General features: G+C 37.1%; 4 protein-coding genes and 1 pseudogene across 5 annotated transcripts; 2 read left to right on the top strand and 3 right to left on the bottom strand.

The window, feature by feature from the left end:
• Positions 1-25,473: 25,473 nt before the first annotated feature.
• On the top strand, positions 25,474-27,914 carry LOC143545563 (homeobox-leucine zipper protein ATHB-16-like). Its single transcript, XM_077037432.1, has 3 exons — positions 25,474-25,722; positions 26,295-26,626; positions 27,327-27,914. The coding sequence occupies exons 1-3, from the start codon at positions 25,677-25,679 to the stop codon at positions 27,672-27,674; spliced, it is 726 nt and encodes a 241-aa protein (XP_076893547.1). The 5' UTR covers positions 25,474-25,676; the 3' UTR covers positions 27,675-27,914.
• A 9,473-nt stretch (positions 27,915-37,387) lies between these two features.
• Positions 37,388-41,084, bottom strand: LOC143545562 (uncharacterized). The gene is made up of 2 exons (XM_077037431.1): positions 40,911-41,084; positions 37,388-39,949 (listed from the first exon to the last, which is right to left on the bottom strand). The coding sequence occupies exon 2, from the start codon at positions 39,930-39,932 to the stop codon at positions 37,806-37,808; it is 2,127 nt and encodes a 708-aa protein (XP_076893546.1). The 5' UTR covers positions 39,933-39,949; positions 40,911-41,084; the 3' UTR covers positions 37,388-37,805.
• A 2,512-nt stretch (positions 41,085-43,596) lies between these two features.
• Positions 43,597-50,933, top strand: LOC143545564 (asparagine synthetase [glutamine-hydrolyzing] 2-like). The gene is made up of 13 exons (XM_077037433.1): positions 43,597-43,676; positions 44,816-44,954; positions 45,368-45,463; positions 45,553-45,694; positions 46,987-47,082; positions 47,204-47,298; positions 47,581-47,742; positions 47,962-48,042; positions 48,119-48,340; positions 49,321-49,455; positions 50,098-50,265; positions 50,348-50,455; positions 50,669-50,933. The coding sequence occupies exons 1-13, from the start codon at positions 43,597-43,599 to the stop codon at positions 50,819-50,821; spliced, it is 1,677 nt and encodes a 558-aa protein (XP_076893548.1). The 3' UTR covers positions 50,822-50,933.
• Positions 50,934-52,067: 1,134 nt separating this feature from the next.
• On the bottom strand, positions 52,068-56,405 carry LOC143545525 (uncharacterized; annotated as a pseudogene). The gene is made up of 4 exons (XR_013137442.1): positions 56,276-56,405; positions 55,022-55,810; positions 53,687-54,109; positions 52,068-52,846 (listed from the first exon to the last, which is right to left on the bottom strand). The product of XR_013137442.1 is annotated as an uncharacterized LOC143545525 (transcript).
• A 2,762-nt stretch (positions 56,406-59,167) lies between these two features.
• Positions 59,168-64,719, bottom strand: LOC143545572 (uncharacterized). The gene is made up of 9 exons (XM_077037439.1): positions 64,048-64,719; positions 63,035-63,241; positions 62,710-62,952; positions 62,153-62,219; positions 61,878-62,057; positions 61,693-61,784; positions 60,574-60,762; positions 60,359-60,495; positions 59,168-59,680 (listed from the first exon to the last, which is right to left on the bottom strand). Exons 1-9 carry the CDS (start codon positions 64,540-64,542, stop codon positions 59,503-59,505), a joined length of 1,788 nt encoding a protein of 595 aa, XP_076893554.1. The 5' UTR covers positions 64,543-64,719; the 3' UTR covers positions 59,168-59,502.
• Positions 64,720-69,253: the final 4,534 nt, after the last annotated feature.

The raw sequence follows: 69,253 nt of genomic DNA, 5'->3' as shown, positions 1-69,253 counted from the left end.
AAAAATTGAAGGATTGATAGTTACCTTGAATATAATCATCGAAGAATCAATTACAACGATTTTGATGTCTCCAATCGGTTCGAATCCGAACGGCGGAATTAGGGCTTGTATTGTTGGTAAACACTGTAGCGGTTCGATGGTGGATCTGAACGACAGATGTAGGATTCGTATATTCATCGGGAAGATACACCGAAAATCAATGGTGGAATTGATTATAGATCTCACCGGCGGAATTAGGGTTCGTATAATCATCGGGATATTAGAGAGAGAATCAGTGGTGGAAAACAATATTTTTTGTGAAAAATAAACCGGGTTTTGTTAATTTGGGTGTTTGGAGACCAGGACACGTGTCACAATATTAGACCTTCTTAGAATGGTAACTTGATGACTGGATGCACATGTGGACAGCCTAGATGAAGGCCATGTATCCACATTGTATTACTTTAATAATATTTAAAGATTCCTTTTATAAACACACAGAAGAAAAAAAATAGCATATACATGTATTTCTTTTATCATTTGAATCCATTACCAGACTTACCAGCAATCTCACAGACTAAACGTCACACTTATGACACATTCTAAACGTTGCCTGTAAATAACACATTCTAAACGTCACACTTATGATAAAAGTGTACTTACAGCATATATAACTAGAACTGTAGAACAGAAGTGATCGTTTGGTCACAGTTGTGACTTTATTCTTTTAGTTTAACTCAAATTAAATAGTTGAAGAAACACTAATTGACCCCGGGCAGATTACGGATAATCTGGGGGTTAAATAGATGTTTCCCACGAGGGGTTATGTCCGGCAAAGATGGTTCTTCTGGTGACCTGCAAAACAGACACCGTGAGCTCGTCACTTAGAAGGGGGGGGGGGGTACCTCCTTATGACCACCCTCCGGCGTGAGAATCAGACTAGATTGCTCTTGAATATAAGTGTATATTAAGAGATTGCTAGAAAAGATAAGATGTGATCAGGTAATGTAATGTAATGTAATGTGATGTGTCCATACCATTTCAAGGTGTTGGAGTATTTATAGCCGAATGTAGGTTTCCAAGCAGGTACAGCCGGCTGAATAGTATTCCTGTTCTGCCAACTGTGGGCTATGCACGTGCCATACTGGTGGTTGGTGGGTAGGCAGCGGCTGATAGTGACCAGGCCGGCTGTGTACTATTCCTGTTCCACCAACTGCAGGCTATGCACGTCCTCCGACAGGTTGGTGAGTAGGCAGCGGCTGATAGTGACATACAGTACAAGAGCGTGCTGCTCGTCATACTGTTGTCAGTGAGCTGTCGTATATTTGGTCAGATCTTTTGTCCATACCTCGTCAGGTACAGTACAAAAGATCCTCCAGTATCGTACAGACTGGCTCATTTGTGCGGGAGTGTTCCCGGCTTTGTGCGGGAGTGTTCCGCCTTCCAACGCTTCTCATGAGGATGGGGAAAGGGCTGGCTTCCTGCTTGGTCTAGGGTTCGTTGAGAAGGGCATCCCGTCTTCCAACTTCCCTTTATATGATGTGGATACTGAAGCTGCTTATGACCAAGCAGTGAACCAGTATGCTGCCTTCCCGCATCCAGTGGTGGAGAAGGTGAACGAAGTTGCTGCTGCTGATGATGGGTTAACCATTCTCAAGACCTTCCTTGAACCGCCACAGCCAAGTGATGGTGCGGGTACAAGCGGGTTTGGAGGAAGTGGTCCGGAAGCTTGAACCTTTAGATCCCTTCCCACTGTTAGGGTAGGTTTATGTTTTTGTATAGATTTACACTCTTGTAGGCGGGTAGATACCCGGCCATTCTTGTAATACTTGAATTTTTATGGAATGTAAATCTTTTGTGCGGGTAGGACCGTCACTCTTGCTTTATAAACGTTATACGACTTGCTCATGCATATTATAGTTTAATTTGGCTCTTGTTTTGCCGCATAAACAATATATGATTCGCTTGTGCATACTTTAGTTTAACTAAGCAATTTCTTAAGTACTTTGAATAAGTTAACCTATCAACGTGGCAGATAATAGGTTAAAGTTTTGCTTCCTCTTTCGTGATTGTGCGGGTAAGACCGTCACTTGCACTTAGTAGGATGGCTAAACTTTACCTATATCTGACCTGCGTGGAGGTTTTCCTCATTTTTTCCTTGAAGATATTTTCTCAGTGTTCTGAATAAGTTAACCGATCGACGCGCGGTTGTCAATAGGTTAAAGTTCAGTTTCCTCTATCATGATTTGTGCGGTTAGGCCCGGCACTTTCATTTAGTGGGATGACCGAACTTCACCTATGACTGACCTGCGTGAAGGTTTGCCGTTTTTTGTGTTTATGCGGGTTTTGCCGCCTTCCACACGCAACGATTTCTTCACACTTATTTATGCGGTGAAAACCGGCATATCAGTGTTTTGAATAAATTAACCATTCGACGCGCGGGTGTCAATAGGTTAGTTCGGTGTCCTCTATCATGATTTGTGCGGTTAGGACCGGCACTTTCATTTAGTAGGATGATCAAACTTTACCTATGACTGACCTGCGCGAAGGTTTGCCGTTTTTTGTGTTTATGCGGGTTTTGCCGCCTTCCACACGCAACAATTTCTTCACACTTATTTATGCGGTGAAAACCGGCATATCAGTGTTTTGAATAAATTAACCGTTCGACGCGCGGTTTTCAATAGGTTAGTTCGGTGTCCTCTATCATGATTTGTGCGGTTAGGACCGGCATTTTCATTTAGTAGGATGATCAAACTTTACCTATGACTGACCTGCGTGAAAGTTTGCCGTTTTTTGTGTTTATGCGGGTTTTGCCGCCTTCAACACGCAACGACTTGTTTTCCCACTTATGTATGGGGTGAAGACCGGCATATCAGTGTGGAAAGTTCATTAAGTATAAATGTAAGACCATCAGCGTCAATGTGATAAGGAGAATCATTTCCATTAGAAGTGGCTATGGGCCTTTTCTTTTACAAGTTTGGAATTGATCTACATGCAGACTGTGTAATTGAGCTCCCTTCCATGTTCTTGGGAGTGTCATCGAGCCTTTCGAGCCGATATGCACTTGGTTCGGAATCTCGTTGTTTACGCCGTATGTAGTCTCCGACATTGAAGCTGCAGTTTTATTCGTGTTTTCCCCAACTGGGGTTCTACACGCATTAGCCTGCTCAGCGTTCATTACGCCACGAGGTGCGTGAGCGTCCCATCTCTGACAAATGCTTCGACGATGTCCTTCGAGTCTACGCATTCCTCGGTGTTGTGGCCTCTTGTCCTGTGGAAGTCACAGAATTTGCTCTGATCAGCGTTGTGACGCTCTCGGATTATTGGAGCCTTTGGCCATGGGAGTCTCTCGGTGTCGAATATCTCGGTGACGCTTTTGGTGAGTGGCGTCCATCTGGAGTTCCGGTTTGACGACGGCATGTTATCCTTTCCGCCTAACCGAGGGTGCGAGCCGGATGAGGTGTCAAAGTTTACCCTTGACTGCCAAATGCCTAGCTTCCTCTTTTTGTTTAATCGGGCGGTAAGGACATTGTTTTCTCTTGTTTTCTGGGTGTAGAGGTTTGTGCTCTGGGGAAGATCTCTACCCTGTTGCTTTTCCGTTTCCGCGAAGCGTTTAGCTGCCGTCATGATGGCATCCCATGTGGATGGCATGCCATCTTTACCCGTTAAGGTGCGGATGAGCTCTGGGACTTTTGTGCCCTGGATGAAAGCAGCGCGAACAAGAACTTCGCTAATATTACCCAGACTTAGCTTCTTTGAGTTGAAGCGAGTGATGAAGTCTAGCAAAGATTCATCTTCCTCTCGGATGCAGTTGAGGATTGTCCATTGCTCTTCAGTGTACTTTCTTTGTTGACTGAAGTGTTGGCTGAACTTCTGTTGGAAGTCTGCCCAATCGTAGATGTGGTGGACCGGTAGACGGTCGAACCACGCTCTGGCTGCTCCAACCAACGTCATCTGGAACATATAACACCACGTGGGTTCCGTCCAGTTGCTGACGGTTGCCCCCGCTATGAATCTGTTCAAATGATCGTCTGGGTCGGATATACCATCATAGGTGCCGATGTTAGACATCTGTTTGGCACTTCTTGTGGCGATTGCTTCCGCAATGTCCCTCGCAAACTTGGAGGTTCCCGCATTTGCAGCGGTTGGTCTGAAGGTTTTAGAGAAGTCACGTGGGTTTCCACCCACGTTTTTTGGTTTGAAGGTTTCTCCAAAATTCCTTCTTGGTTGGAAGTCCGTTTCCTTACGCTTCCCTTTCGCCTTATGGCGAGGGTTTACGTCGGTGTCGGATTCCTCCGAATCATCGTCCAAATACTCGCACTCATTGCTCATGTTGAGCTGTTGTCGAGTGCTTCCGAATTCGTCAGCCTGTTGGAGTGAACGTAAGCGTTCATCCAACTCAGCTTGTAATTCCCTTTGACGTTTTTCCGCCCACGCTTTAACTTGTTCGAGTGTTTGGCGGGGGAGCCTCGTCTGTTGTCTCTCAAACTGGGTATTGGTGAATCCCAGTGAAGGATTGTTTACTGCACTTGCCCCCACTCGGGTAACCGGGGTAGTGTTCGTAAAATTTACTGCACTTGCCCCGGCTTACCGGGGTAGTGTTCGTAAAATGTGTGTATTCGCCGGTGTTCCCCCCCAGTAGCTGGGGTTGTGGTTACCGGGGTTTCTTGGTTACTCCCTGGCCTGGGGACCGGAGTAACGTTAACCATCTTTTCGGAGGTTTGAAAAAACTGAATGAATTAGTTCTATCTATTATGCACGGATGGCGCCAATGAAGAAACACTAATTGACCCCGGGCAGATTACGGATAATCTGGGGGTTAAATAGATGTTTCCCTCGAGGGGTTATGTCCGGCAAAGATGGTTCTTCTGGTGACCTGCAAAACAGACACCGTGAGCTCGTCACTTAGAAGGGGGGGGGTACCTCCTTGTGAACACCCTCCGGCGTGAGAATCAGACTAGATTGCTCTTGAATATAAGTGTATATTAAGAGATTGTTAGAAAAGATAAGATGTGATCAGGTAATGTAATGTAATGTGATGTGTCCATACCATTTCAAGGTGTTGGAGTATTTATAGCCGAAGGTAGGTTTCCAAGCAGGTACAGCCGCCTGAATAGTATTCCTGTTCTGCCAACTGTGGGCTATGCACGTGCCATGCTGGTGGTTGGTGGGTAGGCAGCGGCTGATAGTGACCAGACCGGCTGTGTACTATTCCTGTTCCACCAACTGCAGGCTATGCACGTCCTCCGACAGGTTGGTGAGTAGGCAGCGGCTGATAGTGACATACAATACAAGAGCGTGCTGCTCGTCATACTGTTGTCAGTGAGCTGTCGTATCTTTGGTCAGATCTTTTGTTCATACCTCGTCAGGTACAGTACAAAAGATCCTCCAGTATCGTACGGACTGGCTCATTTGTGCGGGAGTGTTCCCGGCTTTGTGCGGGAGTGTTCCCGGCTTGCTCACTCCTTCTTCAGGTGACATTACTGAATTATTTAAGAGTTAAGTGCCTTGTGCGTGTAGCCTTGCTGCGCGGGTAGCCTTCCCTGATGGCTAGTATCCTTTGCTTCGGGAACAGGCGGAGTACGTCGACCATTGGGAGGCTTTTCCTGCGGGAACTGCTTGCGTACTGCGCGTAAGGACGTCACGTCTCTGAGCATGGTGGGTCCTGCGGATCCAGTTGGTTTCCGCGCAGACGTCTCTTCAAGGTGAGTCTTGCGAGTTTAGCCTTTGCGCAGACGTCCCTGTTGAAGGTGAGTCTTGCGGGTTCAACTGCGCAGACGTCCCTCTTTGAGGTGAGTCTTGCGGGTCCAACTGGGCTCTGCTGGGACCTACCTCTTCAATAGTTCAGGTTAATTCTTCATGAATCATGATAAGTTATAATTATAATAATAATCAAAATATAGAAAAAACCAAATCTGTTAATAAGAAATATTCTTTTAAGGAATAAAGTGTTAATAAAGAAAACATAACGAAGGTGCACATGCAACATGTTTAATGACACGTACAGGTACTGGTTTTGAAAATGTTAGTGTGTCCTATCTTCTGGATAAGTCTGCCACCAACCATCGCACTTGTTCACATCTGATGCAAAAGTTGTGTTTTGCTAGGATGAATAAGAGTAACAAAAAAAGCACATGAAAAAGGTGAAAATCACATTAGACAGACTGAAACCGCAAACAAAGAGATCACAAATGGCACTTATCAGTTCGGGTGATTTTTTCTTAAAAGTCGGTTTTATCTGGATCCGGTTTTGACTTTCGTTGATTAAATCCGAATGGGTTAGTCTAGCAAAAAAATCAGTTGGTGCAACTACGCTTATCATTATTCAAGCTGGTTATGCATAAAATAAGTATAATAAAACACTTAAAGGATTACTGTTCCAACATAATCGTATTTTAAACCTAAGATCAAATCTGAATAGGTTAGTTTCGATTGGTATCGATTTGATTCGCTATGGTGTCGGTGTGGTGCTGCCACTCTGTATAACAACCGAAGAAAAAACCAAAGAAATATAGTTGTGATATCGACAAAAGAATATCGATGTGGGTTTCATATCAATCGAAGACCACGTAAAAGAATAGAGCAGTTATATGCCCAAAAGGGTGCAGACAAATGTTTTACTTAAGTCAAAAACAATAAAAACAAATACCATTATCGATGACGGTATAAGTTCAGTTTGTCATAAAATTTATACCAGAACATTGAGAGAAAAATATTAAACACAAAGATTCTGAGTTCGAATTCCATAAAGTAAATTAGAAAAATTTGCCTTTAACAAAAAAGAATTTGGAGGGTTGCCTCATTTTCTCGGGATGGAAGTAATTCGGGTTTTGCAATATCACAAATGATGCTTGCATAACCGTATTATCAACTTGGTCTCACTCATTTAGTTTTGACATATTCAATCTACGACTTGCATTTTCTTGTATCTAACAGAGACCGGATTTTTACGAGTTGGGTTTTTGTTTTGTAAGATCATGCTTCACTTATTGCATCCATTTTTTTGCTTTATTTGCAATTCAAATACTTTGAATTTTCTATATTAATTATAGTTTGAGCTTAAGAGCAACCTCGTGATCTTTTTAGAAAAAGACTAGATGTAAAGGACGATTAAAAAATCTAAATTCTTCTTAAACTTTTCATATCACTAATACATGTAACCATTGTTTATATTAGTTACTACAATGTTCATTTCTGAAAAGTAAGTTTTTCTAATTTTTTGTTTGACTGGGTTGTCTTGTCCAAAACACTACTTACGGCTTATCAAATCGATAATATAAAGAAAATAAATGATATAATATTTAACGAGTAGGAAACCAACCACTACACATATCAACTTTTCTAACGATTTTAATATGATATTAAAGTTTATTACAGTAATAAATAAACATTTTACGTTTCATCGTAACACCATGTTCAACTCAACGCTTATTATGCATATGTATGTGAGGTCAGCGCCGAAACTTGAGCTAAATCATCAAAAATTCGAAATGACCGAAATCACAGACTCAAAAATTTCATGTTGGCGATAAGGTTTGGGTCTAGTCCTAGTGTTTCAATTGTTAAGAAAGTTTTCATTTCTTTCCAATACTACCTTTGTTAACCGTGATGTCGTCTCCGAGTTGTCAAGTGACCAAGGCAAATATAAAATGGGTATTGTATAGTTTGTTTCCAAAGAGAGAGGATAATTCAATAATTTTGTTTATATTTCAACATTTTGGATAACTTTTAAACCCTTATATAAACTCAATCCCTCATATAAACAGAAGTTTTTTAATATATAAATATATATAACTTTTCTTTTAAAAAAATGTACCAAATGAAGGTCAAACCAGAAATTTTAGGTGGAGGGTTCGAATTAATTTCTATTTTTACTTTTTTTTTGAACGACCAACTAAGTAACGCCGGGTACTCCAAACACGGTTTTCATTGGCTAATGGTAGCCCGAGCCAGTCACGAGTCCGGACGAACGGACCCCATATCGGTCCACCTATTGGGATTGCCTAGATTAAAACCCGATCCCCACGCCTGCCAAATAGCAAGACAACGAGGAGCTGGTAAAACAAGGTGAGATCAGGACTCGAACTCTGGCAAGCTAGGGTCTTTCCTCATATCTCCCATATAAATTGGTGATAGTGAGGTTTGAACCCCTACCTCTCACTAGTAAAATAAGTACTCTATCATTGAGTCACATCCAATTTATCATCATTTTTTACATTCACAATCCAATACAAGCTTACTATTTTTCTAACAACCAATGTATTAAGAACACAAAAACAATTAAAAATTTAGAAGTAAACTAAATAAAAGTATGAACAACTATGTTAAAGATATACTGAAATTGAAATCTTAAACTTTTATAACAAAGCCAATCCTATTAAAAACGAAGCTTTTGGACCTAAGAGCTGAAGAAGTTCCGTGTACGACAGGTTGAACCATACTCAAAAAATTCACAGCCTCTGGAGCCAGAAAACCAAATGTATCAAAAGCAAATGGGAGAAAGACATGTTGATTATCTAAACAAGCTTTCTCGTGTTTAACAACTTTGCCCGTTTCATTGCACCAGTGTTTTCCTCTCTCTTCCGCATTAAATTCATCGCATTCATTGCGATGAGTATATAAAGGGAGGAGAGGTTGCATCTCAACTCACAGTTTCACCTCTCTTCTTCTTCTAAGCGATTTCCGGCGAATACTCTAACTTTTCTGTCGAGCATTCTCCTGAAATCTTTCTTCTTTACATCCAAAACATTTCTTCTCATGATCCTGAGGTTACTGTCGAGGAGTCCGATGTATACCTCGAGAATCCGTCGTCCACGTCGGACAAGGATGACAAGAGTACTGCTGGCGAGTGCCAGTGTGCTCTTCCGGTCGACCTCTATCAGTACGTCGTCAGGAAGTTCATGCTCGAGCCTTTCGAGCCTGAGTTTCCTGCACCTCATCAGACGGTGTACGATGCCCCCAAGGGCAAGATAGGGGTGTACGCTGCATTCTTCGTCTATGGGAATCTCAGGTTCCCATTGACGAAGTTCGTATACCGTGTTCTGGAGAGACACGGTGTGCATCTTACTGAGGTACACCCAATGGCGATCGCCAAGATCCGCCATTTCGAGTGGGTGTGTCTCATTCTGGGTGTGGAGCCCCATGTTGACCGCCTGATGACCTTTTATTCCTGGAGGTGCATCCATGGGTGGTATACCTTGGTAAATCGGATCAAGGGTTTGAAGATCTGCGCTACCGAGCGCAGTCTTCGATCTTGGAAGCGGGAGTTCTTCTATATCTCCGCTCGCGTCGTCCCCATAGCGATGACGTTCAAGAACGGGAGAGCTCTCCCGAACCTTCACGCCTCCAACTACCAGGAGGCGGAATGGTTCTCCAAGGTTTCCCGTATCCAGTCTCCGGTTTACCGCTTTGCGGAGTCCGGGATGGTGATGCTCGGGATGAGCCGGGTGTGGAAGGAGGCGTCACAGATTCCCATCGTCCTCGAATACGGTTTGAACTCTGTCCCTTACGGTATGCTTCATATTATCCGTTAATTTAGGGTTTTTATTCTAACCGTTTTTTCTTTTTGTTTTCAGAGGGAAACGACTTGCAGTCTCTCCTGCAGCCGCGGGAGAGTGATGGTCCCGCTCGGATGGGTACTCGTGCTCTAGATGAGAACGAGTTGCCCATCCTTGAGCAAACGGCGGATCGGTTCGTGGAGGTCTACCCGCCAGGCCACGAGATCCTGAGCGCCAGGCGGCCAGGTAAAGAACTTTTTGACCCTCGCCCTCTCAATGCTCAAACCTCTGCGGGAATTCCTCTAATTTTGTCATCTTCTGATGAGGAATCCGCAGATGGTCCTTTCTTGGCGAGGAAGAAGAAGGCTGCCGGCGGGAAGGGCAAGGCGAAGGTTGCCTCCACTGCCGATCAGGGGAATCGGTCAGAGTCGGAGACCGAGAGTGAAGAGGTGGCGGGGAACCCTGGTGATGATGAGACCACTGTTCCGGAGGTTGAGACAGTTGTCACCTCCGGGCAGCCTAGTACAACGACGGTGACCGGCGTGAAGAGGCCGGCTCCATCGGGTTCGTCCCCGCCTATTCGCACCTTCAAGCTCAAGAGGACTCGTAAGTGTAAACTTTAACTTTAACTTCATATCTTTCCGCCATTATATTTAAATATGTTGTCTTCATGCAGGCGTGGATGCAACCGCATTCCAGGGTAGAGCGGGGATGAGCACTTCTGGACCCATGACGGTAGGTTTGGTCAACCTACCAGAGGCGATGACCCAGGAGGCCGCGCCGGCTTCACGTGTTGGTTCAGTTGCTCACTCGGTTGAGGAAACTGTTCCAACTGTGACGTCGTCTCCGCCGGCTGTCAGTGCCATATTCACTGATTCTTTCACCGAGCCGGCGGTGAGTTTTTCTGTGGTCTCTTCCGCAGCAACGACCGCGGTTGTGAGTTCACCTCCGATGAGTTCACCTCCGTTGGTCTCTACCACGGCGGCCTCCGCCATGCCTCCTCCGGCCCCGGCGACTACGGCCGGTCCTTCAGGTATGTCCGGGGTTGCGGCGTCTAGCCAATCTCTGCCTCCTTCCCATCTTCCTGACCTCTTGGATGGATATCCGTTAGGTTCGGGTGATGGGTTTGGCGGCTACAGGCCTGTCGTCGACCCTACAGGTGCGTAGGGTTATTTTGGCCTATTATGTTTTTTTTATCATCTTTTCCTAACTGCTTTTTGTTTTTGCAGTGTCGGATTCGAATGAGGTGTTTGTTCCGCGATGGAACATCCGCCGGGGAACCACCCTTCGGACGGCTGTGGACTGCGTCGAGTGGGCGCGCCACGCCGCCCCCAGTGCTTCACTGGGAGAAGCTATGTCAAGCTACCAGGAGTGTAGGCTGACAAACGAGCTTCGAATTCTCCTTGCCCGGATGCAGTCGCGCGTCGAGCTGCTTTGTCGTGAAAACGACAAGTTAAAAGAAGCTCGTATCCAAGAAGTAGCTCAAGCGCGGGCTGTCCGGGAGGAGAACAGGAGGCTCTCCGCCGTTGCTGCGGAGAAGGAGAAGGCCTTCAAGGCCCTTGAGGTTGAAGTTCAGGCCCGTCTCGAAGCCCGTTCCAAGACTGCCCAAGCTGTTAACGAACAGCTTCGGTTAGCTAAGGAAACCCCTCGGAACGCAACTGAGAGGGCCACCAGGGCTGAAGCTGTTGCTGAGCCTCTACGCACCAAGAATGAGGAGCTCAAAGCCAAATTAGAGAGGCTCCAGCAGGCTCATGACGCCTTGGCCATGGAAGACGCCAAGAAGCTTCAAGAAATCTTGGACCAGAGGGGTATGCTTGACCATACTAAGCGTAAGCTAAAGGGCGTTGAAGAGGCTCCTAAGGAAGTGTTGCTTGCCAACCTTAACAAAAGTGAAGCCGAACGCGCCCGTAACCAAGCTCAAGCTGCCCTCCAGGAGGCTCTGGTTACCATGGAATGGCTTCTACGAGAAGCGTTGTTGCAAGTAAGCTTAGCTTCATAATGTCTTCACGCTTTTCTTTATACTTAGAAAAGGTTTTGATACTTGTATTTTTGTTTTGTAGGTTGTGCATCGGGTCTTCACGGACACATCATATGACGATGCCATGAGCGCAGCCCTCAACGCTTCTCATGAGGATGGGGAAAGGGCTGGCTTCCTGCTTGGTCTAGGGTTCGTTGAGAAGGGCATCCCGCCTTCCAACTTCCCTTTATATGATGTGGATACTGAAGCTGCTTATGACCAAGCAGTGAACCAGTATGCTGCTTTCCCGCATCCAGTGGTGAAGAAGGTGAACGAAGTTGCTGCTGCTGATGATGGGTTAACCATTCTCAAGACCTTCCTTGAACCGCCACAGCCAAGTGATGGTGCGGGTACAAGCGGGTTTGGAGGAAGTGGTCCTGAAGCTTGAACCTTTAGATCCCTTCCCACTGTTAGGGTAGGTTTATGTTTTTGTATAGATTTACACTCTTGTAGGCGGGTAGATACCCGGCCATTCTTGTAATACTTGAATTTTTATGGAATGTAAATCTTTTGTGCGGGTAGGACCGTCACTCTTTGTCACACCCTCAAAATCCACTAACGGAGTTTTACCGTCAGAGGGTGTGAACTGGCAGGATCGGAATCATTAGTTATAACCAAACCAAAGAAAACGTTTAAATGAAAAATAAGTGCGGAAGCGTAAAACCTTAATTCAAAAGTTGCGTCACGCAGGACGACTTAAAACCAAATGTAAATGTTAAAATTAAGTTTGCAGAGTAAGATGTTTAACAATTAATGCATGCTCCTAAACCGCGCGCCCGCCTCGGCTACCTGAGAATAACATACTAAAAGGGGTCAACACGAGGTTGGTGAGTTCACAAGTTATATAAGATAAATCGTTTAGCGTTTGAGTTCAGCGTTTTCGTTAAGTGTTTTGCGTAACCACGTTACGGCGTTTAAAAGTTTTGCGTAACCACGTTACGGCGTTTAAATGTTTTGCGTAACCACGTTACGGCGTTTAAGTGTGTAACCACGTTACAGCGTTTAAGTGTTACCAGATAATGTTATGTCAAATTATATATCGATAGGTAGCTAATCTATACAACAAGTATTACTAAGTGGTTCGAGACCGAAGCTGACTGTTTATCAAGTGCCCGTCACCAGGTCAACCCAGACCATGGTAAGTGTTAGCCAAAATTACACCCACTCAACCTCCAGTTGAGCTTAGCGTCGGGTGGGGTTTGTCAAACCCAGTAGTACTACTCAACAGTGACTCGCTATTCCAAATATTAACCGGTTCGATGCGTGGGACTTCAAGGGTTACGTGCCGCTTAGCCTCTACAAGTGATATATATAATTTATAACAAAATCTTAAATATGTGTTTATCTCAAAAATGCGTTTATCGGAGTATGTTATCTCCCCCAAGTGAAAAACGTTTGAAAACAGTTCAAAGAGCGGGGTAAGTGAACTCACTGTTTGCGAAGAATATTCCAAATTAGATCACCGAGTGATGCGCGTCGTAGAAAACTCTCTAGCGTTCTAAAATAACAAAGAGATTTTCTAAGTATCGGAACGTTTAACGAGTCTCTAGACTCGGCACATAATACCTATGCACGTATCATGTTTCGTGTTTCGTTTGTGAACCGTGTGTGATTTAAACAAGTACAATTGTGATACGATACACGAGTGAGCAATTACTTTCGTGTCATGTATTAATAACATACTTACAAGCAATTATTCCCGTAAGGGCATTTTGGTCAACAAACAAAGACTAACTAACCATTATTCCCCATAAGGGCAATTTGGTCAATTCATGGCAATCAAACTAGCAACTATTCCCCGCAAGGGTATTTTGGTCAAAATACAACAATTATATAAAAACTATCATATTTCATGCATTCCTACACAACTCAGCAGCTAGTTTCATTGTGACAGAATTTCTACTTGAAAGATTGTACTATTTCACCGATCATATCATCTCAATTAATTCACCAAAAATCACCACTGAAACATACATGTCTTAGGTTTCCAGAACATATTTTATATTATTTTTATTCCATATAGATTTCTCATAATGATCAAAACACTACAGTAAACTCATATCAGTCAGATTCATGCACAACAGAATGTTATTTGCAATTCCCGGTAAACGAAAGATCCAATAAATGCAAGACCACTTGGGTTTGGTTCCTAACTCAGTGAGTCAACTTCCAGAAGTGGAACCAACCCAATTGGCCTCGTAGTTCATGAGATATAGAATTTACAATATAACCTAACAGCAGGTCTAACAGCTCAGCTTTGCATCACGTTTTTGTAAAATCATAAAAGTATACTTCCACTTATCCAAAAATTACGAATTTATACTTTATAGAAACTAGACTCAACCTAGTTTACTGCAGTACCCACAATCTCAATCAATTTTCACGTTTACACTTCGTTACAGTCAGTTAAACATCGTATATATATTCTGTCCAGAATCTGTTCACATCAAAACTCAACATCATAACAATCTATGAACTATCATGCATCCATATAACCCTCTAGACACCATAACTACTATCCATGCATATAAATCACACCATACATACAAGATTAGGGTTTGTGTTTTAATTCAAATCAAGAACAACAATCAATCATGTATCAATATCAATCTAGTTATCACTTTATCATCAAATCAATTCAAGAATCACATGAACAATATAACACCTAGAATCGGCCAGCTAGGGTTTGTTATTAACCCAACAAACATCAAATTCAATCAACAAGGATGTGAAGGATGATCAAATATACCTTCCTAGCACTTAGTTCTTGGATCAAAGACTTGAATTGATGGTGTATGTGGGTGTTCTTGTGGACGGCAGCCGTGGAGAAGGGAGGTGAGAGAGAGCCGATCGGAACTTGTAGGTTAGGGTTAGGATAATAATAATAGTTAGGGTTAAGTTAATAATATATTTATAGATATACAAGTTACATTCTAATCCCTCTACTTTCCAAGTGTTGTTTTTCTAGAACATTCTATCATACTTGCACAATAAGTTAACATGACCATAATATTATCACATAGCACATAATCCTAACACATAGTAATCACATAGTTCGTGTTTTGACGTTTGTCGTTTATTTATCAACTCGTTTGCGTTTCGGTGCAAATCCCGAAAGACTACTACACATGTAGTAAATGTTAAGCGTCATTTAAACCCTAGTTTAAATGTAATGAAGTATGCGTTATAGATTCAACGATCTTTAAAGTTTGAATTAACGGAGTTGAGTTAACGAGGTTAACCTGGAATTGACGATTGTCACACTCTTGCTTTATAAACGTTATACGACTTGCTCATGCATATTATAGTTTAATTTGGCTCTTGTTTTGCCGCATAAACAATATATGATTCGCTTGTGCATACTTTAGTTTAACTAAGCAATTTCTTAAGTACTTTGAATAAGTTAACCTATCAACGTGGCAGATAATAGGTTAAAGTTTTGCTTCCTCTTTCGTGATTGTGCGGGTAAGACCGTCACTTGCACTTAGTAGGATGGCTAAACTTTACCTATATCTGACCTGCGTGGAGGTTTTCCTCATTTTTTCCTTGAAGATATTTTCTCAGTGTTCTGAATAAGTTAACCGTTCGACGCTCGGTTGTCAATAGGTTAAAGTTCAGTTTCCTCTATCATGATTTGTGCGGTTAGGCCCGGCACTTTCATTTAGTGGGATGACCGAACTTCACCTATGACTGACCTGCGTGAAGGTTTGCCGTTTTTTGTGTTTATGCGGGTTTTGCCGCCTTCCACACGCAACGATTTCTTCACACTTATTTATGCGGTGAAAACCGGCATATCAGTGTTTTGAATAAATTAACCTTTCGACGCGCGGGTGTCAATAGGTTAGTTCGGTGTCCTCTATCATGATTTGTGCGGTTAGGACCGGCACTTTCATTTAGTAGGATGATCAAACTTTACCTATGACTGACCTGCTCGAAGGTTTGCCGTTTTTTGTGTTTATGCGGGTTTTGCCGCCTTCCACACGCAACAATTTCTTCACACTTATTTATGCGGTGAAAACAGGCATATCAGTGTTTTGAATAAATTAACCGTTCGACGCGCGGTTTTCAATAGGTTAGTTCGGTGTCCTCTATCATGATTTGTGCGGTTAGGACCGGCATTTTCATTTAGTAGGATGATCAAACTTTACCTATGACTGACCTGCGTGAAGGTTTGCCGTTTTTTGTGTTTATGCGGGTTTTGCCGCCTTCCACACGCAACGACTTGTTTTCCCACTTATGTATGCGGTGAAGACCGGCATATCAGTGTGGAAAGTTCATTAATTATAAATGTAAGACCATCAGCGTCAATGTTATAAGGAGAATCATTTCCATTAGAAGTGGCTATGGGCCTTTTCTTTTACAAGTTTGGAATTGATCTACATGCAGACTGTGTAATTGAGCTCCCTTCCATGTTCTTGGGAGTGTCATCGAGCCTTTCGAGCCGATATGCACTTGGTTCGGAATCTCGTTGTTTACGCCGTATGTAGTCTCCGACATTGAAGCTGCAGTTTTATTCGTGTTTTCCCCAACTGGGGTTCTACACGCATTAGCCTGCTCAGCGTTCATTACGCCACGAGGTGCGTGAGCGTCCCATCTCTGACAAATGCTTCGACGATGTCCTTCGAGTCTACGCATTCCTCGGTGTTGTGGCCTCTTGTCCTGTGGAAGTCACAGAATTTGCTCTGATCAGCGTTGTGACGCTCTCGGATTATTGGAGCCTTTGGCCATGGGAGTCTCTCGGTGTCGAATATCTCGGTGACGCTTTTGGTGAGTGGCGTCCATCTGGAGTTCCGGTTTGACGACGGCATGTTATCCTTTCCGCCTAACCGAGGGTGCGAGCCGGATGAGGTGTCAAAGTTTACCCTTGACTGCCAAATGCCTAGCTTCCTCTTTTTGTTTAATCGGGCGGTAAGGACATTGTTTTCTCTTGTTTTCTGGGTGTAGAGGTTTGTGCTCTGGGGAAGATCTCTACCCTGTTGCTTTTCCGTTTCCGCGAAGCGTTTAGCTGCCGTCATGATGGCATCCCATGTGGATGGCATGCCATCTTTACCCGTTAAGGTGCGGATGAGCTCTGGGTCTTTTGTGCCCTGGATGAAAGCAGCGCGAACAAGAACTTCGCTAATATTACCCAGACTTAGCTTCTTTGAGTTGAAGCGAGTGATGAAGTCTAGCAAAGATTCATCTTCCTCTCGGATGCAGTTGAGGATTGTCCATTGCTCTTCAGTGTACTTTCTTTGTTGACTGAAGTGTTGGCTGAACTTCTGTTGGAAGTCTGCCCAATCGTAGATGTGGTGGACCGGTAGACGGTCGAACCACGCTCTGGCTGCTCCAACCAACGTCATCTGGAACATATAACACCACGTGGGTTCCGTCCAGTTGCTGACGGTTGCCCCCGCTATGAATCTGTTCAAATGATCGTCTGGGTCGGATATACCATCATAGGTGCCGATGTTGGACATCTGTTTGGCACTTCTTGGGGCGATTGCTTCCGCAATGTCCCTTGCAAACTTGGAGGTTCCCGCATTTGCAGCGGTTGGTTTGAAGGTTTTAGAGAAGTCACGTGGGTTTCCACCCGCGTTTTTTGGTTTGAAGGTTTCTCCAAAATTCCTTCTTGGTTGGAAGTCCGTTTCCTTACGCTTCCCTTTCGCCTTATGGCGAGGGTTTACGTCGGTGTCGGATTCCTCCGAATCATCGTCCAAGTACTCGCACTCATTGCTCATGTTGAGCTGTTGTCGAGTGCTTCCGAATTCGTCAGCCTGTTGGAGTGAACGTAAGCGTTCATCCAACTCAGCTTGGAATTTCCTTTGACGTTTTTCCGCCCACGCTTTAACTTGTTCGAGTGTTTGGCGGGGGAGCCTCGTCTGTTGTCTCTCCAACTGGGTATTGGTGAATCCCAGTGAAGGATTGTTTACTGCACTTGCCCCGGCTCGGGTAACCGGGGTAGTGTTCGTAAAATTTACTGCACTTGCCCCGGCTTACCGGGGTAGTGTTCCTAAAATGTGTGTATTCTCCGGTGTTCCCCCAAGTAGCTGGGGTTGTGGTTACCGGGGTTTCTTGGTTACTCCCTGGCCTGGGGACCGGAGTAACGTTAACCATCTTTTCGGAGGTTTGAAAAAACTGAATGAATTAGTTCTAGCTTTTATGCACGGATGGCGCCAATGAAGAAACACTAATTGACCCCGGGCAGATTACGGATAATCTGGGGGTTAAATAGATGTTTCCCACGAAGGGTTATGTCCGGAAAAGATGGTTCTTCTGGTGACCTTCAAAACAGACACCGTGAGCTCGTCACTTAGAAGGGGAAGGTACCTCCTTGTGACCACCCTCCGACGTGAGAATCAGACTAGATTGCTCTTGAATATAAGTGTATATTAAGAGATTGCTAGAAAAGATAAGATGTGATCAGGTAATGTAATGTAATGTGATGTGTCCATACCATTTCAAGGTGTTGGAGTATTTATAGCCGAAGGTAGGTTTCCAAGCAGGTACAGCCGCCTGGATAGTATTCCTGTTCTGCCAACTGTGGGCTATGCACGTGCCATGCTGGTGGTTGGTGGGTAGGCAGCGGCTGATAGTGACCAGGCCGGCTGTGTACTATTCCTGTTCCACCAACTGCAGGCTATGCACGTCCTCCGACAGGTTGATGAGTAGGCAGCGGCTGATAGTGACATACAGTACAAGAGCGTGCTGCTCGTCATACTGTTGTCAGTGAGCTGTCGTATCTTTGGTCAGATCTTTTGTTCATACCTCGTCAGGTACAGTACAAAAGATCCTCCAGTATCGTACGGACTGGCTCATTTGTGCGGGAGTGTTCACGGCTTTATGCGGGAGTGTTCCCGGCTTGCTCACTCCTTCTTCAGGTGACATTACTGAATTATTTAAGAGTTAAGTGCCTTGTGCGTGTAGCCTTGCTGCGCGGGTAGCCTTCCCTGATGGCTAGTATCCGTTGCTGCGGGAACAGGCGGAGTACGTCGACCATTGGGAGGTTTTTCCTGCGGGAACAGCTTGCGTACTGCGCGTAAGGACGTCACGTCTCTGAGCATGGTGGGTCCTGCGGATCCAGTTGGTTTCCGCGCAGACGTCTCTTCAAGGTGAGTCTTGCGAGTTTAGCCTTCGCGCAGACGTCCCTGTTGAAGGTGAGTCTTGCGGGTTCAACTGCGCAGACGTCCCTCTTTGAGGTGAGTCTTGCGGGTCCAACTGGGCTCTGCTGGGACCTACCTCTTCAATAGTTCAGGTTAATTCTTCATGAATCATGATAAGTTATAATTATAATAATAATCAAAATATAGAAAAAACCAAATCTGTTAATAAGAAATATTCTTTTAAGGAATAAAGTGTTAATAAAGAAAACATCACGAAGGTGCACATGCAACATGTTTAATGACACGTACAGGTACTGGTTTTGAAAATGTTAGTGTGTCCTATCTTCTGGATAAGTCTGCCACCAACCATCGCACTTGTTCACATCTGATGCAAAAGTTGTGTTTTGCTAGGATGAATAAGAGTAACAAAAAAAGCACATGAAAAAGGTGAAAATCACATTAGACAGACTGAAACCGCAAACAAAGAGATCACAAATGGCACTTATCAGTTCGGGTGATTTTTTCTTAAAAGTCGGTTTTATCTGGATCCGGTTTTGACTTTCGTTGATTAAATCCGAATAGGTTAGTCTAGCAAAAAAATCAGTTGGTGCAACTACGCTTATCATTATTCAAGCTGGTTATGCATAAAATAAGTATAATAAAACACTTAAAGGATTACTGTTCCAACATAATCGTATTTTAAACCTAAGATCAAATCTGAATAGGTTAGTTTCGATTGGTATCGATTTGATTCGCTATGGTGTCGGTGTGGTGCTGCCACTCTGTATAACAACCGAAGAAAAAACCAAAGAAATATAGTTGTGATATCGACAAAAGAATATCGATGTGGGTTTCATATCAATCGAAGACCACGTAAAAGAATAGAGCAGTTATATGCCCAAAAGGGTGCAGACAAATGTTTTACTTAAGTCAAAAACAATAAAAACAAATACCATTATCGATGACGGTATAAGTTCAGTTTGTCATAAAATTTATACCAGAACATTGAGAGAAAAATATTAAACACAAAGATTCTGAGTTCGAATTCCATAAAGTAAATTAGAAAAATTTGCCTTTAACAAAAAAGAATTTGGAGGGTTGCCTCATTTTCTCGGGATGGAAGTAATTCGGGTTTTGCAATATCACAAATGATGCTTGCATAACCGTATTATCAACTTGGTCTCACTCATTTAGTTTTGACATATTCAATCTACGACTTGCATTTTCTTGTATCTAACAGAGACCGGATTTTTACGAGTTGGGTTTTTGTTTTGTAAGATCATGCTTCACTTATTGCATCCATTTTTTGCTTTATTTGCAATTCAAATACTTTGAATTTTCTATATTAATTATAGTTTGAGCTTAAGAGCAACCTCGTGATCTTTTTAGAAAAAGACTAGATGTAAAGGACGATTAAAAAATCTAAATTCTTCTTAAACTTTTCATATCACTAATACATGTAACCATTGTTTATATTAGTTACTACAATGTTCATTTCTGAAAAGTAAGTTTTTCTAATTTTTTGTTTGACTGGGTTGTCTTGTCCAAAACACTACTTACGGCTTATCAAATCGATAATATAAAGAAAATAAATGATATAATATTTAACGTGTAGGAAACCAACCACTACACATCAACTTTTCTAACGATTTTAATATGATATTAAAGTTTATTACACTAATAAATAAACATTTTACGTTTCATCGTAACACCATGTTCAACTCAACGCTTATGATGCATATGTATGTGAGGTCAGTGGCGAAACTTGAGCTAAATCATCAAAAATTCGAAATGACCGAAATCACATACTCAAAAATTTCATGTTGGCGATAAGGTTTGGGTCTAGTCCTAGTGTTTCAATTGTTAAGAAAGTTTTCATTTCTTTCCAATACTACCTTTGTTAACCGTGATGTCGTCTCCGAGTTGTCAAGTGACCAAGGCAAATATAAAATGGGTATTGTATAGTTTGTTTCCAAAGAGAGAGGATATTTCAATAATTTTGTTTATATTTCAACTTTTTGGATAACTTTTAAACCCTTATATAAACTCAATCCCTCATATAAACAGAAGTTTTTTAATATATAAATATATATAACTTTTCTTTTAAAAAAATGTACCAAATGAAGGTCAAACCAGAAATTTTAGGTGGAGGGTTCGAATTAATTTCTATTTTTACATTTTTTTTGAACGACCAACTAAGTAACGCCGGGTACTCCATACACGGTTTTCATTGGCTAATGGTAGCCCGAGCCAGTCACGAGTCCGGACGAACGGACCCCATATCGGTCCACCTATTGGGATTGCCTAGATTAAAACCCGATCCCCACGCCTGCCAAATAGCAAGACAACGAGGAGCTGGTAAAACAGGGTGAGATCAGGACTCGAACTCTGGCAAGCTAGGGTCTTTCCTCATATCTCCCATATAAATTGGTGATAGTGAGGTTTGAACCCCTACCTCTCACTAGTAAAATAAGTACTCTATCATTGAGTCACATCCAATTTATCATCATTTTTTACATTCACAATCCAATGCAAGCTTACTATTTTTTTAACAACCAATGTATTAAGAACACAAAAACAATTAAAAATTTAGAAGAAGTAAACTAAATAAAGGTATGAACAACTATGTTAAAGATATACTGAAATTGAAATCTTAAACTTTTATAACAAAGCCAATCCTATTAAAAACGAAGCTTTTGGACCTAAGAGCTGAAGAAGTTCCGTGTACGACACGTTGAACCATACTCAAAAAATTCACAGCCTCTGGAGCCAGAAAACCAAATGTATCAAAAGCAAATGGGAGAAAGACATGTTGATTATCTAAACAAGCTTTCTCGTGTTTAACAACTTTGCCCGATTCAGCCTTCAACGCAGCCTGACCCACAACAAACTCATGGTCCCTGAGCCCAACAAGAGGAGACTCCTGAAAGAGCCATATAGGCATAATACTTTATTATTTCCTAATAAGGAAACAAAAACTTATAAAGTTAAAAAAAACCTTATATTAATATTCTGAATAATCTATCTATTCTAATAAAAGCCTGTAATTTTTGCCACTTATCAATACCATAGCCCCCTCATCTTTTTTTTCAACCAATTTTCATATATGGTCCTTATATTTTAAGTCCTTTCAATATATGACATTATAGTTATAGGTTTATTCCAACTAAATCCATTACTACATATAATAAGTATTCTTCATATGGATTGACAATAGACGATTAGTGAATTTTGAAGTGTTAATTAAAGTGTTTATTATGGTTTATATTCAAAATAATGAACAATAAACATTCGATTCATAATATGTGGAATGAGAACAATCGACTTGGACTAAATCCTGATAACGTCAGCGGCTAAGGCTTAGCCTTTAATACATAAAAATACATATGATTTTAAAACTAAAAGTTTTCGGGTTGACCCGAAACCTAGAATTTGTACTCAAGAACAAACCCGAATTACTTCGGTTCAGGTTCGGGTTAGTATTTTATTGGGTTCGAGTTTCTCGGGTCGGGTTAGTTTGGGTTCAGGTACGGGTTTTCTTGGGTTGAGTTTCATGTCACGGGTAAAAGTGATAGCCCTACTTTCAACGATTATAAATAATCATCACTACTTTCAGTTTATGCAACTTTAAATCTTCTAATATTCTTCTAACTCAGAATAATCACTATTATTTGAACATGGTTTTAATGTTAATATGTATTTTTCATTTTCCTGTCACTTACTTCATATGAAATAAACAAATCATTTTGTCATATTTAAATTTTTGGTTTTTATGTTGCTTGATTAAACATTTTTTTATTGTAAAATATAAAGTTAATTAAAAATTTGCCATACATAGAATGTTAATGACAACAAATTTATCATGATTAATCAATTTCAAATTTTAAAGATTCTAAGAATGATTATATCATCAAAGTTCAGGTATATAGTTTTTGGGATAATTATGTTTTTTTAATAAACAATGGCAGATATTCTCAAATAACATCATAGTAATTGATTAAAAGCTATGATATTTTATGTATATGAATATATTTTTTATTAGTATCATGGATTATCATTTATATAGAGTTGGTATGCACTTGAAGAACCTTTTTTTGTCACACGGATAGGGTTGTTCAAAAAGCTCGCAGCTCGTTGCTCGCTCGAAACTCGCTCGACAAAAGCTGGCTCGAAAAATCTCGATTCTAAATGAGCTTGACTCGATTCGGCTCGATTTTTTAACGAGCCGAGCTCGAGACAGGGTCAGCTCGGCTCGTGGCTCGGTCTTGGCTCGACTTGTTAGCTCGGCTCGTTTAGATTAAACCCCTAAATTTTAATATCTATATGTAATAATATCATACCAAGAAATAAATAAATAAAAATTATACAATATTATGTCACTCGATACCTAAAACCTTATAAAAGAATAACGAAAATAAAGCAAATAAATTTATAAATTCTCTAATTTATAAATTTTATATAATATGCATGTTAAAATTATATTTTTTGTACTTTATATATCAAAATTTGTAAAATATAAAATAAAAAAATATTAAATAAAAAATAAAAAATATTCAAAAATTTTAAAGGAGTACGGCTCGACGAGCTCGAGCTCGGCTCGAGCTTTATACAAGCCGAGCTCGAGCTCGATTTTTTAGCTCGATATAGAAAACGAGCCGAGCTCGAGCTAGCTCGATTAAGTTCGAGCTCGAGCTCGAGCACACTCTGGCTCGACTCGACTCGGCTCGTTTACAGCCCTACACACGGACAACTATATATGGCTATATCAAGAGTTATAAGCAGACTTATATGTTACTTTATTAAGAGTTACAAGCAAACATGAACTAAAGATTTTGTTTTTTGATAAACAATATATAAATGCTAATACAATCATAAATGTAATGTAAAAGAAAGTTTTTACCTATCTGTAACATATTTGTGTAATCTTAATTATGTAATTTCTGTAATTTTAATTTAATTGTAATTGTATTAATAACATATGATCAATTTGTAGACTGTATTTCACTTAATGATTAAAGTTTAAATTTTCAACAATTACCCGTGTAATGCATGGGCCTCAAACTAGTAAATAATAAAGTAATTACTATATAGGCTTTTTCTTTTTATTTTTGTTTTAGCGTGTTCTGACATGAAAAACGAGTTGGTTAAACACTATGAAGGATTGATAAAAAGAATTATGTTAAACGTACTCATCTTTTTATGATTTTTATATATGTTTTTTCACTAGTAAATCCATCACATCATTTTTTAATACTTAGATTAAATGTTAGTGATTTTAGTATACTTAGAGTTGATCATGTTAATTGTAATATAAATCCATATAAGTTAGATGTGGGGTAGATACTTATTTGATCTTATTATAATTTTTAATTCTATTAGTACTTAGAGGTGAAACCCCTAAGTAGAGGTGCACAAATCTGGTTTTTCAAATACCCAGGTTCGGGTATGAAACCGGGTTCGGGTTTGACCAGGTATTGAAAAATCGGGTATTAGCAAAACCCGCGTTGGGTTTGGGTTTGACAAAGTATTGGAAAATCGGGTATTAGCAAAACCCGCGTTGGGTTTGGGTTTGACAAAGTATTGGAAAATCGGGTATTGGCAAAACCCGGGTCGGGTTCGGGTTCATATATTGTCTCTAAAAACTATACCTTATGTATCGGGTTCGGGTCGGGTATATAACCGGATATTCTAAAACCGGGTATTTGAATATCTTATTTTCGGGTATTGAAAAAACCCTATTTTGGGTTTTCTGGCTTTTTTCGGGTATTTTTCGGATATGTATTAGATTTTTTTTAAGTAATTGCACATTTTAGAATTATTTTTCCGGTTATTTTTCGGGTAATATTGGGTATAGATCGGGTATTTGAAAAACCTGGTTCCGGGTATTTGTAAAACCCAGTTCGGGTATGGAACCGGTTCGGGTTTTCGGGTATTACCGGGTATAAATCAGGTTCGGTTTCGGCTACGAGTTTTGGTACTGAAATGCATACCATATCTGTACCCTACGGGTAGGTTCGGGTACGGGTATTAAAACCCCGGGTATAAAAGAAACCGGTTCCGGGTATTTTTATCGGGTCCGGTTCCGGATATTGGTTTTTTATATACACCAGCCCTTAAGTCACATGGATTTCAAGGGGCAACGCCCCCTTTTGCGGGGTCTGGGGGCAACACCCTTGGTAGCAGGGTCCAAGGGGCGGCAGACTCTAGAAGGGTTCAAAGGGCGGTAGAGTCTCTTGCTGAGATCGAGGTGTCAAGTCAGCTTGGATTTTTTTATTTTTGACATTAATTGCTTTATAAAAATGTATTAGAAATTTAATTTCATTACTTGATTCTAGTGTCTAAATGGAGCGCATATAATATATTTTGAATTTCAAAATACATGATAACGGCCAAAGGTACTTACCAAGACCTCTAAAGCTATAATAAACAGTTTCTTGATCATACAGCAAATTACTACTTCATCAAAAACACATAAAATCCTTTCTCTTTCTTGCTCTCAAAATTATAAGTTTTACCTTATCAATTCATATAGGATGATATGTTTGGCATCACTAAAAGATTAAAACTAAACCGATTGTTGTCGGTGATTTTTTAAACATAAGATGTGATACATTCACTTAAAAAAACAAATATTTATTTCAACCTATAGCTACAGTATTGAAATCACAAAGAGGATCTCAATCCACTTAAAATATACAAATATCTAGCAATATTTTATGTGTCTGATTTTGACATGCAACAGGTGTCCAATATACTGTAGTGTGCAGAGGAACCAGTCTACCTATGCTATTGCTAGACAGACTAGACCACACCTAACCCCAGTTAGATCTTAACCAAACCACACCCACTGGTTGAGTTTATTTAAACCAAAGGAATATGTGAAATCCAGCTGGCCTGAAACCAGTTTCATCTTCATCTCTCTCTCCCCATCATGTTTCAAGAAAAGTTTCACAACACTTTTTCTTGATCAATGGTGAAAAAACACAAGAGAAAAAACAGTAACATTTTCAACTAAAGTCAGTCACCATGTTTGGGTTTGGTTGTAACTGAAGATCAAATCTCTGTGTGTGTTTTAACCTTGTACTGTGTGTAAATCCCACCATGAAAAGACATGGAACCTCGGATCCCATGATGTGTGAAAACCTAGGTAAATCAATATTTAAAAACTCTTGTATGTCTTGTTTGGATATGGGCTTAGCTCACTTGATGTATTTACATACTAGTTTTTGTGTGTATTGAAGTATTGTATGTTTATCAATAGAAAAAAAAAGTTACATATTAACACTAAAGAGTGAGATCCGGTATAAATGAAATCTTACAAATAAACAGAATAGTTATTATTACTTTACAGTTAAAAAAAGAGTGATAATAATTATTCTATACTTTTTATACTAAGAAGTGTAGTGGCAATAGTCATTTTAATGTTAGTATAATTATTTTGTACAAAAAGTTTAGTGTGACAATAGTTATTTTAAAGTTAGGATAATTACTCTAATTATTGGTATGAAAGTCTTTCATGTTAAAAGTTATTTATACTTGATCCAACACACTTAATAATCATAATCATGATATTAGTAATAATAATAATAGAAACTCATTATATACGAGTTTAAATCGTTACAAGTTCAAGGTTATGTGGTATTTAATTGTAAATCTAAAAAAATATTATTAGAAAAGAATAATAATAATAATTTGGAAATGGATTTGTGAATTTTGTAGAAGAAAGCAGTGGTCAATTTCAATCAATGTTAATGGATGGTTTGGATGACGGTCAGATCTCCGAGAAGAAGCGTCGGTTAAGTGTGGATCAGGTGAAGGCATTGGAGAAGAACTTTGAGATGGAGAACAAACTCGAGCCGGAGCGGAAGGTGAAGCTGGCTCGAGAGCTTGGTCTCCAACCGCGACAAGTGGCGGTTTGGTTCCAAAACCGGCGTGCGCGGTGGAAGACCAAGCAACTTGAAAGAGACTATGATGTACTTAAGTCCAGCTTTGATTCGCTCAAACACAATTATGACTCACTCAAACATGACAATGAATCACTAGTTAAACAAGTACGTTGTTCCCGCTGGTAAATTATGCTTATATATATATTTTTGTTTTCTAATTACTAAACCGAAGGGTCATGATATGTGGATGAGATTAAATTTAATTAAAAAATAAATCAGGAGACAAAAGAAATATTGACAAAAGAAAGATTTTTGATGATTATACGAGTTTAATTGTTTAAATGTTATTTACATATGTGTAAAAAGTCGATTCGGTGTGTAAAAAATACTTTAATTGTTTTTACGTTACGTGCCCTTACATATGTGTAAAAAAAATTAAAAATAAATTTGTTACATTGAGTTCTTAAAACTGAAAATGGTTCTCAAAAGAAATCGATTCTTAAACTGAAAGCCATATGTTTAGTAAAATTGAACCGAATTTGAATAATGCTTTATTCAAATTAGGATAACTTAATTGCATTATATATATATAACTATTTTAGAAATGCTTTTTTATAAAATAGTTATGTTTTTTCCTTGTATAATGCAACTTTTATTTATTTATTTATTTATTTTTAAGTTATGCTTACAATTTTAAAATTATTATGTTTTATGTTACTACTTTTAATTTTCTAATTCTGTTTATTTGAATAACCTAAATTTGATTCAAATTCCAGTAAGTTAGTTGTATAGATTTATGATTAGAATTAGAGTGTGTTTTTGTAGTTAAAAAGTACACTAAATGAATAAAAGTTTATGTTTGCAGATTAAGGAGCTAAAATTGAAGCTGTACGGAGAACACGAACACACCGAAGATAAACCAAAATCGCCAGAAAACATGATTGAAACGGCATACATCCCGGATTTCAAAGACGGGTCATCCGACAGTGATTCAAGTGCGATCTTAAACGAAGACACAACAGCCGTGGCTACCAACATGTTGAAGTGCCAACAATTTACGGATTCTCAGAAAGCATACCAACCTCAGTTCGTGAAAGTTGAGGAACATGATTTCTTCAGTGGGGACGAGTCTTGCAATTTCTTCTCGGATGATCAGGCTCCGACGTTGCAATGGTATTGTCAGGATCAGTGGAACTTCACTGAGGAAAACTAGAATTGTCGGTTCATCGCCGGTTAATTAATCTCTGATCACCGATGGAAATAATTTTAAATAATGAAAAGTTGTAAATGTAAAACAAGTATGAAATCGGTGCGCATGAGGGATCGATGTATTTATAGAAGCTTAAGTTTCTCTTTTGGTTAAACCATTGAAGAAGAAAAGGCTTCAAGTAGAATGGAATGGATGAAACATCATGTAATTTTGGAAAATAATTTAAGTCTTTCAAATCTAGTTGCATTCAATAAATTGGATCGGATGTGAAGCATTGAATGGAATGACCAATTATGTGTCCGAGCGTCGGTGTTGTCCTTGTATTGGTATTGACCCAACACATTGGTCTTTTTCATGATTTTTGTTCTAATACATTTTTGTTATTTTCAATGGCACCCTTATCAAACTGATAAAGATGGTATGATATTCGGTTGATATTTTCACTTGTTTACCGTTTTTTTTTAAAACATACTTTTACTTAGAAGTTAATTTTGAAAAGTGTTGTAGGACTAATTATGCAAGTTTTATTAAATTTAGTTTTTAAATTATTGTTTTGAGTTTATACTCTGTTTAGTATGGAAATGAATTGGAGAGGGAATGAAATGGACGATGGATGAACTACCATTGGATAGGTCAAAACGCATAAATCGAGGTTAAGACGTATAAATGTAGGAAAAACACATAAATGGAGGTTAAAATGCATAAATAGATACCAAAACGCATAAATGGAGGTTAAAACGTTTTAACGCCCATTTAAGCATCTTGGCATCCATTCATGTGTTTTGACGTCCATTCATGTGTTTTGGCGGTGTATTTATGTGTGTTGACGTCCACTTATGAGTTTTAACATTCATTTATGCGTCACACTTTAGAAAACTCAATTAATAAATTTTGTTCAATAGAAACACTAGCGGGTTTACAACCAATTAATCTGACAAATTATCAAGACAATGTTTCCTTACTCGTCTTCCTTGTCTTGTGCTGTGCGTCCATGTTTTCATCGTCAATGTTTGAGCCACCAGCATGCAAGGGTTCCTAATATCATCTAAATTATTCAATTGAAAATATCATTGACATGCACAGGAACATTAACTCAATTGAATAGTGTTACCTTAATCCAGTTATATTTCAATATTTCATTAATCTTGTTTTTTTATAAATAATGATTTAATAAATCAAATAAACAAATGTTTTCGGTCAATTTTAACTTGATTTGTTGATGCACGAAATCTTTAATTAACAGAATTTTAAATTTGGGTGGTGGATCAAACACACACCCTTGATGTTGTCTAAGACTGAGGGGTGGGGGGCTTTAACGGGGGCGCTAGAGCCCCTCCGCTCGCGCCCCCATGCGCTAATACCACACCACCAGGGGCGCAGCGGGGCGCTAGAGGGAGGATAGAGGCAGGCGTGAGCTTGGTAGCTGGAGAAGAGAGAGAGGAAGGCTCCTAGATTTTAGCAAAAAGAGCCGTTGGGCTCATATTAAATTAAAAAAAATTATTTTCTTTATAAAATATACTCTATTTCACCCGTTTTAATACCAAAACTTCAAACCTTCACTCAAAATCAATTCATCTTCTCAACTTTTTTTTAAAAAAATGGCTGGAAATTGGTTCCCAAACCTTGATTCAGATTATCTTGACGACGATTCATTGAACACGTTTATGGTTTTCTCATCGCACCAACCGATGTTTTATTCGAACCCCGCAAGAATCATCCGGCTTTCAACCATCCAACACACAACTGTCTCCTAACTTTGTTGTTCCGGAGACACAAGAATAACAAAGTGAAGCTACGGGACCAAAAAGACGCGTCCACCGGAAAAACAAGTTGCAACGGACGGGTCGGAATCGGCTTCGACTCCGAGGACGAAACGGAAAACCACTCCGTGGTCATCGGATGAGAAGGAAGCCTTGTGTCGGGCTTGGATAGTCATTTCTGAGGATCGGCGTTGCGGTAATTGTTTTAACGTTTTTAAAAAAGATTTTTAATAAAAAAGTTAAATAAAAAAGTTAAATAGAAATCTAATTTATTTATTCATTTTGCAGCCGACTACCAACAGAGAAAGATTTTTTGGACAAAGGTTAGGGAGACGTTCCACATGCTCATTGGGAATACAAGGCGAAACGCCGATATGATTTCGGGTCGGTGGTCCGAAATCAGAAAATTTGTCGGCTTGTTTACTAATCTTTTCAACAGGAACAGCGATCGTATGAGACCAAGTGGCAGTGATGATTTGGCGGTTTACAATTTCACGGTCGAAGAGTGGAAGCAGGAGTGTTTGCAGAGGTATGGGATGGTGAAGACGTGGGACGATTTAAAGTTGTGGGACAGGTTGAAAAAGTGTTCCAAGTGGGTTGAGCTGGTGGCGCCGGACTTTGATGCGGAAGTAGGGCCGAAACGGACTAAAACTAGTTCGTCTGGAGCGTATAGCACTTCAACCGGGTCGGATTGCCGCGTTAGATTCGACCTAAACATTGCGGAGGAGGAAACGTCTTCACCACCGAGGAGGCGGCCATTGGGAAGGGACGCCAAGGGGAAAAAACCGGCTGAGGGGGAAGCCGTAAACATCGCCAATCTTGTTGAATCCCTCAATAAATTCAACAAAACCATGGAGGTGGTCTCTTATGACAAAAAGGAAAAAACTCGAATGAGAGATTTGGACTTTCTTACTAGAGACTTCAGTAACCTAAATCCGGTCGATCAAATGCTAATGGAAAAGCAAAAGGAACGTATCCGAAAGAGGTTGATCGAAGAAGACCAAGCCGAAGAATAAGAAGAATGTTTCTTTTTAGTACTTTAATTTTTATTTTATTTTTAGATATTAATGTGTTTTTTTATTAATGTGTGTTTTTTTTAATAATTTTGTGTTTTTTTAATAATACGTTGTTTGAATATATTTATAAAAAAAAATTTCGTTAGAGCCCCTGCTGGAGCCCCTCCACACCAAGGGCCAGGGGCTCCACCAGGGGCTCCAACACCCCCCTTATCCAGTTTCTCTCTCTACCACACGTCATAATATTATTGGTTCTTGGCTCTGCTGGAGCCCCACTAAAGCCCCCACACCCCTTAGTCTAAAGGGTCAAATCCATGAGTCGAGTCTACCCATTTGCAATATTTATGTTCATGACGACATAATAATAAAATTATGATAGTTGTTCAAAATGTTTAACGTAAATATTAAACAAATAGTGTAGAAAAAACATTAATATATAGACGAATAACGAATTGTATTTTAATGAATACAATTATGACTCATTAGTTGATAAATAACTTATACAAACAACACTAGGGGGGGGGGGGGGGGGGTTTGAGGATTCCTTATTTTACATCCTTGTAACTTTTCATTAAGTTAATAAGTTATAACATTGTAACTTATGAAACTTTTTCTCTCAAAATATAAACAATCCCAAACACCTTATTACTTTTCAAAAAGTTTATAAGTCATAAGTTGGTAAAAATAAGCAATCCCAAACACCCCTAATGACATTTTTGCCTTTCGATTTTATTGACAAAAATTGAAGATATCATTATAGCAATTTACAAAAATCTAATTAACTCACCCAAATTCTCATTACAAGTAGATGAAGCTATTTTATCAACTGGAATAAGATTAGCCTTTGTAATGAAATGCAAAGTTAAATTCATCATTGTTAAATTGTTGGTATAACTATCATCAACCAATAAATCATATTATTTGATTCCAGTTTACCTATTCTTCTCTATGTAATGATTAGATAGTCACTAAGTCTTTAAAGTCGTAATTAATTGTGACGAACCCACAACCACTAGCTTGGTCTAGTGGCATAAACGTATAACTTTCAATTAAATGGTTGTGAGTTCTAGTCTCATTTGAGGCACTAGGGTAAAAATTGGTGGAGAAAGATTAGCTCAAAGAAAATAGTGGCAAGCCCATGCAATCGTGCATAGTAGTAAGGATGTGGGAATTCGGCCGGAATCGTTGGATGAAAATAAACTCGAAAAAATATACCTAAAAACCCCGGAAGAAAAACAAAAAAAATACAAACAGTTAATGAAAAAGGAAATAAGAAGAAAAAAAGGGAAAATGGAAGATGGGGTTCGAACCCGGTTGAAAACCAATATTAAACGGAGGATGACTCTATTAAAATTCAAGGTGAAAACATAAGTGAGTTAAATGGAAAAAATTTGTGTCTACTCAATAAATGGCCAGTAAACCAATGGTGATTTACGTGTGTAGATCCTTTCTTAAATGAATATATTAGGATCGAATATTAGCCAATTAATTTTAAATTTAAGTATGTAATCCTTGTATTGATTAGTTAGCGTGCACACATATATAAACACGAGACATATTATTTTTTAATAAGTTTAATGAGGTTTGTGAAGATTTATTTTTGAAGAAACACATGTGTTTAAAAAAGTTTAGAATTTAATGTGATAGCTTATACGAAGGTTTTGTATTCAAATGCTCAGTGGATGAAAAAAGAGAGTGAGAAAAAAGTTCACACAATTTGTGAGAAGTGACACTCATTTATACTTTAATTATATACATAGATATGATCTCTGCTGTTAAAATTTTTTTTAATATTACCTATCCTACGATAGCTATTTTAATAAAGTAATATTTTGAGTCAAATTACCAATAACAAATACATTTACATAAATAAAACAAGTCACTTTCGTAAAGGAATCTGTTGCTTATATCATATGGGATCCACTCTCAATATCAAAATTATAACTTTAAAGAAAACATAATTTAATGTCACTCATAACAACTAAATATTCTAGATCTTATGTTATGTGCACATAATGTCATAATATGTGATATATCGACGAAAATTAAACATTAAAAGCATCAAAACCCGTATTTTAAATTATGCTTATGTATGACTAGGGAAGGTATCTTTAATACATTTATATAACCCCGGTAGCTACTACGTAAGATGGCATGCTCCACTAAAAAAAACTATCAACCCCCAAGAAATATATTCTAATATTTTTTATTTAAAATGAATAAAATTTTAGGATTATACTCCTAATTGTCACAAACTCGGATTTGAAAACTAATCTTTATAGTTTTGATAAGTTGAATATGTTGACCATATTTTACCTAGTGTATACACTCTAATTGAAGACGTTAATGTTGTTAAAAACAATCATTTGTTGATTAGTTCAGACGACTTTCACTTAGTTAGCATAGAGAGTGGTTGGTGTAAAACTTAGTACAATTGTGAGTGTTAATAGACATTCACCGTGAGTTGGTCAACTCTTTCAATACGAACTTAGTTAATCTTGAAAGCTTAAATGCTCAACTTATAGGTTCTCTAAGTGACCAATTAAGGACATCAAACCTTCTTTCATACTTAGGCAGCCCGCAGTTGGTAAGAAAACAGCCCCTTATGGGGTGATAAATATTTTGACCATTTTGAGAATTAGAGTTTATGCAATTGGATCTGTTAAAGGTCCTACTCTAGACAGGTTATCAAAAAATTATAAAGTTTTACATCACATACTTTCAATTCAAAATATTACAGTTATCAGTGTATTATCGATTATGCGCATCATATATAATCAAGTGAGTTTTTCCACTTATTTTTTCTTTTAGTAATAACCTAGGTTTGATTCCTAAGACATTTCTTAACAATATTTATATAGTTTCTGAATAGTTTATTTTCTTAATGAAATAAATAATTGGATCAAATGATTTATGGTTTAAATGGACACTATCATGTACATGTTTGATTTCATACATACAACAACAAAAGCACTTTTGGCTTGCTTTTCTTTTTTAAAAATTTTCCTTTTGGAGTCCATATATAAATTTAGTGATCTCTTTATTTAAAGGTTTGCCTTTTTATTTTCTTATTCTTTTATAACATTTTTTATTATCTCTAACCCATCAGTCGTAACCATCTCCGGTTGTTTAACTTAAAAATTGCTAAAATGCATACACAAATCATAAAATGTACATTTATCACTATTAGAGTAAGCGTTATGGAGGTGAAGGGGGCGTCAGGGCGCAACTTCCCATCCATCATAGCAAAAACCGTGCTCTATATCACCAACATGATGCATGCGTCAAACCTATATCCCCACTGTTGGGCATTCCCTTAACGCCCAAGAGGGCCAAAAAGGTGGGGTCCATCCTATTTCAGCCAATAATATATATATATATATATATATATATATATATATTTGTTTTTTAAGTATTTAGAAGTAACCCTTTCCATTACACTTGTTTTTTGGGTTGGTTAGTTAAAATCCACGACCTATATGACAGTAACGTGACGCTTTAACTAACATTTCCACAACACATAGTCTTAACTCGTATGAAATGAAAAAAAAATGTTATTCGATGAAAAAACGTTATTCGAATTTGATAATATCTATGTATATATGTATATTTATGCATATACTATTTATTTTACTCATAATTCGAGTTGTACCAATCAAACCAATTGGACAAAAACTATACATGTTGTCGCCTTGTTGGTTTGGTTTGCATGGTTGAATCGTCACCAGTTGAACCAACCTGTTTTTTTTTCACTCAACGACCCAGTTTGGCTGGTTTTGAGTATTTTATTTTTGGAAAACATTTTTCCATAGATCATAAAATTTGAACATGAATATTTCGTATAAATAAAAGAGTGTACGCATAAATAAATTTTTTAACGACAATTTGGATCACTGACAGGCCAGTGACGCACCTGGTGATCTCCAATTCATCCTCACCGTAGCGTAACAAGATATTATTTTAACTTAATGTAATATTTAATTACTTATAACTATATTTATGGTGTCATTCAGTTTTTGAGCTCGATTCAATCAGATCAACTATTGAATTAGTAATGCAACTCGTTCAATAACCAAGCCGATTTTCAAAATGTGTAAAAAGCCAAGTGAAAAATAATCATATAGAAGGAAAGTAAAAATTCTACATAAAATCGAGAAAAGCAGAAAAGTAAGTAAAACACAAGTCAACAAAGTTAAAGTCAAAAAATAAAAATCAAAAAGTAACAAAGTCAATAAAATGTTAATCAATAAAGTCAGGTAAACTAATAAAATGAAAATCAAGAAATCCACAGCTTTAATATAGTACACACTTACTTGTCACCCAATTATTAAACAAAGCAAAGGAAAGGGGAAAAAAAGACACCATCAAGAAATTGTCAACAATTTAATTAAAGTATGGGTTCTTCAAAATCATGAAATCCTACAAACTTAATCAACAAAGTAGAAATTACAACATGTTTGAATCAAATACATATATGCGTACATATAAACCATTTTTTTACATCAAATTGTTTGTACTTTCTTACATTGCTAAGCGAATTCATAACTGAAACATCATCAAGTTAAAAAAAATTGTAGCTGGAAGAGAGAGAGAGAGAGAGAGAGAGAGAGAAGTAAAGAGATATCCTTGGTAAAAGATGTGTTTGTGATTTTTTATACAATCAAACCACTATAGTAAAATAAACGTATTTCTGATCAAAATCATGCTATAATAAATATCGATAAAAAATATGAGATGCGGAATATATATTTGTTCGAGACTATTGTGAATTTAGTTAAATAGGAATCATCCTCTTTGTGGGGTCCAAGGGTTAGAGTCCATGGTGAGGAGCCAATAGCTAGTGAGTTCGATTAGCATGTTGAAAAGCCCTCGAAAATTGCTTCTAATTTGGTCTACTTGCTTGGTTGGTCAATTTAATTGAGCATAAGCTGAAATTGAGAATTATTCATAACTAGGCATCCGTAGTATCTGCAACAAGTAGTATGCAATCAGTAGTAACTTGGATGATCGGTAGTAACATAGGCTATCTGTAACAATTAATATCAGTAGTTATTATGCATTAACAACTTGGAAGATCATCAGTGACTGAAGTTATTGCTTACAGGCAAATCATGAACAATAACTAAGCTACTACTCAATAAGTTTCTGACGAAGGAAGTTTAAGTTGAGGGTAACTATATAACTGTTAGTTGTTTTAACCGTCAATTGGCATACATTTTCAAGACCATGTTGTGTTGTTTAAAACGTTGTGATTGTTCCTAAACTACAATCATATTACTTCAATTCGAGAGTCATCTGCACATGATTCAAATATATATAGACATTTACAAACTATAAAATCTATAAGATGGTAATCTGTTTGAACGTGTTAGGGGAGGGTCTAAGTGATGAAGCGACTCCATCCTTCCCACACATACAAGTCATCTTCTTTACCTTCACTTTATGTCTATGTCCTTCATTTCATGTCTTTTTGTTTATTGGTACCTTGACGACCTTTTTGTTTGTGGTTGTAGTATGAGTTTAGAAATTAGGTAGTGATATAATATTAAATACAATACACTTTTGAGCACATTAAAATTACTACTACATAAACAAAAACACGAAGTTTTAAAAATTCATGTTGGTCCTGGGTCGATGGGTATCTCAACAAATGGTGTAAATTTATGCGTGGTGAGAGATCAAACCCATCAATGAACATAAATGATGAAGTGTATGTGTCGTATTGAATAAAAATGGCTTTACAGTTAGAAATGAATCAATCAACACTTTTCTAGTTAAGCTCACTCAAAGAATATACAATATGTTTTAAATAAATAAGTTATGACCCATGATTTATAAGTATCGATATATTGACGAGACCACTTAGTTCATGCTTTTAATGAGTCTTGTCATTTTATTATTACGAGTATTCTTTTCTTTTTCGTTTTCCTTCCTTTTTGCATAATACATTAATTCTTGCATGACTAGTAATTTCATGGATCTTTTGAACAAGTTATTCACATATGTTTGTTGGTCTTTCAAAAGAAAAAAATCTGATTGATTTTCAACACTTGTAAATGTGTGATCAATATTTTTATTTTTTTGAGCTAAACAATATTTCTAACTCTAGTAACATAAATCAAAGGCAATATTAAAATAATGCAATAAATATTTGTATATAATGATTAAATACTCTTAAAAGGTGTCTAACAAAACGAATTTTAAACGAATAAATTGGTTTTCAAGATATTATTTAATTTAATTTATAAAATATAAAAACAAGTCGCTTTCGAAAAGGAATCTCTTTCTTAGATGGGTCCACTTTTAGGCCACTTTGAAGAAAAAAAATAAATTAATGTCCCTCACAATATATTGTAGCAAAAGCTAGTCGATTTGATGATATGGTGAGTAGGGTGGAACGGTACAAACCCGTACCCTATGGCATGTTGTATCTTTGAGGCATCATGTTGCAGAAAATCACATCATATATATAAGTAGCACAAAAACCATATTCCATGACAAACACGGTTACTGGTTCAAACTAGCTTTGTCCTAAACGGTGTATGTTACTAGATAAAAAGAACTTGCATAAATCATTTAAGCTTAAAATTTTCATATGCAGTACACTATTTGATTAGAGTAAATGGATATGAGTATCATGTGTATGGGTTGATATGATCATAATTAGGTTTTGTAATTCATGGTTTTGTTGCAACCTTGCTTTATATATAAGGTGCTTTTTTTATTTCTTTTATGTAAATCAGCTAGTAAAAAATGTATTTAAAAGGTAATAAACATGGAAAAGAATCAAAATACAATGAACTTTTATTTGCATTTTTGAAATATGATTTAGGTATCTTTTGACTTAAAAAATATTCTTTGATTTGTGTTCTTAATTTGAATGTCTGAGTACCCAACCATTTAACTTGGGCACGTATCTTTCCGGCTAAGGAATGAGAAATCCTTCTCCCCGCTCTATGAATCCAATTAGCATTTCCTATTTTAGGGTGCCAAAAACACAAAAAAAAGTCACAAACTCGACCCCAACGGTATTATAGCCATTCAGCAACCGCTATTTTCGGGTATGGTACCGGGCCTGGTCTGGGTACGGTGGGTCAGGTTTGGAACCAGATTTAAGGTAGACTACCAAAATCTGAATCTATGTTTTAAAACAAAATCAAATAAACCAAAATGTATGCAGAACATAGGCTCCAACAAATTAAAAGAAAAAAAAAGAACTCATTGGGTAGATTGAAAAACTGTTTTTCTTCCCTTCTTCCCATACTATGAATTCAGTTTCTGCAAAAACAATAAAAACAAACATCATCAAAACACCAACAAATCAAAAAACCAAAAGTACTAAAACCAACAACCAAAGCTTAATCTTCTTCTTCAGATGCTTCATTCAACCACTGAATAAACTTCTCACATTGTTTAACAAAAACTTTATCCGATTCATCCGCACCTTCTTTCTCATTCGCCCAATTAATAACCGCTTCTTCTTGAATAATATCTTTATCATATAACAAATGCAAAACCTGCACAAACACATTTGCAAACTCTTTCGCATCTTCCAAACACATTTCTTCAAATTTCATTATCACTTCAATTTCATCATCAATCCCTTGAGTATACGGTTTCAACAATTTCCCATAACGCGAGATCACATCGCTAACGTTTTTAACCAAACTCGCTGGTGAGTTATGCGGTGTTTCAAGTGCTAATTTCATCATCGAATAAAATAACGCACTCGCGCAATCTTCGAGACCCATGTTATATGATAACCGAAGCGAGTTGACTTCTAGAATAATATGATCGTCTTTGACTTTTTCGTTGACCGCTCGCAAAAACGTCGCTTCGATCTCTTTTTCGAATATATCTTCGCCTTGATTTTCATCATCTGATTCGTTACCAGATTCCTGTTCATTAATCGCGAACACACTATCGTCTTGATCGTTAACTTTGAGACTGTCGAAAACCGTTTGAGTGAGCTCAATGAGTTTCGACTCGGGTATCGGTGCAACCGAATGACGCCACTCGTCTTCGTAGTCACCTTCACTCATTGACCAAATGAAACCACGCCCACCGACGCCGATTTCAGACGAGTCCCATTCGTCAATCGAATTCCCATTTTCAAGCGTCTCGGACACGTTTACGGCTCCGTTATTATCGGCATATTCAAGCTCCTCATCACTATCTTGTGTCACGGGTTGTGGGAGTAATGAAACTTTTGAATACCCGGGGACCACGAAACCCGGCCCGACAACAACGTTAAAAGACAAAATTACCCCAGGTTGAAGAACCGATCCAGGTTTCATAGCCACCCCGTCACATAATATCGCCTGCTTTAAAACGCAACCGTCTTCGATCGTAACGTTATTCCAAATATAACACCCGTCAATCAAAACGTTAGACCCGATTTTACACCCGCCACCGATAACCGAATTCAAAATCACTGTTCTACCCCCGATGCTACTTCCTTTCCCGATACACGTAAACGGGCCGATTTCAGCCGAACGTGATTGCGAAATTTCCGAGGCTCGGTAAATTCCGTTCCGTTCGACGCGGGTCGAATCATTCGATGAAAATGCGACATCGGGCACAAACGGGTACGTCCATCTTTGAATAATATCTTTACTTATCGAATCATAGCTTCGAAAATTATCAATTCGAGCAGCGTAATCGGAGCGACTTTCGTGAGTGAAGATTTTATAACCCATAATATCATCAAGAAGCAAACCTTTAACGAAATGGCGACGAAGATGTTGATAATCGAAGTTGTCAGTAAATAAACTAAGCACTTCAGGGGCACATATGTCAATATAACAATCTTGTTTATCGTTGTGCACGGAAATCGACGAGTTTTCAGCAAGAAACGCTTTATCGAGCGTTAAAGATCCTTGACCATTATCAGACTTATCATCATAATATAGCAACTGCTTTGTAATGGGGTCGATTGCCATAAACAATTCATCGGTTCCTAATCGTGTTTGTCGGGTAATTGGCGACGGTTTTGATTGTTTAATCACCATTGTCATAACAGCATTACTATCCTTTTGTCTTCTTTGTTTATGTTCTTGAAGTGCTTCTGAAAGATTCATGTTGCTGACTGTATCACCGCTGATTAGTACAAAATCACCATTGATAACGTTGTGTTCGTATATTATACGTAGCGCGTCACCTGCGCTGATACAATTGTGGGATTCGATTGTGGTGACGGAAAAGTTTGGGTGGTTGACCCAGTTTGACTTGTTGAGGTAATCGATGATTTGTTTCGAATGTGAACAACAAAAGACGAACACTTCGTCGATGTTTGTCGATTCGAGCCATGATAACGTGTAGTCAATCATCGGGGTGTTGACTATTGGTAAAAGTACTTTCGGGCATTCAAGGGTTATTGGGCGGAATTTGGTGGTGAAACTGTCGGCCAATAGGATTGCTTTTAGAGGTACACGTGGCATGTCTTCTGCAGCTTCTTCTGGTTTTGAAGCTTTCTTTGCTCCCATTGTTGAGTTTGATTGATCTAGCACAAATCAAGAATTTAAAGTTTCAATGTTAATAATACTGGTTTATAAATTGTGACATTTTGGTCTGGTAATCTGTAACACAGTTTAACGCATAACTAAAAGTATCAATTAATGATCGAGATGGTAAAGTGTTCAAGTAAACATGTACTTCAATTTCATCAAAATCAAGCTGATCAACAATCATTTGTAAACTAACCAAACCGAACAAGGCCTTGCTCATGTTCATCCTTTAAGCTTTTATCGGACAAGTAAACGGTTCACGAACACCTAACGGTTCGTGTTCGTTCACTAAGCAAATGGTTCACAAACACAAGCAATGCTTTATTTGATTTAGGTAGCCGATAATGGTCAGTGTCAATGGTTTAGTCCGGCTACCAAGTTTATATTTTTGTTCTGTATATAATAATTTTGCTTAAATCTATATATGATAAGCTTAGAAAAAGTCATTAAAATATATTAAAAACTTTTAATGAACAAACAAACATTCACGGACATAAACGGACGTGAACCGACACAATACCGATCGTTATCGAACACAATTGATCGGACGTGGCCTTTGTTCGTGTTCGTTCATCTAGTTAACCGAACAAAATCCCTTGTTCATATTCTTTCACTTATTACACAAACGAACTTCCCACCGGACAGTTTGCAGTACACTCTGTTCTTTGACATCTTACACTTCAATTTCATATTTTCATCAAAATCAAAATAACCTATCTATATAATGGCACTCGAACTAAAGCCAGTTTAAATCAAATTGGATAAGATTGCGAGGTATATACAAAACCCTAAATTCAACCGGAACCCTAACTGCATCTCAACAATTAAATTAATACATCACACGGTGTTGCATATGATCTGAAGATGATTGGATAACAAGCAAAAGACGTAATTTATGAGGTACGTTATCTGATTAAGAGCCGTGGAAAATAATATGGATTGGAAGAAGATGAGCACCTGCTTATACTGGATTCAATAATCAATACAAGAAAATGAGACTTCGGCTTCTTCACGGCGGTGATTGTGGACGGTGAGTCGCCGGAGATAGAATCAGTAGAGTGAACCTGAAGCAGAAGGCTGAAACAAGTAGGAGGAGACAAGATGTTTAGCAAATCTCCACAATTATTTTATGATTATAAAGTTTTTTTTATTTTTTCTTATATATTTTCATATCGCAACCCAACAATACGTCGTTATTGCAATGTGTTTTATAATTTCTATTTATCTTCATGCAAATTTAAACCGAATTTAACATAAAATAGTATATTGCAACTTGATTTATATATTAAACTTGAATAAGCTATTTCATTTATTCTTTCGTTATCTCATACCAAAAACTGTCTTAAAGTTAATTATATAAAACAATTATTGAGTTATAGTGAAACTAGGCGTTTGTAATATTTTATGGTTCTAACACTAACTTTTGTTAAAAGAACTTATGTAAAGTTTAATTAAAATGAATGTTTTACTCCTTTATAAGTCATATAAATCTTTAATATAATTTACTCACAAAAAACTTTTAGCTTTTAGATTAGTTTCAACTAGTAACATATGCGTTGATGCAGTGTTGCGGTGATAAGGGCTTATTGCAACTTGTATGTAGTGTTTCAATGCTGCATCAAATTTGCATTATATGTTATGGTGCACACGACATGTTTTATTGAATAATCGGTTTTTCATATTTAATTAACGATGCGTTGGGTGGTTTCCAAATTATGATTAACGTGTGTAATGTGGTTTCTAGATTCCTATTAAGGAATTTTTGTTAATTTAAAGAATTAAAATTGAATTCAGTTGTTCAAAGAATCACAATCGACTTTGATATAGGTTTAGTGACTGGGTTAAGTGGTTTAGAAGATAAATGATTAGCGACTTCAATTAGTCTTCTCTGTTTTTATTCAACTTAAGTAATAAACTACCTTTGTTGAACACTAACAAATAAAATTTCATAATGTGGTGTTGCCATAAAAATGCATGTTTTGAAATTTTAACCATGTTTTAGAATTTTAATAATTTTATAATAAAGATCGCATCACACAACGGATTTTTGGACAAAACATAACTGAGCGCATCACAAAAATTATAAAAAATAACGTGTATCACGGTGATCTCGATCGAGTTTGCACATACGTTTTGATAGTGTAGATAACTCTTGATTAGTTATAAAAGAATGACATTACTACAATGTTTATCGAAACTACTACAGATCAAGATGCCCCTATGATGCTATTAGGGGTGTTAATCGGGTGAACCCGATCGAGTTTCGGGTTAATCGGGATTTAAAAAAAAACTTACCCGAAACCCGGCCCTATTAAGGTTCGGGTTGGTCGGGTTATTCTTCATTTTAAGCTTAATTCAATAAACACAACTACCTAATTCAGATAACCCAAGTATTTGATAAAACTATCATTTGCAATCTATATGTGTATTTTATGACCCGTGATGCTAGTCACCAAGGTAAGGGAGCACTTGTTTCAAACACCTTCTCATCACCTTCACATGTAACACGAAAACTATGTGTGTCGATCTGTGTGAAATGTGATTATGTGAATAATGCCAATAATGCAACTAAAATAAGAAAACATATTGTTGACTAATATTATAAGTCAATACCATACCCTTATGTTTGCATAATGAAAACTGCAACAAACTTCGGCCCTGTTTGTTTTTGTCTCTTTTCTCTGAATAGAGGAAAACGTCTGATTCGGTCAGACGTATTCAGACGTGGGGCTGTTTGTTTTTTTCTGGCATTAAGAGGTTCAACGTTTTAATAGCATCTGAACCAGTAAGAGCTTTTAGTGGGTCTGAAAACCTCTTAACCTAAAAAAACATACGTTTGTCTCCGGCCTCCATTAACTTCTAACCCGGAGACTAGGCTCCATCTCCGACGACTAGAGGTTCGTCTCTAGCCTCCACCTCTTAATGTTTCAGATTTCAGACATTTGAACCACCTCTTAACATTCAGATGTGGTATTCAGATTCAGACTTAAATATCTAAAAAAACAAACGGGCCTTCATATCTTGCAAGTTGTGTGAAATATCACTTGAAAATCACTTGGTGTTAACAGGAACCGGTATTAATAAATGACAAACATTCAAAAACAATTGGAGATTATCTTTCATTAGCAAAATAGGGCCATCATTTTCTTAGTTTAAAAATTGAGCGAGTGGCAACGGTTGGATATCTGGAGATCTGTGATCTATAACAATTATAATAATTGAATTGTATTGTAGGTGGACTTGGGCTTTGGGCATAAATCCTCAGTAACATAACCAGTACAACAACAGGTAATCGGGTTAACCCGAAACCCATTTTTTTTTTTTCTAAAATAGACCCGAAATCCGACCCTAATAACTATTCGGGTCAACCCGAATAACCCGACTAATACTTTTTGACCATATTAAACTCGATCTTAATTAGCTTATTCGAATTCAGGTCGGGTTGTGTTAATCGGGTTCGGGCATTTTAAACACCCCTATTTACCCATGCCCCAGAGATATTTTAAAGCTTATAAAAGCAAGTTGATTTGATTTGTTATAAAAATTAATTAATACCATTTATCACCAGAATTTCCCCAAATACTAGGGCGTTTTTATAGCAACCGTAATTCATTCCTTAAATAATAATATAAAACTAAACGCCATGTGTGGAATACTTGCCGTATTCGGATGCGTCGACTGCTCTCAAGCCAAACGAGCCAGAATCATCGAACTCTCCAGAAGGTATTGCATCTCTCTTATTAATTCAGTCGGCTATGCATGTCTCTTCTCTTATTGATTTTGTTAGATTATAATACTTGTTCAGGTTTTCTTATTTCTGCTATGCACACATTTAATTATAATTTACTGTATTATAATCAAGCGTTATGTTTCTGTGTCTGATTATTAGAATTAGAATTTAAAACCATACGAATTCCGTTTAATCTGTTTGACCTGAAAATGGATGATATTAATGTTATATTTTTTTAAAAATAATGAAATGAAAGCTGAGACAGAGCCTTACTTTGTGCAATTAACTAGGCTGTAAATGAGCTAAGCCGCTACTTGAAATCGGCTTGATAAGAGCTTGAATCGATTCGAGCTTAAACGAGCTCAAGCCTTAAAGTAAGCTTGTTAATAAATGAGGCCGAGGCTGAGTTTCACTTATTGAGCTCGAGCTAACTAGCGAGTAACAGCGAGCCTACTATTTATATAGTTTTTATTTAATGTATGTTATTTGACATATAAGTTTACAATAAAAGAATAAATAAAAATTCTATAAATTTAAATAATTTAAATAATAAATAATTAAAGAGCCGAAGCCAAACCGAGCTCAAGTCAGAAAAACTACTCAGCCGAGCTCAAGCTCTTGTAAGTTAAACGATCCGAGCTTGAGCTCTGGCTCGACTCATTTACGCCTCTACATTTAACCAATCTCTTTAACTAGTTCGCTTGTAGTTATCATGTACAGAAGTTTTAATGCCTAAATTTTGGGTATGTGATACTAGAAACCTACCAAAAATATAACAAAGTATCAATATATATATAAATATCACGCGTCTTTGCGAGTGGACCCTACTGCCCTGGTGTGGCGCTTGCTTTTTAAAACCCAGGTAGTTAGGCTTCCTTTTAAGAGTTAACTGATAAAAAACAGTTAGTCTGTTCCAACTGTAATTGTTCCAAAATTTGAAATGGAATTATGAACATGCGAGTTACATTAGGTAAGTGCTTAACTGTCGATATAGGAATGTATATTATCATCAGGGTTACTTTGTTCCACGGGCCCAGTTTACATCTCTATAATCTTTATATTGTAATCACCTATTGAATGGTAATCAGTTCAGTCTTTCATAATCTTACAGTCTGTTTTTTTACTCTGTTAGGTTACGCCACCGAGGTCCTGACTGGAGTGGGCTCCACAGTGAGGAAGACTGTTATCTTGCTCATCAACGTTTAGCGATTGTAGATCCTGCTTCAGGGGATCAACCACTTTATAATGAAGACAAATCCATTATTGTGACAGTAAGTTGAATGAATATTCTTTTCATCAGAACGTGTAATTGTTACATTTACTGTCACCTTTTTATGATTATTAGATAAAATTGGACAAATGGTCCCCGTGGTTTGATCATATTTTAAGTTTGGTCCTCATATTTAAAAAAACAAACTTAGTCCAAATGTTTGTGAGATGGTTTCACGTTTAGTCCCCACTGTTTTAATCTTACTTAGTTTTACATGGAAAAGTGATGTCATGTGCCATCACTTATGTGCTAAAAACTAACTGAGATTGACGTTGGGACTAATCGTGCAACCCTTCCACAAATATTTGGACTAATTTTGCATTTTTTAAAATCTAGGGACAAAATTTGCAATTTGCTCAAACCACAGGGATCATTTTGTGCAATTTTATGTAACTCTTTAATTACAATTATTAGGTGAATGGGGAGATTTACAACCATAAAGCGTTGAAGGAGCAACTGAAGTCTCATACGTTTAATACCGGAAGCGACTGTGAAGTGATTGCCCATCTTGTAAGTAGAAAGGGTAGATTTGTCAAAATTGATATTTTAGCAGAATTTAAGGATATACATAACATTTGAAATATTTATGCTTTTACTAGTATGAAGAATATGGAGAAGACTTTGTGCATATGTTGGATGGAATGTTCTCTTTTGTGCTTCTAGACAAACGTGATAAAAGTTACATAGCAGCAAGGGACGCGATTGGGATCACTCCACTTTACATTGGTTGGGGCCTCGATGGTACGTTTATCTACAAGTGAAACAGGCTGAGTCGAGCCCGAGCTCAGGTGAGCTTGGGCTTGGCATGGTTAATTTTGAGCTTTATGTCTAAAGTTCCAGCTCGCCTCGTTTATTCTTTGTTAATAATTTTATTTGGATACTTAATATAATTCCTTTATGTATTGATAAATTATAATTACAATCTTATATATATATATATATATATATATATATATATATCACATTATATGTATTTATGTATAGCAATTTTATCATAACAATGTTTATAACCACATTTATTATCTGATTATATATTTATTGGGGATAATTTCATATATAGCTCTACAAACTTGCAAAATACCATATATATCCCCTATAATACTTACAAAATATCATGCATATCCAAACCAAATTCTAATTATCATATATATCCTTATAGAATAATCAAAATATCATATATCTATTCCATAAAAATAATTGATTATATGACCATTTTCCCTTAATTTTCTTAAAACTTATTATTACCCCCTTTTAAATCGTCTTATTACTGCTTTTTTTTCCTTTCGTTTTTTCTTGTTTCATTTCTTACGACTCTTTTTATTGCTTCTGCAATTGACTCGATTTAAAAATAACAGTTTTTTTACTTTGTTAAGTTTGTAAATATATATGAAATTCACCCTATTTATTAGCTTAAGTGTTTAAAACTCAATTTGAATTAAAGTGTAGTGAGGCTGTCTACATCCCTCCTCAGACCCTACCATAGCTTTGCTATTGGTGGGATTTACTGAGTACGATGATGATGTTGATGATGATGACATATAAATTCTTAACTTTACATTTTTGTAACAAAATATACAAATTTGTACAAAACAATTACATTTTAGTTATAAGTAATCTTAAGTCAATTTCCTTTTTAATTTTATTATTTGGCATAAGATACCCAATCAAATTAATTTATTACATAAAACACATTTAAAAGAAAAGATAAAATATAAATGCGTTAAATGGGTCAATTTGCGGACATGATGAGTTGATCCAACCCGTTTAGTTAAACGGGTTGCGGGTTCTTCCTGATATGACCCAAACTTGTTTACGATTTACACCAAACCCAAACCCGCGAATTTCATGTTAGGGTCATTCCGTGTAAGAGATTCACATCCCTACCCCTATGTATATCCATTTTTTCTGATATAAAAACGATATTGTTGCTCATATTATGAAGTTATTTTTTATCTGTTTGTTTTTTACTGAATCCGTTATCAAAGGAACTATTTTTTATGGGTTTGTTTTAAACTTATAACTTTCATCGACAGGTTCTGTGTGGTTTGCATCGGAAATGAAGGCTTTGAGTGATGATTGTGAACAGTTTATGTCATTTCTTCCTGGCCACATATATTCTAGCAAAAGTGGTATCGTATTCATCGTAATTTATTATATACAGTATAACATAATTGTTCCAAAATGAGACAAATAATTTAATTTTATCAATCAAAATAATCAAGTTTCTATATTGTAATATTCATGTTACAGGTGGGCTTAGACGGTGGTATAACCCCACATGGTATTCAGAACGCGTTCCTTCAACCCCATACGATCCCCTTGTTCTACGCAACGCCTTTGAGAAGGTTAATTGTAATTAAATATAAGTGAATATTTTTATTTTATATGATTTGAAAGTTATTTTAGAGGAAATGGTTTAACCATATTGCAAGTTTGGACGAAGCGTAAGTTTTGGACCTAGCATAAGGTTCATTGTAATTAATATAAATGTTACTACAAATGTTTGGACCAAGCATAAGTTTGAATTTTTTTTAAAAGTTTTTGGGATAAAACTTGCAATATGACCAAACCACATGGATCATTTGTGCAATTTTCTCTTAATTTAAATCCATTTCATATATTTACAGGCGGTGGTTAAAAGACTAATGACGGATGTACCCTTCGGTGTACTTCTTTCTGGAGGCCTTGATTCGTCTCTTGTTGCTGCTGTTGCTTCACGCCATTTGATCGATTCGGAAGCTTATTGTCAGTGGGGATCACAGCTGCATACGTTCTGCGTCGGATTGAAGGTCAGCATTGTTTTATTATGCATACATATGTTAGTTATTGTTTCGAAAGAGAGACACAATTTGAATTTCAAAACTTGTAAGGGATCAAACAAATACACCTAGAGCACGACTAGGCTCGGTTAACTTACGAGAGCTTGAGCTTGAGCTTGGGTCATTTCAAGCTTTATATTCAGTTTGGGCTCGCAAACAAGTTGTAAGTAAATTTGTTTCTTTTTTCAGGGATCTCCTGATTTGGTTGCTGCGAGAGAGGTTGCTGATTATCTTAAGACTCGACACCATGAGTTTTACTTTACTGTTCAGGTAAATCTTTTTTTTAACTTAATGTTAGATAAACAAAATCTAAAATATACGCATATGTTCGTATGATGTATATTAGGAAGGAATCGATGCAATTGAAGAGGTGATTTACCATATTGAAACTTATGATGTAACTACTATTAGAGCCAGCACACCGATGTTTCTAATGTCACGTAAAATCAAGTCGTTGGGAGTCAAAATGGTTCTTTCGGGTGAAGGATCGGATGAAATATTTGGCGGTTATTTGTATTTTCACAAGGCTCCTAACAAGGAGGAGTTTCATGAGGAAACATGTAGAAAGGTTTGATAATTATTTTATTTAATTTTTAATTTTTTTTAATAGTGATTCTTGCTTTTACTTTGTTAAATGTTGGGAACTCGACCTGTTAAAAAAACTTGCACCTTGCTCGAAATCTGCTAGGTCTGTATACAAGCCGAGCCGAACCCAAGCCCTAGCTAAGGTCAGCTTGGCTTGTGTCATGCTTGTTGGCTTGTTTAAACTAAAGCCCAAATTTATATGCGCGTGTGTGTATTGTCTATATTTGTAACTTAAAAGGCATATGAAATTTTTAATTGAAAAAAATAAAAAAGTATTGGAAGTTCTCTTAATAATGAAAATTCTTGTTTGGCTCCTTTAAAAATAAAAGCCAAATTTTATTATATATAAATTATGGAGTTTATGAATTCTAAATTTTTATATGTGACAAATATTGTTTTTAGTTAAACAAAGTTAAAAAAAAAAGCAGAGTCGAACTTTTGGCGCACCGAACTTAGGCTCAGCATTTTAGCCTGTCAAGTTAAACGAGCCGGGCGAGCCCACACTAGCTCGGCTCATATTTTAGCTTGTCAAGTTAAATGAGCTGAGTTGGGGCGTCATATTTTTAATGGAAAAAAGAAGTTGTTAAAAGTTCTCTTTTGGCTTGTTCAAAGTTAAAGCCAAAATTTTGATATGTATAAGTTATATTCTAAAATTATAACCCAAATTTTAATAAATATATCATGAGTTATATATATTTTAAATTATGAATTATGTGTGCTACAAATATTAATTCTAGTTTTTATATCTATCTATATGTGCTATGTATAATTTTTTTTATAAGTTGTTAAAAATAAACAAGCCGGCTTTAGCTTTTGACGATCCGATCTTGAACTCAATGTTTCAGCTTGCTAAGATAAATGAGCCTAGCCTAAGCTCACCCTGGCCCAGCTCAGCTCGTTTACAGCCCTAGTTGGGACTATCATAGTTTTTAATGATTGTGAATGGTTGGTTTGTTCATGTAGATCAAGGCTCTTCATTTGTATGATTGCTTGAGGGCAAATAAGTCCACGTCAGCATGGGGTCTTGAGGCGCGTGTGCCTTTTCTAGATAAGGAGTTCATTGATGTTGCAATGAGTATTGACCCAGAGTGGAAGATGGTAAGACGATAATTTAGAATGTGTCTATAAAATAATTATCACTTATTTGTGTAAACAAACAAACATATTCAGTAAAATCCCACTCATAGCAAAAGCTACTAGTAGATTTTTGGGCTCAAGTTGAACCAAAAACCGGTTTTCACAATATGTTCGGTTCGTTTTCGGTTTTACTATTTGGCTTGAAAGTTTTGGGCCAATAAACGTCCAAAAACAATGAAATGGAGTTTAAAACTTTGGGCCTAATATTTTTGTTAATTTATTATTAATTGATATTACACATTTGGGCCTAAACTTTTTGGGCCATGTCCATTTATTGATTTCTTATAATCTAAAAACATAAAGCCAAACTGTTGATTATTTCGGTACGGTTTGGTTCCAATTGGTTTGGTTCGCTTTTTCGGTTTTTGGTTGATACCATAATCACAACCGAACCAAAAAAATCGGTTTCTGAAAAACATAAAACCAAACTGTCGGTTTTTCCGGCTCGGTTTGGTTCCAATCGGTTCGCTTCAGTTCGGCCTTTTGGTTTTTTGTTGGTAGCAAATCCGAAACCAAACTGAAAAACCGGTTTCTAAAAACATAAAGCTAAACCAAACCAAACATATACGAGCATAATAATTTATTATACTTTTTTTATAATAGATTCAACGCTACATTGGGAGAATTGAAAAATGGGTATTGCGCAATGCGTTTGATGATGAAGAGAAGCCATATCTTCCAAAGCATATATTATACAGGCAAAAGGAACAGTTTAGTGACGGAGTTGGATACAGTTGGATTGATGGGCTGAAAGATCATGCAAACAAACAGGTCGGTTGTTCGTCTTCAAAATTTAATATAATTTGTGCATAAAATCCAATATTATTATTGACAGATTGAATGATGTTTTCAGGTTACTGATTCGATGTTAGCGAATGCAAACTTTGTTTATCCCGAAAACACCCCTGTGACAAAGGAACCTTACTACTATCGCACCATCTTTGAGAAGTTCTTCCCTAAGGTACCTTCAGTTATTGTTATTTTTAGAAAGTTATAAAATAATAACAAAATTTTAATATTGTTCAAATAAAGTCACACGCACTTTGACTCCTTTATAAAATGCTAAAATTATTATCGGTGAAATGTTGTCTTATTAATATAGCAGAGTTTTTACATTATTTATTCATAAAATTAGTGTCCTTGTACATGACATATAGTTTTTATGTTGACGCAGAATGCTGCAAGATTAACGGTTCCTGGGGGTCCAAGTGTGGCATGCAGCACGGCTAAAGCAGTAGAGTGGGATGCGTCGTGGTCCAAAAACTTTGACCCGTCTGGCCGAGCAGCTCTGGGGGTTCATGAAGCCGCCTACAAAGACACCAAGTGAATCTGGTTAATGATGGCGGACCCTACAGTTTAGTTGGTTTTTGGTTAATTAGTTTGGTGATGTGAATAAGAACAAAGAAATGTAATAAAAGGTATGAAATGATTGGAAATGATTCCAATCTTTCAATGACGTTAGTTATGCTTTATAAATAAACTAGGAAGTTTAGAACAATCGTATTGGTGTTTTTCACTCTCATTTTGCACTAATTTAGGTCGCATAATTCTCAACGTTGAGTCGTTGACCACAGAGTTGAACACAAAGCTAGAAATGTCAAACTTGCTGACCTTACGTTGTTAAAATATTGGCGACGACTTCAAAATTTATAATTTTTGGATCCTATATTTTGTATGCATCCATATATGTGTAAAAGATCCATGCTTGAATCACTATAATTATCGTTCGTTGCGGGTGGTAACTTCTGATTTGGACCAAAACACAACACAAAACAATCAACTTTCTGTTTAATGACGGGCCATGTCTAGGTTGACTTGTTTAACCCTTTAACTAACGATTAGGCTCATTAGTCTGCCTTTGACTTCTTTAACCCATTTTACAGCTTTCTAAGTCGATTAACTACCCCTTTGACTCGGCCATTAATGTTTTTGACATGAATATATTGTTTGTGTTCTGGTTGAACAAATCAACCAACGAAGACATGATTGACACCCTAATTATTGCGTTAATCATATAATTGAGACAAATCTCAAAATCCGTTAAGGGCTTATGATTAGCAATTTCAAATTAGAAACTAGTTGTGGAAAGTGGATATTGAAGTAGATATGGTTATTTACATTTCAAATCAGAAACTATTTTAAGCACGTTACAGCGGTATTTCGTAATAGTAAGTGGAATGATATTAAATAAAGTTGAAGCATTCAAATAATTAGGTAAACATCCTTTAGGTGCAGACATTGTGAATTATGAAACAAAGTTTCACTACATATTTACAAAATAAAGTTGCAAGTATTTAATCAACTGTATTGTTGATGAGCACTTGACTACTGAGAGAACGAAGCTATCCACTCGGCCCCAGTATAAATGTATCTTGGATTGGGAATGGCACTGGTTATTGGATCAATAAAACAAAATAATCCATTTGGGGAAGAGGGGGGGGGGGGGGGGGGCTGTTGATAATGAATCCTCGGTTATGGCTCAAAACTAGTGAATATGTCTCTGGCCCGAATGCAATGGCAAACGGGTCTGATGTACCTTCTGATACTCTTATGGATGTTCAGACTGGCTTTATTAAAAGTTATGCTTTGATAAAGGATGTCGTGCCCAATATTGAAGATGCCTCGGGCCTAAATATAGTACGTGATTCAAATTCTGCTTTGGATAATCATGAGTCCGTTTTGGCATCAATGCAGTCAATGGAACCGAGTGTTTTGGAATCTGAGAAAACAGGCATACAGATTACCCTGTTAATCAAAACGGGCGAGAGGTGGAGTGATGCAGGAGCATTTTAATTGGAAACAAAGAATCATTAATATAGATATGTAATGTGTTGCTAACCTAAGTAACATTCCTTATCCACGTGTTTCATTTGCAAGTAAAGTTGAACAATAATATGATGAATCTCATCAATTGCTAAATGTGATGCATCTCCTCCAACAAAATAATGCACTGTGTTATCAATCTCCATCCAACTAAACGCGGTTTGCTTCTTAACTTCATTTTCCTTCATCAAATGTCTCACTCGACTCACTTTCCTCCACAAACCACCCGCGGCATAATTATTAGACAACATAACATAAGTCCCCGAGTTTTTAGGATTCAACCTCATAATTTCAGTTGCAGCTAATTCAGCTAACTCAATATTTAAACTAAACCGACATCCTGCTAGAATCGCACCCCAAATTCCCAAGTCGGGTTCAAATGGCATCTTTTTAATCATTTTATAAGCGGCCTCAACTTGACCCGATCGACCCAAAATGTCAATCAAACAAGCATAGTGTTCACACCTTGGTTCCACCTTGTAAGTATCTTTCATTGAGTCAAACCAATATAAACTCTCCTTTACCATACCTGTATAAATTATAAAATCAACTGCAAAAAAAAAGGTGGCAAGATGGTTGGATCGGGTATGTTGGATAATGGGTCAAAATTGGTAGAGGTCAACAGGGTCGGATCAAGCTGACTAGAAAATAAATTTGACTTTTATTCACTTGACTTTATACCTATTTAACATTTCATGTATGACTAAGAAAACTATTTTATTATACTGATAATAGAAGGCTTTATGCATTGTTGACAGTTGATACACTTTGGATAACAATTGACTATTCATTTATTTTTTTAAGTTGACCCGTTTGACTTATTTAGGTCTGTAAAAGAAACGTTCTGTGAACCGTTCGGTGGAAAGCTTGTTTATGTTTGTTTATTTAATAAATGAAGTAATGAATGAACATCAACATTTTTTTTTCATTTACTTAAACGAACTGACTTGAACACACTTTTCATCTGTTTGTTTATGCTCATTTGTTTACGTTCATTTATGCTCGCTGGTTTACGTTTTCATTTGTTTATATATCCAACTGAACTTTTATGGCCCATTACAATTTAGTCCAGTTTTATGAAATAAAAAATCACCTATCACAATTTAGCCTAGTTTTTATATTTATTTTAGGCTCAACAGATTGATGTTCATGTTTACTTTTAAATTGATGTTCTCTCAGTCATGTCCATTTATTTATGATTGTTTATACTATTAACAAGTTCATTTGATTAAGAACGAACACGAACAAACAAAACCCCCATTCTTTTAATTATTCATGTCCAATCATTTGTTCGTTTTAATCTAAATGAACAAACGAACACGAACATGCCTCGTTCGTGTTTGTTACAGGCATAGAATGTTAGCTGTACCTGCATGACCACAAGCCGACAACATGCTAAGAAACGTTATCCCATCCGGTTCAATTCCATCCACCTCCAGCTTCTTAAAAAAATAAACAGCTTTCTCATACAATCCGTGTTGAGCAAAAGCAGCAATGATCGTGTTCCAAGAAACAACATCTGGATTACAAATATGTTCGAAAACTGACTCAAACTCCATTAAACACCCGCACTTGCTGTACATAGTGATCAAAGCATTGCATACAGAAACATGTGTGTCAAGATGATATTTGAATGCAAGTGCATGTGTTTGTTGGCCTTCAGTTAATGAAGCAAGACCAGAACATGCAGTAAGCATGGAAACGAGTGTGTATCAGTCTGGTTTTAACCGACTACGTATCATGTCTACTAGTAGTTTTAGTGCTTCTTTGCCTCTTCCATTTTGAGCATAACCTGAAAGAAAAAACAAACAAATGTAGTCACTAACTGAACTAACCGACACGTAACCGAATCCAAACCAAAATCGACAGTTTTATTTTATGATTTTATCAATAATCAAATCTCCGGTTGGGTGTCAGTTTTGCATGTACTGAAAACTGAACCGTACCGTAAAAACCGAACTGACTTTGATAACTGAACAGAACCTACAAAAACTAAACCCTGACTTTTTTATAATGAATTTATGAATTATAATTTTTATTTTTGAATTTTAAGTAAACTAATAAATGGTGTAAATCAAATTTTAGAATCAAATGTGTAATAATTAATTAATTATTAATTAACAAAAAAATTAGCCCAAAGTTTCACACCTTAATTAATTATTTTGGGTCAGTTTTTATTGGCCCAAAAATTTTAGGACCAAATGCGTAATAATTAATTAAGTAATTAAAACTTAAAAGCAATTAGGCCCAAAGCTTCTGATCCGTATTCATTATTTTGCATCAGTTTTTGCCAGCTCAAAAGTTTTAGAACCAAATGTGTAGTAATTAACCAAGCATTAGTTAACAACAAATTTATGCCGAAATTCATTATTCTGGGTCATCTTTTGTTGACCCGAAAATTTCAAGCCCAAATGGCAAAACTCAAAACCAAACTAAACCGAACAGGTTGTGAAAACCAAAACTAAACAGTTTTCAAAAACACAAAAACTGAATTTTTGGTTTTTCATTTGGTTTTCAGCTCAAAGCCGACCTATGCACACCCCTGACTCCAAAAACCACTTCGTTTTTTCTTTATACGTGCAGACTATAGTAATCTAGATAACTCTAAACTATAAAACATACAAAAGCTTAAAAAGTGCTAAAAATAATTATAGTAAAGTAACAAACTACCATGAACATAAAGTGCTGAGGAAACATAACACACCCGTTATCATCGCATTATACGCAACATCATCTTTGTATCTAATCTGCTCAAACAACACCCTCGCCTCATCCACATTCCCCTCCTTACAACAACCCATAATCATCGCAGTCACCGCCACCACATTCTTACACGGCATCCGCCCAAACAATTCCCTCGCCTCACCAAACCGATCACTCTCCACGTGCGCACTAATCATCACCATCCACGAAACCTCATTCCGCCCCGGCATAGTCTCAAACAACTCCCTAGCTTTCTCAACCTTTTCCATCTTCGCATACCCGTCGATCATCGCGGTATACGATATCACATTCCTCTTCGGCATTTCATCGAACACCTTCACCGCATCCTCAAACATACCAAACTTGACAAACCCAGCAAGCATAACGTTCCAAGATGATATATTTCTATCGGGCATTGAATCAAACAGTGTTTTTGATTCTTGGATTAACCCGTTTTCGATGAAACCGGCGATCATGGAGTTGTAGGAGACTACGTTTTTAACGGGCATGGAGTCGAATAGGTGTTTGGATTGGTGGATGTAGCCGTGTTTCCAGTAGGCGGTGATTAGGGAGTTCCATGAGACGGTGTCTCGTTGGGGCATTTGGTCGAACAGTTGGTGGGCAAGGTGGAGTTTGCCTTGGCGAGAGAGAGTGGTGATTTTGAGATTGGTAGTGTACATGTCTCGGAATGAATTGAAGTCTAGAGTTGGAGTTGGAGTGTGTGTGGACAAGTGGCGAGTGATTGTTTGAAGAATTGCCGGAGAGAAGCATATTTCAACGGAGTCCTTTTCTCGTAAACGCCCAATAAATAATAATAGTCTTGTATTTGCATCCTTTGTCTGTCTTGGTTAGAACTTAATAACTAAGTACCACGTGAACGGGTACGGGACCAAGGTGTGGGGACGTTATGGGTATGGAAAACGGCAAAAGTAAAAAATCTAAAATACGGGTACGGTAAGGGTACATTAATATATATATATATATATATATATAATACAAATATATTAAACAAATTTCAAAATAAAATAGATATATATTGTTTAAGAAATGAATATGTTACTTTAATAATTAGGGTTACAAATGAAAGATACAAATCTCTAGAGAGACTAGATTGGAGGAAAACACCTTTTATGTAAAGGTTTAAAGTTTTAGGGACTAGGTGCAAACAAGTGAAACATAAAGGGGTTAAATATTAAAAAAACTAAATTTGTAAAACCTAAAACCAAACTGCTATTCAATTTCACATGTTACTCACCCAATCTTCTTCTTCCTGGGAAATTCCGGTAGAAAGTGTAGCTTCGGCGACGGAATTCACAGCTGGAATTCGCTACAGGGTCGCCGGAAACGTCCCCAAATGCCTGGAAACGTTTTGGACCCGTCCCCATTAACTGGATTCGTTTAGGAAACGTTTTCGACGCGTTTCGGCGGTGTTTCTGTCCCCAAACCGTCCCCGGGACGGGGACTCAACCCTTATCGGCGTTTTCGTGCATCATAGCTTAAGAACGACTTCCGCTAAATGACAAAGCTCTATAGATACTAAGTTATAAGGGTAAGTTATTCTACAAAGGGAATAAAAATAAGAAAAATTTGTAGTAAAAAAAATAAAAAATTAATGAAAAAATCATACCTCAAATTTTAATAAAAAACGAAAAATGTAAAAACACAAATGTTTCCACCGTCTTCATTGTTCCTAAAAACAAAATAAAACTAGAAAAAGACACAATGTTAAGTGAAAAGGATTATTGTGTTTTTATGTTTATCAGTATGTTTATCTTCGTCATTGATTGTGTCTTTTTTGTCTTTACATTTTGTATTTTTTTTCTTGATATTGTGATACTAATCAACATTGTGTTATATTTTGCTATCTATTGTGTCTTTTTTTGTTTATCATTGTGTTGTTTGTTCATTTTCGGTATTGTGTCTTTCCGGAACGGGTATGACTGAGAAACATTTTAGTTTTTTATTTATATACCGCTTTATGATTTTTTTTTTCTGAATTCTTTTTGAATGGTTTTTTGTGTGGTCACAAATCATTCTCACACTTATTATTTTTGTCTCTCTTTGCATTTTAACTTTACCATATGTTATAATGTTATATAATAATAAAAATGTATAGTAGTAGTTTAAAATTAATAGAAACTTAAAATTGTTATAATTAACTATTGTACTTGATAATTTGTTTAGTGACGCAAATCTCGTTAGTAATTTTTAACCACATATTATGATTATGCGAACCTAGATATGAGACTGAGTATAGAATTCGATTTCACAATCAAGTAAAATAAATACTATTTAATAAAGACTCTCCTACATTGATTTTTAGGTAGAAATTATTTGTAATTCGAAAATATTTAAATTGTAAACTACATTGGTATGTTAAAATAATTATAGATTTTTAAGACTCAGAATATTAAGAAGTTTAATTTAGAGCATCTACTAATCCTTTATAACAAGTCAGAATAGCCAAACTATAAATTAATGAAACACACAACTGGTTAAAGTGGTGTTGTTTCAAGCTATGAGCAAATAGAACATGGTCGAAGGACTTTAACACCAAATTACAAATTTGTTTAGTAATTTAGTAAGAGTTCGCAATACATACCAAATTAAAAATTAAAAATTAAAAATTTGTTTAGCGAAAGCAATTTGAGAAGTCAATATTACTATATAGAACTATCGCTAGCGTACATCAATATTAGACCACCACGAGTCACCTAAAAAAGCCTTATTATGTGTGGATAATGGGAGGGTTGACAATGGTTTGATATCTGCCTTAGTGGAGTGATGGTGGCCTGAAACCAACACACAAACCATATGCCTTTTGGAGAGGTTAGAGTAATATTATAAGACGTGGAAGTTTTGTGGGGTTTAAAGGTTTATGGGAATGAATTTTGTGGTAGTGATAAGTCTTTCACGAATATAAAATAAGGAAAAGTATAAGAGGGGAGGGGGCATTCATGGGTAGTACCCATGCACCGACCAATCATACACAGTTATTTCATTTATACCTTTAAGTACCCACGAACCATAAAATAACCGGAAACACATACCCACAAGTACCATAAAACTTTTTTAGTTTAAATTTAAAAATAAATAAACAATTAAATGTAATTAAAATTAAAATTTCATTGAAAATTAATGAGTGTTTAATTTTTCAAAAACCTCCAATGGGTTTGCCATGTGGTAAACCTTTGTCACAAATTGTAATTTGACAAACTACTCACATAGTTAGGGGTGGGTTTGCCATGTGATAAACAACTCATAAACCTTACCCACACTAGTGCCCCTTCCCCTCTAATGGTTTAACGGGTATTTCGTTGGAGGATGATGTTATAATCATCAAAATATAAATACACCACATGTTTTACACATTTTAAATGGAACATACTTTCCTGGAAATGCAACTGACGATCAATGTCTTCTATACGCTGGGACGATTATTTTTCTTCTAATTAGTTCACAGGATTTTTAAAATTGATGAAAGTGATGGTAGAAATGGGTTGGATTATGGAGAGTATTTTGGGAATGATGATCCCCGAGGTCTTATATATTATCAAAAACATTAATGTAATTCAATACCTGATTATTTGACTGGTAAAAATAATTAATGCTACCCATTCAATTCTCGTAAGTATTGAATCTGTTTTATTTTTAAACCTACTCATTTCTTTGTATGATCAAAAACTTAAATGTTTTTACAGAAATTGCATCTGTTTTTCCAAAAAAGAAAAGCTTTCAACACTCTTCAGTAAAAAAGAAACGAGTTGCGGGTGCTTTTTCCAAAGAGATTTGATTTTTTTTGAACGACCAACAAACATAATATAATGCTTATTGCTTAGGCACTCCTTACGGGGAGACCAAATAGTAAAAGGCCACCATCATCTAGCCCAACCCAACCGTACGGAGCCGTTAAATGTCTCCAAGTTATCTCCAGTTCTGGGTAAACTCATTTGCCCGAAGGCCTATTGATGGTAAAACCCAGACACCCTCAGGATCGAACTAGACATCACAAAGATCTCAATCTTTCTTCATTGATTCACCCATGTCCCCTCAGAAGATGATTTGAGACCCACAAATGGTATATCTAGTTTGACTAAAAAAAATACACAGTAAAATCAAAGTCAAAACATTAAGAAGCAATTATTCCAACATATAAAAAGTATCTAAAAAAGATGAACAAATAAAAAAAAGAAAATAAAATCATCCATCCAACCAACATGTCAAGAATATCTTCTTTATGGGGTCCAATAACAACAAATTAATAATCACCCTTCCTACCTACCAACCTACATCCCTTTTATAAAACAAAAGCTATAAAATACAATCTCAAATAATAATATACCAGTAAGACTCTTTGTGTACTTATACCTTAACATCACCAAACCTTTACACCACAACTATATGCAGCAGCATCCATCATTCTCCAATCACCCCTCACTCAAAATGAATTTACATATTTGCCCCTAACTTTTATTATTATGTCTATAACCGAAAACAATCTGAAACTTTTAGGTGCTCTGCAAGTTTCATCACAGCTGATTGGACAACTTCCGCACCAGCCGACACAGATTCTGGAAGCTGCGGTAGGCATATGAGCACATAGTCATCGTTGTCTTCCTCGCGCCCGAATAATGTGAGCAAAGACCGACATAATATGAATCTAGAAAACAACAATAAAAGTAAGGATGTGAAACGAGTCAACATAGGATGTGTAAAGAGTAAAAAACATGCCATTTTCTGAAGGGGTGTGCATGCCTATAACTTAAACTGAAAATTCAGCTTTTGAGTTTTAAAAAACCATTCGTTTTAATTTTTACGGTTTTGGTTTGGTTCGGTTTTTTCAGTTTCGCCATTTGGGCTTGAAACTTTTTAACAGAAAAGGCACAAAATAATGCAGTTGGGCCTAAATCTTTTTGTTATTTAATATATAATTAATTGATTATTATACATTCGGGTAAAACTATTTATTAAATTCTTATAAATAATTTAAAACTCAAAACTAAAAAACCATAAACTCGGTTCAGTTAGATTTTTTTTTTCGTTACATGCAAAACCAGAACCAAACCGAATACTCGATTTTTACAAAACGATTTTTGTTTGGGTTCGATTATTTCGGTTTGGTTTTTACAAAAACATTTACATGCAAAACCTAAACCTAACCGAGTGTTCAGTTTTTACAAAAACATAAAATCAAACCGTTGGTTTCTATCCAGGTTATAGGTTATTTGGGGTTCATTTTTTCTGTTTTTCGGTTTCATGCACACTCCTAAATTATTCAACTCGCTTATCATGAAACGTCAACTACTTAATATATTATGTAGAAGACAAGACAACTTACCTTAGAATTATCCGTCTCAACAAAGGTTCAGAGAGAACTTGGGCCCACACTAGATCTAGGTTGGTTGAAGTACAAAGTATTACTTCCCACTCCGCAAACGCAGCCGAAACAATGCTCTCAGCATCTTCCATAACATCCTTAAAACATCAAACATATATGAGAAACCATGTGTATAGAATATTACTTCATTAATAGATGTCGTTTAATAAATGTACCACTTCGTTTTCAGAAAATGTGAGACCAAACATTTGCCAGCACGCACGTAATGGAGCGGTTAAAAACAAGGTGAACTGACTTACGTTTTGTGTTGTATTAATATCGCCACTTGTTTGACTTTTGAATGTTGGTTTTAGAGGTGAAAGAAGCAGGGCCGCTGGTTCACCTCTTTCTGCACCGTGTAAAATCTGCAACGTGATTAAAAGAAAACACATAAGCAGCTATAACAAAAGGAACTATATTGTATATATCTTGGGTATTTTTTACACAACAAGATGGGGCATGTGCATATAGAGAAGGGGGCACTCATAAACAAAACCCTATTATATGTGATGAGGGCTTTAAAATATGCTTTATAAGCTTGTACGATAAGCTGATTAAGTTGTTTGGTAAGCTTTTGCATAAACTACTTGTACCTCACGCATAGACTTAATGTACACTTAATTAGGGAAGGGGGCACTCATAAACAAAACCCTATTATATGTGATGAGGGCTTTAAAATATGCTTTATAAGCTTGTACGATAAGCTGATTAAGTTGTTTGGTAAGCTTTTGCATAAACTACTTGTACCTCATGCATAGACTTAATGTACACTTAATTAGGCTTCTTTTCGATTTTGGTGGTACCTGGAGCCTTTCTTTGCATTTAGTTAAATCACAGGGTTGTGATATATAGAAGGGGGAACCATCGCTAAACTAAACAGTAAGGCTAAGTGGGCTATGCATAATCCAATATATATTATATAATCTAACACACACATGTATATATATTGAAAGGCGCACAAATAACTAAAGTAATTATTATTATGCTACTTCAGTTGTTCAATCATAATGACTCTACTTATTTTTACGTTTCTCACGTTAAGATCTATTTGTACCGGATCCCACCATTATGTATACTCAAAATTTTCTCTATATAGAAGCAAGTGATATACTCTAAAACTCATCACTATTTAAAATAAAGAAAGATGTCCATTCTCTATATATAGGTTTCATTGTGCAAGACCGATGAGAATATCAAGAAACTCAAAATACGTTGTTTTTTTTAATACACTAAAAAAGTATCTATAAACCGTTTGCAAATGGATAACAAAAAAGTACATGTTTAGACAAACCTGCCTTGAATGAACGGCTATTGTCGCTATCAATAATGAAAAAAGCAGGTCTTCTGGTAAATGGGATTAAATCACCAGGAAAAAGGTTGTTCGACCCTGTAACAGTCAACATTAGTCAAAGCGAGTCAAATCTTTCATCATATTTAGTCAACCATGTTAAAAAAAAGTTTCACACTTCACACTTCCTACCTCCGCTTCTGGTGGGCCCTAACCACACACAACTTTCAACAGGATGACTGGAACCTCCCTTTCCATTAATATTATTTTCAGGCACAAACTTACTCCATTCATAGACTGTGTTTAGTTTCGTAGATGTTCTCACGCTTCCTGATACGTGCTTATGTGGGACACTAGTTTGACCAGAATCCCCTGCAGAGGACACATAATAACATGCGGCTTAGTATTATAACAATCACAAATCCACAAATCGATTTCATGGTGGATAACTGGACCAAAAAAGTAACCTGATGCTGCTATATATATAAGCATAACATTATCTGGAGGAAGCTCATCGCAAATTGCAGCCAATACCTGCAGATTTCCACAACATAAAGGATTAACTTGAATGGTTCAAGTACGAACGTCTTTGGGTCAACATGGGTTCTGAGCAAAAAAAGTTCAGGTCAAATCGTGTCAATTTAATGGCAAAAAAATCATCAATTTGGTTTGTGCCAAAACGGGTTCAGGTCTGAATGGTTTTTGGGTCAATATGGGTTCTGAGCAAAATGTGTTGGGGTCAAAACCGGTTGAAACGAAGTCGGGTTAAAACGGGTTTGCGATGGTGTCGCGGATAATAACTCAATAAGTAGGTGGTAGAGACAAACAACAGTCCTAACCCATTTGGATCCTTTTTAAGTTAACAAGTTTTATAACACTTAGCCATTGACTAATTTAAGCAAACCCAATTTGACCCGTTGACTGATTTGAAAAGACCCAAATCAACCTATTCTTTAAAAACAGGTCATGATTGCCAACTATAATATATAATCACAACACTAAAAGTTTAAATATTTCAACTCACAGCTAGTAAATGCGTTGCGGATGGACGATAAAGAACAGCCTTCTTGGGATTTGGAGGCAAAGACGGGTCCGTCATATCCGCCACTAAATTTATATCAATTAAGCCTGAAGTAGCAGACTGATCATTTGAAGTACCATTATCATGAGCTTCAGCAAGTTGCTTCTGATAAAAAGATCCACTCGATTCCCATTCCAAACACTGCAACATTCTGAATGTATCTATTGTAAGTTCTGCAAACTTAACCTGCAATGATAATATCCCAAGGTTAAAGAGTTCAACGGAGGGATAAAATGTACATAACCAAGCAGTTATGTAACAAGTTTACCTCGTTACGGTGATAGCTCATTAACAATGCATCTCCCAACTTTAGAACCTTTTTAGCATGGAAACGTGCCACATATGGAAGTGAATTTGGGTGTGAATCGAACATCGCACAGTATCGTAACGGTCTAGTGTTTGAAAATGGCGAATTAACTTTCATAAACCGCATCATTTCTTGCATCACCACTTTCCATTCCTTGAATGTGGTGTCCTGTAAACAATAGGGTTTTCAAACCGTAAACATCTCATAAATTCATAACTTTCTGTGCTCATACAAAATCTAAGACACGGTTCCATACAATGCATCAGCTGCATATCCAATTACGCTACCAAAAAATTTTAACAGAAAAAATCTTGTATAATTTGATTGTTTGAAAGAGTCAAGCAGTAGGATAACCACATGAATACATCAATCTTTAACAACTTAGCTATAACTAAACTAGGGAGTCATGTTCTTCCAACTAAAAATACCATTTTAATACTTTTAATTTTGAATCAGAACATATAAAAATAGCATGAATCTAACTTACTGATATCATAATTCCAGCATTAACTAAAAACCCTTCCAAATAAAATAGCACGTTAATACTCACAAAATGCTTCAATTTCACATTTTCAACATGATCTTGAATGAGAACAATATGATTCTAACTTATTGATACCATCATTCGAGAATCAACTAAAAGTTCTTCCAGCTAAAATAGCATGTTAATCCTCACAATACTTGAGAGTCATTTTGGATCAGAACAGATAAAAAAACAGCATGATTCTAACTAAAAATTCTTCCAAAAAACTAATAAACCGCCAGTCTACGAAAGCCTTCATAAAAAGTTAAATCCATCAAACAACTAGCTCTAAAATTCCCTACAAAACAATAATAACCACTCCATTACTATAAATAAAACCTAACCAAATTGCCCTAAAACCAAACACACAAATTAAATTAACCTAAAATCTCTAACAACCAAAACAGCTAGGGTTTCAGTTTGTTCTGTACACATAATCAATCAATCATACCGGAAACTTAGCTTTACTATCATCAAGCATCCGCCGAAACCGGTCGAGCAGCAGGTTGACCATCTCCCACCGGTTCAAAATCAACGCCACAAGCAAAAACCTAGCATAAAACCTCAACTCCTTAAACCTAAGCCCTCTATCCTTGACCTCCTTATACCCAAACCCTTCAAAATAGCCTCTATTCAAAATCGCCTCATAGAATATATACGACTCCAGCAAAAACCTGGCCTCACTGGTCCTCATGTACTGCGTGAAGTACAGCTGGCCAATCCTCGATGCAATCTCGCCGATTTCCCACCGCTGCAGACCGGATTCGACGAGCTTGGAGCGGTTTCGTTGCTGGAAGTCCCATAGCTTGGTGTAGGCTTTGAAGACCTTGGGGAAGTAGTGGTTGGGAGTGCAGGTGTAGGGTGGGGTGTCACGGACCATGGCGAACTTACGCTCGGCCGACTCGACTAGGGCTCGGAACTTTTTGGGGACCTCGGGGTCTGCCATTGGTTTGACCTGACCGGAGGGGGAATAATATTATTATTAGTTGAGGCAGCAGGTGCCACCGTAAGACATTGGTGGAGGTGAGTGTGGGTTAGTTGGGTTTGGGGTTGGAGGGTGGACTTTTTCCGTGTTTGTTTATGACAGCTTGGAGCTGCCGATTCTGTTATTTTATTCCTTTTTTTTTATTCTAATTAATAAAATAATAATAACAACAATAATAATTATAATAATACAAAATAAATTGGATGCGGCTCAATAGAGCAATCACTTTACTAGCGAGAAGTATGAGGTTCAAACATCATTATCGTCAATTTACATGTGATATATGAAGGATGACACTGGCTTGTCAATTGTCATGGTTCGAGTCATGATATCACACAATTTTATTGGCCCCTTGCTGTCGTGTCGTTGGGGGGCGTGAGGTCGGGTTTTTATTCGGAGAATCCCTCAATAAGTGGACTGTTGGGGGCTCCGTTCGTCCGGACTCGTGGTTGGCTCGGGCTATCTTTAGCCAGTGGGGGGGTCGCATACAGAATACCCGGCGTTACTTAGTTGGTCGTTAAAAAAAGAAATAAATAATAATAATAATAATAATAATAATAATAATAATTTTTAGTATTAAACATCTAATCATTAGAAATTTAGTTGACTAGTCAGACGACAGACGAGCCATAGTACATATGTTACACTTCAGGCCAATGCTCATTAGGGCTGTAACCCTGTAATGATTCAAGTTAAGGCTAAGGGGTGTGGGGCTTCAACGGGGGCGCTAGAGCCCCTCCGCTCGCGCTCCCAGGCGCTAGCACCACACCACCGGGGCGCGAGAGGGGCGCTATCGGGGCGCGAGCACGAAAAACAAAGCAGGCGCAAGCTGGTTAGCGGCTGAGGATGGCGTAAAGTGACATTGGGAAGGGAGAAAGAGCCGTTGGTGGTGTTTCAAAGAGCCGTTGGCTCTTATTTAATTAAAAAAAACGTTTTTTTTTATATAATACCTCATTTCATCCCATTTTTATACCACAACTTCAAACCTTCACCCAAAATCAATTCATCTTCTCAAATTTTTTAAAAAAAAATGTCGTGGTACTCGTCTGATTCCGACTCCTCCGAAGAGGATGATTTGCTTCTTCATGTAGGGGGAGTTTTGACCGCAACCGTGGTCGATCTCTTGCAAAATCAAGCCCATCAACCTCGAGTCCCGAGGGTTAGAGCACCACCTCGTGATCGTGATCGATCGGGTGCTAACGATACTTTGATTAGGCATTATTTTAGCCCTCAACCGGTATACGAGGAGTCTGATTTTCGAACTCGTTTCCGAATGAGCAGACAATTGTTCATGCGTATAGCAAGTGATTTAGAGGCACGGTATCCCTTTTTTCAACAAAGGGAGGATGCTAGGGGTCTCCCCGGTTTTACCCCTCTTAAAAAATGCACGGCTGCTATCCGTCAATTAGCGTACGGCATCTCGTCGGACGCTTTGGATGAGTATTTACAGATGTCGAAAAGGGTTGCACGTGAATCCCTTCATTTTTTCTGCCAAGGTAAAAAACATTAATTTTATTTTTTTATTAAATATTTATTACATTTTGTAATATATATTATATGTTTATAGATTATTTTATATACGTAGGAGTCATATCGATTTACGCTCGGAGATATCTGCGTAAACCTACAATGTATGACATCCAACGCATATATGAGGTGCACGCAGAAAAACATGGTTTTCCTGGGATGCTAGGTAGCATCGATTGTACGCATATTGGATGGGCTATGTGTCCAACGGCCTGGCGAGGTCAGTTCCACCGTGGTGATCATGAAGGGCCGACCCTTATACTTGAGGCGGCGGTGTCACAGGATCTTTGGTTTTGGCATGCTTTTTTTGGTGTTGCTGGGTCAAATAACGACCTTAATGTTATCGATCAGTCACATTTGATCAACGACCTTATCGACGGGGTTGAACCACCTCAATCTTTTGTTGCAAATGGAGAACTCTTCAAGTACGGGTACTATCTGGTCGATGGTATTTACAACGAATGGGCTTTGTTAGTTCAAGCTTTTACAGATCCAATCGCCGACAAACGGAAGTATTTTACGAAGAAGCAAGAGTCTGCTAGAAAAGATATTGAAAGAGCTTTTGGAGCTCTTAAAAAACAATATTATGTACTGGCGAACCCGATACGTTATTGGACTCGGGAGAGGATAACGGACGTCGTCTACACGTGTCTGATCCTACACAACATGACGTTTGAAGACGAGGGCAAAGCTATCTGCCAAAACTACCAAGGTGACATTCCGCCGCAACCGTCAACAATCAGTGATCAACAAAGACTTCATAACATAGCAAATATCAAGAGCCGTGAGATACACGGGGTTCTTCGACATGAGTTGGTTGAACATTTGTGGGCGAGGCGACCCGATGATCTTGTATTAGATTAGTGTTATTATTAAGTATTATTGTTTGTTTAATTTTTAGTATGTTTTTTTTTGTAATTTGAATTTTAGATATTAATGTGTTTTTTTTATTAATGTGTGTTTTTTTAATAATTTATGAGTTTTTTTAATAATACGTTGTTTGAATATATTTATAAAAAAATAAAAAAAAAATTCGCTGGAGCCCCTGCTGGAGCCCCTCCACACCAGGGCCAGGGGCTCCAACGGGGGCTCCAACACCCCCCTTATCCAGTTTCTCTCTCTGCCACACGTCATAATATTATTGGCTGGAGCCCCCACTAAAGCCCCCAGTAGAGCCCCCCACACCCCTCAGCCTAATATTGATAAAAATGATATAGGGTTGAAAAGTCCATTTTGCCCCTCAATTTAGTGGTGTTCATAACGGAATCTTGATGGAGAGAAGCATTTGAGCCTGCCCAAAAACCTAGGTAGTCAACTAGCTAAATTTTTTTTTTATGGGACTTAGCCTGAATCCACTCCCAAACCACAATGCAAAATGCAATTCTCTCTAAATTAATTCAACAACATATGTTTTTTCCATTTACTCTTCTGGGCTTTTTTTATTATTATTTTAATTTAGAGTTTTAGGCTTACCACGTAACAAATAGGCCGAGCCCAACATATAAAGAACACTTTTTTAAAATTTAGGGCCTTGAGAAAAGTCTCGATAGCCCATTAACCGCCCCTGATAATTAACAAATAATAACAAGTGTTCTAACGGCATAAAATAATTTTAATTTTAAATGCTATTGATAGATAAAGAGGACTCATATAGCTTTGAGGGTGGAGTGACCGGTCACTTAAAGGTAGTGAAACTGTTTTTTTCTTTGTTTATGGCTTTATGATCAAGTAAGACGTTTGTGTTATTCATTCAGTGCATATGTGTGCTTAGGATTGTTTGATGAGTTACACCGTTTCACAAAGTATTTGATGATTGTTTCATATAATAGGATTTTGTTTAGTCATTTACTGTATGTTTTTACTAATTTGTGGTTGATTTGCAATAAAACCATAGAAACAATAACAATGACTCAAGTAGACCTAAACGTGTTGTTAATCTAAATAGCTGTAAAGTGATAGATTATGGGATAGATCTTGGTTGATGAAATGTTAGATTTAGTTCTTCGTAAGGAATCCGTCTAGGTTTGGTTTATATTCCATGTCTATCTAGTTGAGTGAATTCTTTAAAATACCTTTGATTTCCGCGTTGTAAGGTAGAATTTCGTATAGAGCTACTTGTCATAAAATAAATTAGCGACTGTAAACGAGTCAAATTAAACCGGTATTATTGATAACTTATTAGGGTTCCACAGGTGTCTCCTTGAGAAGGGTTGAGGGTTCTGTTCAGTTTCCCATTAAGTTAATACTTTAAAATCTCGGTTTCATAACATAACATTTTCCAACTATTTGATAATTGATACATTAAGGGATTTTAGCTTAGGTGGTTACTTGTCATTAATTGAATTAAATCCGAGTCCTAAGTCAAGTCGTGTTTTGTATTTATTTATTAGTTTTAACCAGTTTAAATTTAGCTTTTTAGTAACCCCCCCCCCCTCAAAATAATATAAAATAAATAGTCGTGTCAGTCAGTTGAATCTTATTAGCTAGTGTATGTAATTTAAAGAGTCTCGTGAGTTCGATATCCGAACTTATTTAGTTGTACTAGAGTCGGTCAGTTCACTTGTCGGTTAGTAGTTTAATAAGTTAAGAATCTAAAATTATTATTTAGTGTCTAGATTAACATGAATTTAATTAATAATTTTATAACTATTTTAGCACATGATTCATACAAAAGGATATACACAATATATTTCATTATTGAACATGTATGTAACAACATGAAGGCATGATTAAACGCGTGTTACAATTTCAACAAAATAAGGAACCGATAAGTTAAATTGACAAATACAATTGCAAAAGTAATGTTGTTATGTTTTTCAATATAATTAGAAACGAAATATGTATAGCAATATAATAAATTCAAAATAAACAAGCTTTTTATATTCAATTGTCGTTGGTCAAGCAACCGAAGGCATACTCAAGATCAAGTGGCAGTTATCTTTTGATAAATAGATTCAGGTTGACCGTGCATGCTTTCTTTTAATCTATTGTAAGAATCTGTTGTAAAGAGGCGTTTGATTTATATAATTTTTATAAATTATTAAAGGCTTAAAGCATATTAAAGAAATTTGAACCCTCTCCATTTTTACGAGGGGAATGCTTGATAGCAGCTAAGCAGCCGGATGATCACATGCCACGTTTGATG

This window comes from Bidens hawaiensis, unplaced genomic scaffold (genome assembly GCF_021521415.1).
Source record: "Bidens hawaiensis isolate Kalapana, Puna unplaced genomic scaffold, B.hawaiensis_p1.1 tig00013980_1, whole genome shotgun sequence".
NCBI lineage: Eukaryota > Viridiplantae > Streptophyta > Magnoliopsida > Asterales > Asteraceae > Bidens > Bidens hawaiensis.
Note: the sequence above shows the minus strand (reverse complement) of the source record. Positions and strands in the feature narration are given on the sequence as shown.

What these genes read in the sequence shown, in the direction of transcription:
- LOC143545562 (XM_077037431.1), bottom strand. Translation starts at nt 39,932, where the DNA reads ATGGGAGCAAAGAAAGCTTCAAAACCAGAAGAAGCTGCAGAAGACATG.
- LOC143545563 (XM_077037432.1), top strand. Translation starts at nt 25,677, where the DNA reads ATGAAAAGACATGGAACCTCGGATCCCATGATGTGTGAAAACCTAG. An exon ending in CATGATGTGTGAAAACCTAG is followed by an intron (nt 25,723 to 26,294) that starts GTAAATCAATAT and finishes TGAATTTTGTAG; the next exon opens with AAGAAAGCAGTGGTCAATTT. An exon ending in ATGAATCACTAGTTAAACAA is followed by an intron (nt 26,627 to 27,326) that starts GTACGTTGTTCC and finishes TTATGTTTGCAG; the next exon opens with ATTAAGGAGCTAAAATTGAA.
- LOC143545564 (XM_077037433.1), top strand. Translation starts at nt 43,597, where the DNA reads ATGTGTGGAATACTTGCCGTATTCGGATGCGTCGACTGCTCTCAAGCC. An exon ending in TTGACCCAGAGTGGAAGATG is followed by an intron (nt 49,456 to 50,097) that starts GTAAGACGATAA and finishes TTTTTATAATAG; the next exon opens with ATTCAACGCTACATTGGGAG. An exon ending in TTGAGAAGTTCTTCCCTAAG is followed by an intron (nt 50,456 to 50,668) that starts GTACCTTCAGTT and finishes ATGTTGACGCAG; the next exon opens with AATGCTGCAAGATTAACGGT.
- LOC143545572 (XM_077037439.1), bottom strand. Translation starts at nt 64,542, where the DNA reads ATGGCAGACCCCGAGGTCCCCAAAAAGTTCCGAGCCCTAGTCGAGTCG. An exon ending in TGAGCTATCACCGTAACGAG is followed by an intron (nt 62,953 to 63,034) that starts GTAAACTTGTTA and finishes TTATCATTGCAG; the next exon opens with GTTAAGTTTGCAGAACTTAC. An exon ending in TATATATATAGCAGCATCAG is followed by an intron (nt 62,058 to 62,152) that starts GTTACTTTTTTG and finishes TGTCCTCTGCAG; the next exon opens with GGGATTCTGGTCAAACTAGT.